The following is a 72,089-nucleotide window of genomic DNA, read 5'->3' as shown; positions in this document are numbered from 1 at the left end:
GAGGGCCTGTAGGGAGGCAACAGTCTGAGTGAGTTGGTTCAGCTGCTCCTGCTGGCGCTTCAAGAGATCCATCAGCCCACTGAGATCAGGCCCCTGAGAAGCGACTTCAGGGGTGGGCTGTACACGACCCTGCACCCCATACTGAAGGCCATAAGTTGACGGCAAAGAGAAACTGCGCCCCCTAGCCCCTCCCGGAAGACCCTCCCTTTCCCACCTAATAGCCTCAGCCCGTAGCTCCAACAGAGTGGCAGTGGGCTGGCGTCGAACAAACTGCTTAAGCTCCCTCCGCAGAGAACTGTCAAGGACATGCTCGGTAAATTGATCCCAAAGGAGAACGTCAGCATTGTGCATGCCATCAGGCGCACACTGCTCAACCTGTGCCATTAGGGCCATTAGGGCCAATGAAAACTCCTGCAGGGTCTCTCCTTCCATTTGGCGCCTAGAAAAGAAAGCTTGCTGTAAGGTGACATAGGACTGCGCACAGCCATATAGCTCTTTTAAGATGGCGAGAACCCGGGCTGGGTCTCCACGCTCGGCGCTAGGGCGAAACTTGATCTCTTCCCTCGCTTCTCCCTCCAAATGATCAAAGATAAAGAAGGCTTGGTCAGCAACAGAAAGATGGCGGGCACGCACACACGCCTGGATCTCCTCTACCCATTCAGCTATCCCTATACCGGTCTTCCCATTGAATATAGGACACTTACGATCTCTTGGTATAACAACCAACCGCTCTGTAACCACGGGGGCACCACCTGCAGACGGGACATGACCATCCGGGACAGAGGGAGAGGAAGCGGCCACACTAGAGCCCCCTGAGGAAGCAGCCCGCTCCTGACGAAGCCGCTCGTTATCTGCCTGAAGCTGCAACACAAGCTGCTTAAGCTGCTGCACCTCCTCCTCCATGCTGACTGAAGGAATGCTGTACCAAAGCCAAACAAAATGGTATGAACAACTGGATCCTAGAAGGTGTGCTGCTGCTTTGGCTCTCACTAGCAAGGAGAAAAAAAAATTGCAAACAAAAAAAATAGAAAACCTAATACTCAAGTAACCAAAATAACAAGAAAAAAATGGAAACACGTCTCTGCCCCTTCAAATGTGGTATCCTGCCGACAACGCCAGAATGTGGCGAGAGGAGGGGGTTGGTTGGTGTATCACCAGAGTGTCCGACAACGCCACCTGGGGAATTGCACCCCAGGAGATGCTAAGCTAAGATTTTAACCAGACAGGTCACGCAGGTTCAGAGATACCACGGGGCGAGACGGTTTGTCATTTAAAAGGAAACAAACTTTATTAACCAAATTAAAGAAAAGAACAAAAATGCACGCACCACACAATAAAACAGGCACCTGGGCAAGAAGGGGGGGAGATAAGGTCAGGGCTGGCGCTTACCATGCGGCAGGAAACCAAAAAGGGAGAAGGGATCCAAAATAAACCACCCGTGACACTGCACACACACACATACACGACGGCAAAGCGGGAGGGGACTGTGAGGAACGCACCACCACCAGGGGTTAAACTGCCGCTGTCAGCAGCCAGCACCTGAAACAAAATAAGACACAATTAATAAAACATGCCCAGGGGCTTCACCACAGTGGTGTAGGTGCAACGAAATATAAGAAATGACAAAGAATAAATTTACGAAGTAATTAAACAATCTGAACAGGAACAGAAATAACTAGATCGATCTAACGCAATAAAAAACACAAGAAAAAGGGATTACTTAAACTAATCAAATAATACCAACTACGGAGAACAAAAGAAACAACCGAATACAGGATTTAAAATATATCCATCACATGGCGTGGGTCATCAATTAGGCCCTGGGTCTCGGAGCAGGACAAGGCGACGGTCAGCGTCAAGCCCCAACACGTAGTCTGCTCCGCCGGACGATGCAAAATAAACAAAAGGAAAAAGAACCGAAATAAAGAAAACCAAAACGAAGCAACGGAAACCAACACAAAAGAACGAAAACTAACACAAAAGGAACGGAAACCAAAACAGATAACGCAAAACCAAAACGAAGAAAAGAAACCTAAAACAAAGAAAAGAAGCTCAAAACAAAGAAAAGAAACTCAAAAACAGCAGCACCGCTTCCAGGTATGACGACTGTGACCGGCGATTACAGGGCCGCAAAATAGTTCAGCCCATGCAGCAACCCGGAGGACAGGATGCAAGCCTCACAGGCGCGGCTCTAATGCACCGCCAGAGCGGACAGGTAAGCTGGACACCGCAGGGCTCCAGCAGGCCACTCTCGCTTCCCCTGGACCAAGCAGTCAGGCACGCTGCAAGGAGCGGAGACCGTTACTAATAGTGCTTTTACGCACACAGCCGATCAAATAGGGAAGACCGCATAGCGCTTACCAGGGTAAGGGAGATCTGGGTGCCTTAACGGCTGTTGCAGACACCAGACGGGCACACCGATGACGGTTGCAGTGAGGGATCAAGCTGCCACGCTTAATACACCACGCTGACTCAACAGGCCACAGCCACCACGGGAGCAGCGAGGAGCGGAACAGAGACCGGGCGTGGCCACACACACCTATATATAAGGGTGCGCATGGTGCCGCCCACCAATCAGTGGCTGGTTGGTTGGCACAGTGCCAAACAGTGGCCAGGAGGGAGACAGCCTCCGGCTACATAAACAAACAAACAAACAAACAAATTCATCTCGACTAAATCCTTCTAATTAACTCAGTGTCATTTAAAAACTTGAGAAGACCTCCTACACCAACTGTTAATACATTCTTAAGTGTCAGCTCCTCCTGTGCAGTCCTGACTTCTCTCTTTAATACTTCACATTCATGTGAATATTTTGGGCATCACAAAATAACATGCTCCACTGATTCTACTTCTTGACAATGCTCGCATAGCCCTGAGGAATGTTTCCCTATCAGGTGCAGTGTCTTGTTTATTCCAGCATGTCCTACCCTCAGTCTGGTTAAGATCCTCTCCTCTTTGGTGGTTCTATTGGCTGGTCTTACTTTGCCAACTACTGACTGGACTGCATACAGGTGTCTTCCTGTAATAGCTGTATCCCATTCGTGCTGCCATTCCCTCATGATCTTCTCCTTAATTAAACATTTTGCTTCTGCCTTGCTCAATACGATTTCTATGATCTCGTTCATTTTTAGTGACTCTTTAGTTAATGTACTGTATCTACTAATGCATTACCCACAACTCCTCTGTGAGACAGAACCCACATAAATGTCACCCCAATGTTCATATTTTTAATCCTGTGCAAAGTTTCAAAAAATTTCATAAAGAATATCCTGCCTACTGTCTGATACAGATGACTGCAATGACATTAGTACTGAACATGAATCAGAGCAAAGAACAACCTCTCTGATTTGTGACTCTTCTACCCACTGTAATGCTGATGCTATTGTCAACATCTCAACTGTGTAGACAGACAAATGATCTGAGGTTCTTCTTTTAACATAGACTTTCATTGTTGGGACACTGAAAGCACACCCAGTTTTCCCTGTATCAGGATCCTTAGATCCATCTGTAAACACAGGCACAGCTGACTGGTACACTGTATTCAGCCTATCCTCAACTAACTGAGCAATATTACCAGATTCTTTCTGCTCCTGAAGCATAGATAAATCAACTGAAACAACATTCACACTTGGCCCTTTCACTCTCCCAACAGGGAAGAAGCACCTTTGTTGTTGGATGTTGCCCTTCGGAATGCCCTTGAAGATTAGCCCAGTAGTTCATCATTAGCTGCTTTCGTCTAAGATGCAATGGAATTATCTCAACCTGAAGAGCAGACAAAGGAGTTGATCTGAAAGCCCCGCAACACAACTTCAAGGCTTGAGACTGCACCACCTCTAACTTTTTCAGTGAGGACTTAGATGCTGAACCATATGTAGCACTCCCATAATCTAATACTGACCTGATCAGTGCAACATAACTCATTTTCAAAGCTGACCTACTTGCTCCCCATTCTGATCCTGTTAAAAATCTCATTACATTCAGTATTTTTTTACACTTAGTATGCACCTTATTAATATGCTCGTTCCATGTCAACTTCAACTTCATCGAACCACACTCCCAAAAATCTAAATTCTTTCACTCGTTTTACTATTTGCCCATACATCTTTAGCTGAGGATCACCACCCCTCCTTCTTGTAAATATTACTGCTTTGGTTTTCCCTACAGAAAACTTGAATCCCCAAGAATAGGACCATTTTTCCACTACATTGACTGCTTCTTGTATTTCTTTCTAATATATTCAATATTCTTCCCCCTTTTCTGTAAGGCCCCATCATTCGCAAACAATGACCGCCCAATATCACCCTGAACTTGGGAAAAAACATCATTTATCATAATGGAGAACAGTAAAGGACTGATAACACTCCCTTGAGGAGTACCATTATCGACCTTATATTTCTGTCATATAGCTGCTCCAATTCTAATCTGAATAAATCAATCAAATAAAAACTCCTTCACCCAATTATATACCCCACCTGTTATTCCCATCATATTTAATTTGATCATTACTCCCTATCATACTCCTTTTGTACATCGAAAAACACTGCCATTACATATTCTTTATTCACTTGTGCTTTCTTGATCTCTGTTTCAAGATACAACACAGGGTCCATGGTCCCTCTACCCCTCCTAAACCCAGGAGAGACAGGAGTCCTCTGCTTTCCATATGAAACGACAGTCTATCTGTGAGCATTCTCTCCATTAACTTCCCCATGTGTGACGTTAGAGCTATAGGTCTATAGTTTATAGGACTTGACGGATCCTTTCCTGGCTTCCTGACGGGAATAATCACTGCCTCTTTCCAACTACTTGGTCATTTCCCCATTTCCCACACTTTATTATATATATCTAGCAGCTTCATGGATGCTAAGACCCCTAAGTGCTTTAGCATTATATAGCAAAACTCATCCCCACCAGGAGATGTTATCCCAGATCTAGCTAGTGCTCCCCTCATTTCAGCCAAAGTAAATGCAGCATCCATTACACTGTCTGTATCCTCCCTTCTTTCCAAAATCCCAGGATGTGCTGCACTTGTCCTTGCTCTTCCTCTCCTGCCCTCCTCAGACAAATTATCAGAGCTATGGATCTTAATGAGGGCCCTAGCTATCATTTCAGCCTTCTCTTCCTCAGACTCTGCCATTCCTTCCTCCAGCTTCAAAACTGGATACTGCCATTCTCTCCTGACACCTCTCATGCTTCCAATCATGCCCCAAACATCCCCAACAGGGGTTGATCTACCAATTTTATTACAAAAAATCTGCCAACTTTGCCTTTTCGCTTTACGCACAGTTCTCCTAACAACTGCTTAAGCTTGCTTATATTTAATTAAGTTCTGGAAATTATGTGTTCTCTTTAAAACTTTTAAAGTGTAGAGGGCTGGAAACAGTTGAAGAATGGGGAAAAAGTAGAGCTAGTTGGAGAAAATAGATGAGAAGAACAGACATCCCTACTATCATTTTTTTTATTATCCTTTTTCATTTATTTTCATTAGTTTCATCATTCACTTGTATTCACACTAATACGGTGCTTTGACACATTCAGGCCGCTAGGTGGCGTATCGCGCTTGTGGTGTGATAGGATTTCCACGCAAATGGGAAGAATAAATCCTGCTGCCGTGAAGTTAACACCAGCACAACGTGTATCTCCTTTTATTCTCACCACAGGTCGGTAAATATACATGTAATCAGGTGTACATGACGTGTGAAGAGTTAAACATGTGACTCGGGGATTAGTTGTGTACATACCAGCCAAAGCAACGAGTTTTAGAGAGAGTTTGATGTGAATTGACAGACGGCCGTGTATGCTAACTGGCTAATGCTAAGCGGACCTGTATAGTAGTGTGTGAAGGAAGACGACTTGCACGTTATTACTGAATCTGTTCTCATGCAATATGTGTTTTTCTGGTTTTATCTGTAGCCAAATGGATATTTGTGTGTTATTGCCAAAACCAGGAAATGCTATTCTGAAGTCAAACTGCAGCGTCATTACTCAAGTGAATGTAAAGTTACTATGAGGAAATATGTTTATGGAAATAATGTTATTCATGATTGGTTCCAGACAACATGGATAAAAGACGATGAGAAAGCCTATAGGTTAAAAGGGTAATTACATGATTTTGAAGAATGTGTTGGTTAAAAAGTAATTGTTAAAAACAAATTCATTTATGAGTTCATGATGATAAAAAGATAGGTATTAGAGAACATGGTAAAAGGTCTCTGATTATTGGTTAAAAATGTATTAATGTGTATGTGTTGAACAACTGAGTGTTGGAAAGCAGATGAATATGTGAATATTTGTTGTGCTGACAATGCTATTAAAAAAATGGCCATCTGATACAACAGTGAGACTGAAGCTCAGGTCAATGGATTTCATGATTCTGTTGATATGTTGATACCTGAAGTTTAGGATTTCCATGAAAACAGGAAGAATAAATCCTGCTGCCGTGAAGTTAACACCAGCACAACGTGTATCTCCTTTTATTCTCACCACAGGCAAGACCACGGACTTGCCGCCTCCCTGGCTAGCCAGTTAGGGAGGCAACAAAAGCTTTATTCCTTTCACTACCGTACTACACTCATCTGTTCACCAGGGCACAGCCTTTCTCTTCATTGTTCCTTTACTTCTAGAAATTGTCTGGTTAGCTACTTTTGTCAATATTGCTCTAAACTTTCTATCAATCACCTCCACCTCCTCATTTAAATCTTTTTTAGTCATTTCTCTCTCACACATATATTCAAACTGCCCCCATTTTGCACTATTAAATATCAATTTCCCCCAAAATTTCCCTTGCCTTTCCTTCCTTTGGAGTAATACACTACACAACACTGGAAAATGATCACTCCCTACTGTTGTGTCATCTGCCACTTCCCACTCACATATTCCTGCTATATTCCTAGACACCAGAGTTAAATCTAGTGCCGAAGTGTTCCCTGTACGCACATCTATCCTGGTCCCTCTACCATCATTGACACAAACCGTGCCCTTTTCTTTCAGCAGTTCTTCAGTTACCACCCCATTAGCATCTGTTCTTGCTCCTCCCCATAAAGTACTGTGAGCGTTGAAGTCTCCACACAACATCATCCTATTTCCATCCATCCCCTCAATTTGCATTAACTTATCCACCTCTAGTTTCCTACAAGGATTATAATAGTTAATGACTACCAGCTCTCCTTCACTAGTCCATATCTCAACAGTGACATATTCTAGCTCATTTCCTATACCTACCTCTCCAAAAGAAACATCTTCTCTGATGAATGTTGCACAGCCTTCCCCCCCCCCCCCCCCCCCCCCCCCATCACACCTGATGGAAACATAGCCAACTATCCAAATTTGGATTTAGCCATGTTTCCTGTACACAAATAACATCTGGTTTACTGGGCAACTCAACTACATACTTTTTAAATTCCTGTCCATTAGCCAACAAACTTTTCCCGTTCCACTGCAGTACAAAAACCATTAACAGCACCAGCCCATGCCTGCTCCTGACTTTCTTGACTACTGAGACTCTTATTCACCTCCTCCCAAGTCAGCCCACCGGCATCTAGATAGTAGTTTGCTGCCTTTACAATCCTTTGGATTCTCTCTGTTTTTGACTTGACCTCCATTGAGACATTGACTACACCTGCAATGAAAGTGACTAGTTTCTTTACATCAACCATCATCTTCCCCTTGCTTGTCTGATCTGGCTCTCTAACTTGTGCTGGTTGCACTCTTGCTCTATTTTCCTCCATCCTTCCATCTTGTCCCTCTCTCTGCATCACCATCTTCACAGCTTCTGCATAGGTGGTCTTATTCTGGGTTCTTACCTGTTGAATCATCACTTCCCTTTTCATTACTTCACACCCCCATACGCCACACTGTGATTGCCACCACATCTACAGCATTTTGGCTGCTCATGTCTACATTGCCCATACTCATGATCCTCTCCACACCTGGCACATCTTCTCTTTCCCTTGCAATTCCTGGCTGTATGTCCAAATCTCTGACAGTTGTAGCACCTCATTGGTTTTGGCACATACTCCCTTACACTATAATTCAAAAACCCCACAGTGACTTTCTTTGGGAGTGCCTCCTCGTCAAATTCGAGCAACACAGACTCACTGTCATCTCTCACTCCTCCACGAGTTACCTGCAGCCACAGGGCACTTTTCAAAACTCCCCCTTTTAGATAGGCTTTAATTTCCTCCATTGACACTCCAACTGGCACTCCCCAAGTCACTCTTTGTCCGCTTTCCTTCACTTTCAATCTGGCTTGAGCTAACCACTTTACTTCGTCCTATTTCGGTGATCTTACCAGCCCGCTCTTGCTGCTTTTCAACTTTGCAAACAATCAACAAGTTACCATCTTTCAGGACTTTAGCCATACGAATATCACCTACCTTACCATTCAAAAGCCCAGAAAATTTCACCGGATTCATAAAAGAAATTCCCTTCTCCTCACCAAATCTCAATATGATTTTATACCCCAACTCCTCTCGCTCCCTCTCCTCAGACACTTTAGTTCTCTTCGCCCTATCGGTGCCGCTACCGCTACCTCCAAGATAATCCCACTTCCTTCTCTGCCTCTGCCCAGCACCTACCTCCATAGAGCTACTACTATCACTGAAAGAATCATCTCCTACTTCATCAGACTCATCCCTACCAGCTCCCATCTCTGGTCCATTCACAACACAGCCGTGCTGACCCACCGAGTCCATGCAAAGTTGCTTCTTCTTTCCGTTTTTCCCCATTTTCTCACTTCGACCTGAAGGTGCCCTTCTCAAAGGATCACCTGCCAGATTTCTCCGACTATTACTCTGAGAGTTTTTAACCATATATTACTGTTTTGATTGTTTTGCGCTCCTCCGCACATCCTCTCTGTTTCTCAATTTCCACAGAGAGAGGGACTAATTAGCTACACCTGTATTTATAAAAGCAGGAAGCTCTCAGCCCTACCTACAAGGGGCAGTGCTCTCAATCTGGCCTGATCCTTAGGTAGTGGCCCTCACATTATGTTTCAGTTTTTCTTTTTAATGCTTTCCAAAAAGCATCAAATGCAGGATTTAAGATGAAAACATCAGAACATTTTGGCTGCTTAATCCCAAGGGCAGCACACAAACACCATCATGAGCCTCCATACTGGCTCTGCTCCAACAGTACACCCATGTCCAAATATTGCTCCCTCTCCATCCTTGTCACAGAGTGGAGTGACCGTGACAGTGAGTAACACCACCATGTTGCCATGTTACCTGTTGAGGAGCAGACACACTAAACAACAAATATCAGGAGAGGATTTAAAAGATAATAATAATAATAATAATAATAATAATAAATTTCCTTATTATTAAAGTCTGAAACCAATAGATAAAAAGACACTCCGGAGGATTGGTCTTAAAGAGAGAGCAACAGTCTGTCCACTGGTTTCCAAAATGGTGGATCAAGTGGATACGTTCCAGTTTGTTCCAGTACAGTAAGATTTGTCTTTTTATTTGCATTTCCACAAATGTATAACTTAACTCTTAGGTTTAACAACAAAATCTTTTTTTCAGATTTGTTTTACAACACAAAAGTTTGCAAACTGAATAAAAATAAATAAAACTGCCCCATATTGGAGGTCTTCTCAACAAGTTATTGTAGCTGTAGAAAACTGAGCAACAGTCTTTTTCTGACAGTCTTTTTCTGTTTGGTATCAAAGATTTGTCTTTTTATTTGCATTTCCACAAAATTATAACTTTACTTCTTAGGTTAAACAACAAAATCTTTTTTTCAGATTTGTTTTACAACACAAAAATTTGCAAACTGAATAAAAATAAATAAGACTGCCTCATACTGGAGATCTTCTCAGCAAGTTACTGTAGCTGTAGAAAACTGAGAAAGAGACTTATATAGTAAACTAGATAAAACATAAAAAGTGTAGAAACAAAAACGTTTGTATCCTCAGCACCATGTTTGAACCATTGTTATCAGCATGTGTGGCAGTTTAGCCTAGGCCAAATGGAAACATTTGAAAGAATTTCTTTCCTCAGTGAAGCAAAGACGCACATCGCATTTCTCACAGAAGGTGGTGGTTGCATTAATTTTGCAGAATTTCCAACGGCCACGGTTGTCACATTTCACAGGCCAGTGTGCAACCTGGTCCACGCGAACATCATCTGGAACTCCAACACAAACTCTCTTGGGAGGTAGTGGTGGAGATGTTGCGTTAAGTGATGGGCGGACCCTTTGTGAATGCAGGAGAATAACTCTAGTTGCAACCTCTGCCTGGAAGCTCCTTTGTTTCAGTGGCTTGTGGACACCAAGTAGCTTACAGTCATGGCAGTAGATCAGCCATGCGTTAACAAGGCCTAGCATTATGGTTTGCCAGAACAGGTAGAGGTACCACCTCTGTGACCTCATGTGGTACTTGTACCTTGCGATGCATGCATCTAGGAGGTCTACCCCCCATGAATGTGTTGTACTCCTTCACAATGTGTGGCCTGTTGACTTCCACAAATGCTTTGTCTGATGTGCTCCAGCGTCGAGCTTTGTCTTGAGGTTCAACTGCACAGTAGGATGAGATCAGGGGAACAGATCTGTTGTCATACCACTTGACAATGGCCATGTGTCCCTCTTTCTCCACCCTGGCATCAACATCCTCTGCCTCTCTTGGCAAGACTTTTTTCATCTTCAAGCTGACAACCAGCCAAGCGATTGCTGCGGAGTGTTCCTCCAAAGTAGATCTGTCTCTGAAGAAGCTCGAGCACCAGTGGTGCTGAAGAAAACAAGTTGTCCGCAAATACTTTGTAGTTTGGGTTTGATGGGAGAGTTTCACACAGCTTGACCGCAATGTCACCTCCCATGCCAAGTGAGGTTTTTTTTCCCAGTGCCACCTTCATAGACTGCAAAATCTTATTGGGCTGTGAGTCCCTCTGAAAGACACCATTTGCACATCAATGGAGTTGTGCTCCTCTAGGGTGATCTCCAGGCATTGTTTGGTACATATCAAGCCATGGACGGATCTTCCAGCACTCATCCTCTTCTTGCCTGTTTGACAAATCAGTGTTATCAGTGAAGTGTAGAGATGCCAGCAGGGTCTGAAAATGGTTGTGTGACATGATGTCAGCCACCATGGCGCACCTTGTCTCATTTTCCCAGTAAGCACGATTTCCTGGCAGTTGGCAAAGGCCCGTGCGCAGGTAGAGGCCAATCAATATTTCCTGCTCCTTAACAGTGGTGTTAACATTACTGTGATGTGCAGATTTTTGTACACTGCACAAATTTGTTTGCTCCTTAAGTAACTCAAGCATTTCTGCTGTGATGAACTTCCTGAAATACTCCAGGGGAGTATGAAGATGGTCTGGGGGTGTGACACTCTGTCCTTTGAATGGGCACTGAGGGGCTTCAAAAGGTTTCTTTCTCCAAGAAAACTGTTTTTTTCTTGGGCAGTTGTATTTTGCTGCCCAGGGTTCATCTTTGGTTGAGGTACTTCATCTAAATCACCTGATTCACGACAGTCTGAATCACCAGACTCACTTGACTCATCATTCTCCATGTCTTTGTTGCTGGGAGTGTAATCAGGGTCTTCAGGGTCGTCAGGGTCTTCATCTGAGCTACCTTCACATCCCTCAAACTCGCTGTCATCTCCCTGGATGATTGCCAGTGCGTCCTGAACACTGTATTGCTTCTTGTTATCCATACTACAGAAAAAAATAAAATGACATTGAAATATGACTGATATAGGGTAGAAAAAACTTGTTTGTCTGTTTATTTTATTTACTGACAGGCGAAAATTGTTTCCTTATACATTTTTATTAATAATTTAATTAATATAACATGATTTTTTGTTTACATTTGTTTTAATATGCTTTGAATTGAACAATATAAAATATATTAACTAAATATAATTGATCAGCTAAATTAACTGAACAGATCATAATAATTTTTCTTATTGTGACATATATGTCACAACGATATTTATCTGATTTGTTTTATATCAATTTGTTCAAGAAACATGTTCACAACAGGTTAAATGTAATAAAGGACATGTTATGTAAGCGTTAGAATTCTTAAATGGCTTGAATCTTACCTTTAGCAACAAAAAACAAGCTTTTCAAATTTAGCTAGTTCGGTCACATTTGTTAACCTGGCACACAGACATCTTGGAAATGTTGTTATGGGAACATAAAATCACATGACCTGTCACATGGCCAATCAGGATGTTCAGTATGTGATCATGAGTTCATGAGTTAAAGCCAAAGATAAAGCTGTATGAGGAACTTTCCAGGACATTTAAAGGACTTGTGACACCTGTGTCACCGTGGGTTTATACTTCTGTGTTGCTGTTTTTTGTTTTTTTTTTTTCAGCACTGATAGCTATCAAGGCCTTAAGCTGCCACATTTGAAGTATTTTGTATCTATCTATGTTAAAAAAAAAATAAGTCTCAAAGCTTTACAGATGAATCAGTTGCATTAGTATTACTGTAGACTGCAAGAGTTCTCAGAAAAACAAAGCGAACTGACCATAACACCCCAGTACTGAAGATCTTCCACTGGCTTCCAGTAAGATAAAGAATTGACTTTAGAGCACTGCTGCTTTACATTACATTATACATTAAGACATGTACATCCATGTAATATGTACATGGCACACGGAAATTACCATTTTTACAACGTATGGATTTATCAAAAACTCGACAAATTCTCATATCAACCAAGTCCTGACCCATTCAAGCCATCCTCCCCTGGTAGCTAACTTACCTCATATTGGCCATATACTAGCAAACTACAAAATAACTAATGTTAGTTAACAGTTCAACAGCTAACAAAAACATTTAGTTATTTGACTTATGAGTGTTAAGGCCATTACAGTAGCATACCTTTAAATTTTAAATTAAATTCAAAATTGTTGGTTGGCCTTTTGCCACTATTTATTTCTGCTCTCATTTTTCTGTTCTGACACCACTGCTCAGTACATCTAACAGTACCACACGTGGGAGAACAACCAAGTTTTCTGCAGGGGAGGGGGGGGTCAGATTAAAATGTATTTTTTGTTTTTGTTTATTTGCTTATTGAATTGTATAACATAATCAACAACATCAACAATTTATTGATGTTTAATTAAAATAAATAATTTCCAGATTATTAGGGCGTCCTCATCCCCCTGAAAATTATGCTTTATGGACATTAACACAATGTTAACAAGGCCTTCTCTCTTTATTATGTTAAACCTCTACTAAATTAAAGTGCTATTATTACAGCTTGGCAATATCTCACATAACAACGAAAACAATTAGAAAATTAGAAAACAAGCACAATTTGTGTGTTTGTTTCTATTTATTCATCTCATAAATGCATGATCACTCTGGTGTGTGTTTCTAGAGACTGTGTTATGGGCTTATTCAAAGGCAGTGACACAGTTAAGTTAGGATGTTACTACACCAGACTATTAGGAGGATTGTGGTTCGTATAACATTCCTGAGATGCTATCATTGGTCCATCATGGTACACTAACTTATTATGGCCACAGTCAACTTTCCATATTTGTTTTGGTCTGATGCACCCAGTTCTGAAAAGCTCCTCTTTGCTTTATTTCCAACCCAATCGACAGAATAAATGTTGGCATTGTATGTGTCCGGAAACCATGTGTGAGGGCCAGCATCTAGGTTGCAAGGAGTTGTAGGTGGGATTAGAGACAGTTTCCTGTCTTTGTAAAGACAGGTGTGGGTAATTAGTACCTCTCTTTGTCTGAGGCCTGTTGAACTTGTGGCAGAACTGCCTTTGTTGTACAGGTAAGAGAGAGTTGTTAAGGAAGATTTATTGTGTTAAACTATCTACTGTCCAATTTATTTTCTGGCATATATTGTGGGATGGCTGTGTTGCTGCTTGGCAGCTCTATGTTGAAAAGGTACGCTGCAAACAAATCTGGTCTTGGTTTAATTCTGTGATCATGCCATGCTGGTGATACATTCAATCTAATCCGTTAGGAAAGGACTTCTGTTCCCTGTTCAAGCTGCAGTAGAGAGCCAGTCATGTTTATAGTTGCTGACTGTAAGAAGGGCTTCTATTGAGCAAGGTAACCCAAACTGGTATGGTGGTGTAGGACAGTTACACCCTCCAAGGTATTCCTTGCCAGTTAACATAGTTGACTTTTGTTTCCTTTTTCAGATTAGACTGCTGCTTTGCCTGAGCTGATTCACCAGTGCTGTTTAGCCTCTGTGTTTGGTCAGCCATTTTGGGCTCATTGCTAGGTTACCCTACTGGTTTTGGACCTTTGTGTCTAATGGGATTGTCACTGGAATTTATTAGATTGTTTCAAGTTGCCTTTTATTAGTTGATATTGCCTTGACTTTTAAATTGTTTAGGATTGTATGCTGGGATATATGTGAAACTGCTAAGAACCTACCAACTGAAGCCTAAGTATCATACTTTTCTGCTTTGCCCCTTTCCTTTAAGCAATGTGAAGTTGCATGTGGTGTGGTAGGCCTAGAGGGTAGAGGTTGCTTTACTAGAGTTACCTTGTGATGCATTTTGCAGTATTTTGTGGTGATAGTGTGCACATGTGCTGCTTTTAGCTGGGGTAAGTAAGTACCCTGCCTATCTCCCTTTTTACCTTGATATATTTCCTTTTCTTGGTACAAGTCTTACTCCATTGTGTAGCCAGTGCTGTGGAGCAAAATGACACTGATGACAAGATGTAGCAGAGACATCCAGAGCAGGATTTTAACAGGAGTTTATTCAGTCAGTCAGTCAGATGATCAGGCTGTATCTCAACACTAAGTACAGTCATGATAAAATGAGAATCAAATGTCTCCTACTTTATATTGGCGCCAAGCACAATTGTTACTTGATGCGGGAGACACAGCACAGTCACCTCAACCCTTTTTCAATCCTACCGACAACGCCAGTTTTGCTGTGGAGAGAAATGACACATACAGATGCTCAACAGCAAAGTCCTATCCAATCTCAAATCTACATTCGTTTATATACTTTTGCAGGCACCCACACAAGGCTTTTGTGTTGAGGTGACCTACATCCTCTCACTGGGAGGATGCCAAGATGGAGGCATTTCATCATTCTGTTTGTTGTCCAAACATCTCATTAAAAATACCCAGTTTTGTTGCCACAAATCACTGCTTGAACAGTAGTTTGCTGCTTGGGAGTTGTCTCAGTAGCTGTCACGCCACCACCATTGCCTTTACGTTCTTATGACAACAATTCAGCTCATATACATGCACTGGTAATCTGAACTACATCCCCTACCAATTGTAGAATCATTGACGTCATACATACAAAACATACAAACTTAAGGTATCCATGGTTTGCAGAAGTATACAATGCCAAAATGTTATTCTGGGCTGATTATGTCTTATCAGCATGGCTGGATTAACTACTTAGGGGACCCATGGGACCACCACTTGAACCCCTACCTCCAACTAACATCCTTTGAGCATTACAAATGTATGCCTCTAGTGCCCATTGTTTATGGTGTACAAAAAAACTTATGGCACTTTCATTGCTGTAAGTCATCCTATGCTCTATGTTAATACAATACTATTTTTTTCTGTGTGTTGGTTAGTACCTGAAACCTTTAAGCCAAATTTTATTTAATAATAAGCACAGTGTGAGCACAGTATAAACTAAAATAGTAAAGGACTTCAAACTTGATTCCTTTTACTGTTACTATTACCACACCAAACCTCTACAAGACAGCTACAAAAATTACCCTACGGCCGTTGCCTACCTTGCCTAGTTGGTAATCCATGAAAACATGAAAAGGTCCACAAACTGTGGCACCCTACGGTGCAATTTAATAGGACATTTTAAGGACATTTTAAGCTCCTGTTCTTCTTCAGACGGAACAATACATAGATAAACATCATTTTTAAATGCAAATGCTCTGGTCATATGGCATTCACATGATGGTGAAACAAAAGCCCACAAGGAAGAAGCAATATTATATATTGATACATGTTTAAAGACCATATACATCATACACAAGAATATAGATAATATCCTCACAATATAAAAGAATAACATCAGTCCTGGAGCTGTCATACCTTCAATATAGTTAATAGGCACGTCTTTATATTCAAAGTAGAATGTCTATAAAACATACAGGAACAGGAATCTACAATATCAAGCCCCTGGATTTTCACCAAGGAACAACCTGATTATTTGACAATTACCTGTCATCCACTGTCTAAGGCAAGAGCCTGGAAGATGTTCAAATCAGGCAGTCACAGTTAAGTGGTGTGAACATGAAGGCATCGTCAAATTAATGTGATATGTCGCAAAAAGCTATCCTATTACTATTTATACCATGTTGAGCCCTTGCAGCCTCTTTCTCTCAGGTACTTGCCAGGTGATGTCAATTCAGTCCACAAGGGTTCAGGGCTTAGGTCTCAGGGGGGACATTGGGATTGGGCCTGTCTCTCTGTCCCTCCTCTTCAGCCACATTCCCTATTCCAAGGTCCCTTCATTGCCATTTTCCATCAATCCACCAGATGCCTTCAGACTTACCCTTCTATTGCCATGACCTGATTGCCCCACTCATCTACACACCTGCTCCGAGCTCAGCATATGCTTTACAGTTGCCTGGCATCCCAAGCCCACCTCCTCAGGCCTGCAAATATGGCCTTTTACTCTCTTTCTCTGCCAGATTGTTAACATTTCTAACTTACGTTGTTGCTCATGGTTTTCTTCTAAACTGCTGTGACCTGTTGTCCTGTATCCTGGAATCTGAAATATGTACCTGCCTGCCTATACATTTTCCCTGCCTCACTCTGGGTTGTCTGTTGATTCTCACTCACCTGTTTTTGGATTAATCACCTTTACCACCTCACCAGAAAGCCTATGCACCTTCACTTTTGTCATTAAATCATTAAAGTGCACTACTTTGCTTCCTTTGTCTGCATTTGGGTTCAATCCTTGTTGCCATACACACACCAGCTGTGACACCTTGTCATGTTTCAAATGTCTGAGTTGTTAGTTCCACCAAAGACAGTTCCCCTCTAACCTAGAGCTGAGTTGTACTTCCACCTCTGATTAGACTGATTGTTCCTGTATATCTGATATTGTGAATGTGTGTCAGAGACAGAGTGTAAAACTAACCTCACATTGTACTGCAGTGCGTTCACAACTGGCTGATGACTGGCTTTCCTGTGATTGGAAAAGCAGCTGCAGGCATCCAGCAGAGGAAGGAGGCCTGTTGACTCAGGGCCCTGCAGGGGCTGCCATGTTTTCCTATGCTGTTTTGGGGGCTTGGCTGCTAAAGTACTTAAGGTGACAGAAACCCACTCCATTTCTTGAACCATGTGGCCCTTTATTTGAGCTGGTTTGGCTCATCGTTGCCAGAGAAAACCTGTCTGAAGTACAGAGTGGAGCCCAAAGGCAAAATAAACACTTATTCTCCAATCATAATATGTTCTCCTCAGCCCTGCTTATTTTGACGAGGGATCACATTCAAATTTTGTCCTATTCAAATTTCAAAGGATGATCAAATCATGAAGAGCCACAAGCACTTTCATGTAGCTTATTGTTCCCAATCTCCCCTCTCGTCTATTACAGTGATTCATTTGGACTTTTTACAGGGCCTTTGACATCAGAGAGAGACAGTGGAAGTCCTCTGAAGTTTTTGCAAGTGCCCTGAGTAGGCTCTATCTTAAAGAGTGGGTCCTCATCCAACATATATATTATTCTAACTTTCGTACTGCCATGAGACAGTGACTCCTCTGTGTTTTGAGAGTTCATAAATGGCCCTCCCAACTTACACTCTGCATTACTTTACTGTTGAGCTAGATCAGGTTCCCAACTTTTTACCTTAAAAGACCCGTTTTCTATCACTGAGTGCACAGACAATTCCTGACTAAGTGACAGATTTGATGGATATTTCATATTACATGAATGCATAACAATAACTCAAACTGTACAATTAAATGAAAAAAAAAAATAACACAATAAATGTAGGGAAAAAACAAATAATTTTGACAGACTTTGAGCAGATTGTTTTCTGTGAATATTGCATCAGAGATGAGTTTTCCTGATATTTTAATAACTTTTTCTATAATTATTTTAGAAGTGTGTATTTTTTAATAATTGTATCAATGACATATGCTCAATGAGCTTCATTTTGGGGGGGGGGGGGGGATTCAGTGTTTTTCAGTTTTATTTTCTTGATATGTTTTCTACATTCCCCTCTTTTACAGCAGGTGGCAGTATGTTGAACATTAGTTGTGGAGATCTGCAGTCTCCCCCTTTTGCCCTTTGTGCTCCTGTGTTTTGCATCTCATTTTTGTCTCTTCTCTGTCTCTTCTCTGTGTGTCTTGTCTGAGTGTGTCACTTGTGGCGAAACTGGTCAGCATGTTGTGGGCGCACTCTACCCATAGGATTTGCTGTGACCAGGAGGAGCGATTCATTCACCAAACAGTGAAGAGCTGTTTCCATGTCCTTATTCATCTGCTCGGTTTTGGTCATTAGACTAGGGATGAAATCCAGAGGATAAACTGGCTGTGGCTCCCAGGAGGCTATGGAACTCCCTCCAGAATATGGATGAAAACTGAGGCCCTCTGTCAGAAACTACATCAACCGGGAGGCCATGGAGGTGGAAGATGTGGTGTAGCATAAATTCGGTGGTCTCCTTGGCTGATGGAAGCTTGGGAAAGGCACGAAATGAGCCATCTTACTAAACCAATCCACCATTGTCAGAATGGTGGTGTTCCCTTGGGAAAAGGTTGGAGGAGGCCTGCTGGAGCATAGTGAGAGGGTTTGTGTTGGCTGCAAATAGGACAGGCATTGACAAACTCTGTGATGTCATCATTCAAGGAGGGCCACCAGAATTATTGTCGGAGGAAGTCTCGAGTCTGCTGGAATCCTGGGTGACATGAGCTTGGAGGGGTAGCCCCATTGGAGGACGTCCAAACGTAAAGTTTGAGGCACAAACAAATGGTTCTGGGGAAAGGTGCTGGGCCCAGGCTTACCCTCCATGGCCAATCTCACCCTCTCCTCAATGTCACAGGTGACGGAGGTTATCAAACAGGAAGTGGGTAGAATGGGTGTGGACCCTGCCATTTTCTCTTCCCTCTCCTGGAACTGACGGGACAAGGCTTGATGTTAGGGGAACCCGGACATTAGGATAGGGAAGAGTTGAAGCAGCCTCGAATTTAGTCTTTGTGCCGTGCGGATGTATTCCAAGATCTTGTGGTCGGTCCAGAACTGGAAGGGGGTCTTCATCCCCTCCAATGCCATCGTGACCGCCAGCAGTTCTCGATTGCCAATGTCATATTTTCTCTCCATGGGAGACAGGCGTCGCGAGAAGAAGGCACAGGGATGGAGTTTCTGGTTGGTGGCTCACTGCTGGGACAGCATTGCCCCCACTCCCACGTCCGAAGCATCCACCGCGACAACAAACTGGGTCAGGCAGTTAGAGAATGGGTGCTGACATGAACCAGGCTTTGAGAGTCTGGAAGGCCTTCTCAGCCATCACAGTCCACAGGAAGGTCATCTTCGAGGACGTGAGGGTTGTGAGGGGAGCAGCGATGGAGCTGTAGTTCCATATGAACATCTATAGAAATTTGTGAACCCCAGGAATCTCTGTAGCTGCTTGCGGGTATCGGGAACTGGCCAGGAGGCGATGGCAGAGACCTTGGCTGGGTCCATCCGAATACTGTCTCTTGCCATGATGCACCCCAGGAAGGAGATGGAGGGGGCATGGAAGTCACATTTTTCTGCCTTCAAGAAAAGCGAGTTCTCTAGGAGGCACTGTGGGACAGTTTGAATGGTTTAACTTATCTCAAAGACCTCATGGTACCTTATTACCCCACTCGAACACTGCGTTCCCAGAATGCAGGCCTACTTACGGTTCCTAAAGTCTCCAAAAGCAGAACAGGAGCCAGAGCATTTAGCTATCAAGCTCCTCTCTTCCAGTCTTTGTCCGGGAGGCAGACACTGTCTCTACATTTACGAGTAGGCTTAAAACTTTCCTTTTTGATAAAGCTTATAGTTAGTGTTGGCTCAGGCTTGTCCTGGACCAGCCGGTAGTTATGCTGCTATAGCATTAGACTGTCAGGGGACCTCCAAAGATACACCGAGCTCCTCTGTCCTTCTCTCCCTCTCCATCTCCATGTTTTTATGTCCTACCACGGTGTGTTGCTAACTTAGCTTCTTCCCCGGAGTCTCTGTGCTTTGTCGTCTCACAGGTTCTCATGGATAATGGCTGAATCTAGATTGTGGATTACAGCTGCGTCTCCTGCCATGGCCCTGCCTGACATCCACTGCAACTGCTACTACCGTTAATACATCCACTGTCATTGTTACTGTGATTACATTTCTGTCTGTCTTCCTCTGTGTGTCTGTCTCTCTCTCTGACTGTATTTCTGTCTGTCTCTCTCTCTCTCTCTGTCTCACTCTCTCTCTCTTGCTCTCCCTCTCTCACCCAACCAGTCGAGGCAGATGGCTGCCCACCCAGAGCTTGGTTCTGCCTGAGGTTTCTGCCTGTTAAAAGGAAGTTTTTCCTCACCACTGTCGCCAAGTGCTTGCTCATGAGGGAATTGTTGGGTCTCTGTAGATAAAAGAGCTCAGCCTGTACCAGCTCTATATGGAAAGTGTCCTGAGGCAACTTTTGTTGTGATTTGGCGCTATACAAATAAAATTGAAAATTGAAATTGAATTGAAATTTATACAGTCTTCCATTGCCTCTCTCTCTGGAGCCGATAGCGAGTACAGGCATCTCTTGGGTGGAGCCATTCCTGTTTGTAGGTCAATGGTGCAGTTATATGGACGGTGGGGAGGCAGAGAGGTGGCTTTGGCCTTACTGAAAACCTCTCAGTACTCATAATACTCAGGCGGCAGGACAGATCTTGAACGGAGCTTGGAGTAAGAGAGCGTGGTGGAACTCTGGCCTGTTTGAAGCAAACCTGGTGACAGGAAGTACTCCATCCTAGGATGGTACCTGTAGACCAGTCAATGTGTGGGTTATGCCATCGTAACCAAGGGTAGCCCAGAATGAGGGGGATGTGTGGTGACCTCAAGATGTGAAACTGAATGGTTTCACGATGGTTACCAGATAGCAGAATTTGGACAGGAGTGGTTTGGTGGGTGACTGTCCCCAGGAGATGACCGTCGAGAGTGTTGGAGGACATGGGTCGGGAAAGGGGACCCCGATGAATGTCCAGCTGACTGACCAGTTCCTTATCCATTATTGTGTTTGAGAGTCTTCAGGGAGGAGGAGCTTGGAATGGAAGAGTGGACGTTGAGGAAGAGGGGAGGATGAAGCAGGGGTGTGGCTCACCAGTATCTCCCCAAGTACTGCCCTGTCTTTTGCTGGGCAACGGGAGACATAGTGGCCACGCTGGCCACAGTAAATACAGAGATTAGACTTTTAACGTTGATCCCTTTCCTCCAGTGTCAGCTTGGTGCGTCCCAGTTGCATGGGCTCTGGGCCCTTCTATCAAGTCAAAGTCAAAGTGAACTTTATTGTCAACCAAACAACGCAACAGGTGGTTACACAGAGGATTGAAATTGCATTTTCTCCATACTCCAATGTGCAAGTAATATGTAACACACAACATATAACATAATAGTGCAAACAGACAACAGCACTGCACACAACGTATACAGACAGACAATGGACATATGATTTATATACAATATTCACAGTGTGCCAGAGTATAGTCAAATTTTGAGGTATGTTATTGAGCTGCAATAACAAAGGATGCAATATAGAAAGTGCAAGTGCAGAAGCAGCATGGGGATACAATTGTAAACATGTATGATATTGTGCATATAGAGAGCGTAGTGCAAACACTGAGTTATTTAAAGTTATTTTGACAGTCAGTTGATCTTTGTTTGTATAATGATCATGGAATTTTTTTAGTGAGTTGAGTAGTCTGATGGCCTGAAGGAAATAGCTGTTTTTGAGTATGGTAGTTTTGTTCCGCATGCTGCAGTAACGCTATCCAGATGGGAGGAGGGTGAACAGTTGTGTGCTGGGTGGGTGAGGTCTTGATAATATTGGTTGCTCTTTTGTAACAGCGGGATGAGTATAAGTCCTGGATTGCTGGTTGGAGTGATCTGGTGATCTTCTCCACTGTCCTCACCACTCTCTGTAGTGCCTTCTTGTCTGCAGCAGAGCAGCTGCCATACCAGACTGAGAGACTGCTGGTTAGAATGCTCTCAATGGCACCCCTGTAAAAAGTGGTAAGGGCGGGGGGGAGGTCAGCTCTCCTCATCCAGCGAAGGAAGTGGAGGTGTTGCTGTGCGTTCTTGACTATGGATGTGGTGTTGGTGGTCCATGTCAGGTCATCTGTGATGTGCACTCCCAGGAACTTAGTGCTTTTCACAGACTCCACTGCACTGCCATTGATGGTGAGTGGGATGTGTGGTGTCTGTTTCTTCCTAAAGTCCACAGTTATTTCTTTTGTTTTGTTGACATTAAGTTGAAGATTATTGATGTCACACCAGTTGATGAGTTCTTGTACCTCCTCTCTGTATGCTGAGTCGTCATCGTGGCTGATGAGGCCCACCACTATTGTGTCATCTGCAAACTTGATGATGTGGTTCGAATTGTGTTTGGCTCAACAGTCATGAGTCATCAGCGTGAACAACAGAGGGCTCAGCACACATCCCTGGGGGACCCCGGTGTTCATAATGGTGGTCTCTGAGGAGCTGTTGTCAACTCTAACTGTCTGTGGTCTGTCAGTGAGAAAGTCCAGTAACCAGTTGTATAGTGGGGTGCTGATGCTTATTTCGCCGAGTTTTTTCACTGGGTTTTGGGGGATGACCGTGTTGGAGGCAGAGCTGAAGTTGATGAACAGCATCCACACGTAACTGTTATTGTTTTCCGGGTGAGCCAGGCTTAGGTGGAGTGCTGTTGCTATGGCATCATCTGTGGAACGTTTGGGACAGTATGCAAACTGGAATGAGTGGAACAGTGACTTGAGACAATTTTGCGTGTGTATACCAGTTGTTATTGATGAAAATGCATACTCCACCTCCCCAAGATTTTCCGCTGACAGCATGACTCCTGTCCGCCCAGAAGGCTGTTAGTCTGTCCATTAGTGATGTGTCGTTCGCGAACGTAACGGCTCTTAGAGCCGGCTCTTTGAAGTGAACGACGGGAGCCGGCTCCTGATTGGTGGGGAGCCGGCTCCGAGATGCTTTTTTTTCTCTCGCTTTTTTTCTCTTGAAGCCGCACGTGATTGGTCAATATGCGTGGTGTCGTCTCTGTGTCTGCGCCGCTTAGTGCTAACAAAAAGTAAGTCCAGAAATGAGTGAAAGCAGGAAAAGGACCCAAATCTGGACTCACTTTAATTTTATTGATGGCTCCAAAGCAGAGTGCATTGTCTGCAAGACAAAAATTTCATATCGAGCCGGCTCAACCAACAACCTCCACAGGCACCTAAGAACTGTCCATCCAACAGTACCCCTGGAGAAGCAACCAGTTGAACCTGGTATTAATGAAGGTGCCAGTGTGTCATCTGCAACTGTTGCTGCTGCTCCTGCTGCTGCTGCTGCAGTGTCAACAGCATCATTCAGCAGACTGTGCATTGTTGCAACTTGCTCTTCTCTTGTGTGTTTTTCAGGGATCCTGTGTTTGACTTTTAATTTGTTAAGTATAAAAAAGCTAAAAGTTTGTTCTTGTATTTCATAGTTTATTTACTGTTGCACTGAGAAGTAAATATTTTTAATTTACATTTTGTTGTGTCGTGTGTTTTTCAGGGATTCTGTGTTGCTTGACTTTAAAGTTGCTTAGTATAAAAAAGTTAAAAGTTTAAATTTGTTAAAAGTTCACTGTAGAGTGAAAAAATAAAGGCATATTTATAATATAGTAGTATAATACATTTTTTTTACATTATTCATTCATTTTGTGCATAATGTTACATTATTATTGGTAATATATCGATTAAAGCAACAAAAAAATCTGAAGAGCCGTTTGGGAGCCAAAAGAACCGGCTCTTTTTAGTGAGTCGAGCCGAAAGAGCCGGTTCTCTAAAAAGAGCCGGAATTCCCATCACTACTGTCCATCTGAATGGCGTTGTCCTAAACACAGTTATTGAGCCACATCTTTGTGAGGATGATCTGACCTTTCTTTGTGTAGTTCAATCCAGGCAAAGGTAGTCCATTTTGTTTTCCAGCGAATGAACATTGGATAGCAGAATAGAAGGAAATGCAGGTCTGTAGAGGTTAGCTTTTAGCCTGGCGCTGATACCCACTTGGCTGCCTCACTTGTTAGTTCTAGCACAATGCTTACGACGCATGCTATGTTGCTCCTGACGCCTGCGCCGCCTCCAGTGCCGGCCAGTGATGGTAAGGGTGTCCCCTGCCTTGCAGGCCCCTGGGTCTTGCCGGTGTAGGATGCCTAGCTTGCAGAGTGCCTCAGGCTCCAAAGCCAGTGTAACTCCAGTAAGGTTCGCAGAAAAGTCGGAGTTTCTTAGTCCAATTAGTGTAGTTCTGTCATAGACTATTCTTGCACAAAACTGCAACGGTACAGACGACATATTGAACATAAAAAGCACATCGCTATCGAGAGCTGTGCCCCGAGGCAGAAGACCTTGTGGAGCTCTGCTGCAAATGACTGAAACGACTGATAGACAAGAGTGCCCCTCTCCCACTCTGCCGTTCCCCACAGGCGAGTCTTTCCTATCAGGTGGTTTATTAGGAAGGCTACTCTTGCTTGTTCTGAGGGGAAGGTGTGGGGTTGCAGGACGAAGAGGATGGAGCAGTTACTAAGAAGGTGTTACATGTTTCTGGGTCTCCAGCATAGCGTTTGGGGGCGCCAACTCTGGGTTCGCTGATGGAAGGAGGCAGAATGACGGGTAGTGACTGGACTGGAGCCGGAGGTGCAGGCTGGGAATGATTTACAACCATCTGCTGTATCTGTACTGCTAATGCCATTAGCACTTGCTCTTGGGAAGCCATGGCTTGCATAAGCACCGCTGTGGTGGTTGCCAATCTCAGACTCATGCTGCTGGAGAGTTTCTTCAATTCACTTGAAGCGGTTGGCAGGCGAAGTTGAACGTGCTGGATCCATAACTGGCTAGATTGTACTGTAACAAGGAAACCAGTATCCAAGTGCAGCGCTGACTGGACAGAGAAGCATGTGAGTTCACTGATACTCTGGTCCAGAGAGGGCAAGGCGAAAGTCATAGTCAGGCTCACAAAGCAGGAGTCTATATCAGGGGATTTGAGAGCAGGTGAGGTCAAAGGCAGGCAGGGTTGGTAACGGGATATCTGTCGGAGAGTGATCACTGGAGAGTCTTGCATCAGGACTAAGAATAATTTGGCGAAGAGTGAGTATGAGGGAGCAGCTTAAGTATCGCACTGATCGTGATTAGTCTCTATCAATGTATGACTGTATTTCATGACTCATAGGCCTGTTTCATTTAAATGCAACCTCACATAAATCCTTATTTTCTTTTTATTACTTTATGTCTTTTTTAATTTGTCTCAGTGGACCGAAAGTGAGAGCTAAATGAGGCTCTTGTGAATATGGTGGTGAAAGACTCGCAGTCTTTTTCCATCGTAGATGCAGAGTTTGTGGCATTGCTTTATTCCACATACACTCTTCCATCCAGACGGGCTCTAAAGAACAAAGCAGTCCAGAGATACGAGGAGGAAGAGACCAAGGCCAAGGATGTCATGCAGAGGGTAGAGGCTGTGAGCCCGACTGCTGATGTGGACCTTCATTAATATGGACACATTTCTCGCAGTGACCTGCCATTACATGGATGACTCTGTGAAGCTGGCCACAGTGCTTTTGGGAGTGCTTCCTTTCCCTGAAGCTCATACAGGTGGTAACATCATTGCTGCAACAAGGTCTCTCATGGAGGAATGGGGCATTGAAGGCAAAGTGACCTCAATTGTGACAGATGCAGGAGCTAATATGGTTGCCTCTGTCAGAAGTTTAAATTTAAGACATGCACTTTGCTTTGCTCATTCACTAAATTTTGTGGTGAAGAAGTCTCTTGATGCAACCCCTGGCCTAGAAGACCTGTGAGATCAATGTCCTCTGTCACTATGATACAGCTGTTGCTGCATAGCTACAATTACTTGCCCCCTGTTACCAGGCAACAGTAGAACTATCCGAGGAGAAGAGAATCTAAGGGTCAAAGGTTATCCCAATGACAAAAATGTTAATGTTATATTTGTATGACACGATGGAAAAATAAGTCATAACACAGCTAAATTACTGGGACAGAACTTGGTGTCAGTGATGCAAAACAAGTTTGACACTATGGAGAAACAAACAGTACTGACACTTTCAACCCTGCTGGATCCTAGATCCAAAACCATTTGATTCTACAAACAAGTACATGCACAGGCATCAGTAAAATGACTGACAGCAGAATGCTCACAATTGATAAGACACACACCTCCTGACACACCTACAGAAGAACAGCCCTCCACATCAGCTCAACCAGCACCAGCAAATGTTGAAAATCCATCATCCACAGATAATGTTATAAATAGTTAATAAAATGCAGGACAAAATAAGTACAAGTAAAAAAGGATACAAATTAAAGCCTTTCAGTACTGCTGATTACCATCCTATTTGTCTTTCAGATATTAACCTTTGGGAGATGTTTCTGAAGCGAAGAGGGCAAGGAATGTCACAGCAGATACAGTGGAAAGAACAGAAGACCCACTGGCTTACTGGCTGAACCATCAAAATGTTTACCCTCACCTGTTTACACTAGCAAGACAATTTTTATGCACGCCAGCATCATCTGTTCTCTGTGAGAGAGAATTTTTCAAATATGGAGAAGATGTGAGCAAAAAAAGAAACCGGCTCAATCCAAAAACTGTTGAAAAAATCATGTACTTCAATGACAAATCTTTGAGTGATCCCCATCCCCCATAATCACCCCCTGCCATAGTTACACAAGCACACCCAACCTATGCCATATTTTCCCAGCACTCTCTCCTCAATAACACAATACACACATTCATCAATCTTTATTTGTAAATAGGACATGATATTCAGTCTTAGTGTGTGTGTGTGTGTGTGTGTGTGTGTGTGTGTGCATAAAAGAATATTTAAAGTAAAGATACTTTAAATCCACTGTAACTGGTCACTGTAACTGAAACTTCAAGTAATGAATCCATTTTCAAAACAATTGGCTCAAGTAGTTCAGTGCTTCACAAAGGTCTCATATTATGAAAAACTCACTTTTTCTGGGATTTGGGATGTTATTTTGTGTCTCTGGTGCTACCACACGCATACAAAGTGGTAGAAATAAGACCGTCCATGCTTTTTTGAGTGAGACATGGATTTCTGAAAGCACCCTGCCTGCAGCTTACAAACAAGCAAATTGAATTTGGCAAGGACTGTTTCATAACAAGCCCGCACATTTGCATGCTCCCACCCACAAGCCACCACCCTCTCCTCCTCTCCCCGGTGTCTCTCCACCCACCAGAACACCTGCAGATGAGGGGCATGTAAATACACAAATATTTAGCTTTTGTAGATTAACGCGTACTCTTGCATGTTGTGGCGTGAGTTTTGCCATTGAGAACGATGTAAGGCTAAGCTTCGAGACTACGACTTCAGCCATCAAAGGTTAGCACGCTGCTACCATAGCTTTTGGTACATCCCACCACGTTTCTGATCTTGCAAATGATTTAATGCATGTTCGAGGGAGATGCCAGCATTCACAAAAATTTAGCTGTGCAGTTATTTTGCAGTTTTACACAAACTAACCAAGTAGTGTTTTGCCACATAGCACAAGCTAATGCTAACTGTTAGCTTCTAGTTAGTAATCAGCATGGTCTCCATATGCAAACTGAGATTCTGAAGATAAACATCCCGCCAGACCTGTCTTCACAATATGGGCATCCAGACAAGGAGGAGGTCATCGCCAGCTACATGTCCAGATTCAGTTGGGGGGGGGGTCATCTTCCCTGGGCATCAGGAAACTCCCAACATATCTGAAGTACTAGGCATGATGGGATGACTACACGGATTTTCTGCCCAAGGAAGCTCCAGCACCAGCTCACACAACTTATATAGGCTAGATACCTGTACCGCCTGAGGAAATTGAACATTATGTTAGTCAACAGGTTCTATAATGTCAACATCTGTATTCACATTTTTCTAATTTGGATTCAGTGAATCCTTCACTTGTACTGTATTTCCATGTACAAAAATTCATGACTGCGGTCAACATGTCTGTAAAATGTTTCATTTGAATAAATGTGTAATACACAGTATTTGCTTAGGAAAAACTTAATATATATGTTCAAGAAAAATTACGATCTGAATTTGTGGCATTGGCTGACTATATTTAGTTTATGGTGTATGAACAGTGAAGTTAAGAAGGTTATTATGGATGAAACTCACTGTTCTGTCCCCCATAGCTGTAAAGGACCGTAGTCAGCCCTGTAAGTGTTGTATGCACTCTGCAGCGAGAACACATTTAGGCAAACAGGTTCTAAACGTGGATGGTCGATCAGGCGTGGAGGCCTTTCGTCCAGCTGCTGCAGCTGCCTTGTAACCTCTTATGCATAACAAAAGGTCAGTATCTGCAGCGGCATGTTATCTGCAATCATACACTGCAATCATACGTGCGGGTAAAGATAGTGTGACCTGTGGCACCTCCTGGCAGCATATGTTCTCAAGTTCTGACTGCATTGTTGCAAACTTTCCACATGTGCACTGATACAAACAAATAAAAAAAATCATGCATGTATAAAGCTAAAGAAAAAAGAAACCTTGCATACCAGCATTTTCAACCAATAACAGCACCCACGTTTTACATTTGAATGTGTGTGCTCTAGCTAGCTACTTTTTCTCAGCCTGAGGCGAATGGCCAGTAGTGCTGGTCAGCAGTGTCGTCTGTGTGTGCTCTGCCCATTCAAGTGTAAATGAGATGGAGCGCTGAAACTAACAGCACAGTTAGACCAGTCAATGTCTGAGCAACCTAGTGTTGCTAGAAACTCCTTCCTCTTTATGTAAACAACCAGGACCTTCAGACTCTCTGCTTTTATATGATACCAGGCTTGTGTGGTTTGTGTGGTGAAATCAGCAGACGCACTAAAGTGCATATACGCTATTTCCGTGTTTTATTACATGTGCATATAATTTCTGGAGTTATGAACTGTGTTTCGTTTGGGTGGAAGGGCTTGGTAGAGGCTTTTAGCTGAGTTTCTCCCTGTCATTCTGGTATGCTACAAGTTTGGATTGGTGCTTCCTAGCGTAAGCATTGACCGTCTGAACTGCCCATCTCACGCTGCCCCCTGTACAGGGGGTGCTCGTACTGAAGAGAAAAAAAATAGAAAGACGTTTTTTGACTAACCATTCAGACGCATCCTGCTGAATTCTCTAGGTCTGAAGTTCTGTAGGAGCCTCCCCTCCTTCAGGATCCAATCCAAATTCGTACATGTACAGTTGAACTACTGTAGCACTCAGTCTGTTCACTGCCGCCATGTCCGCTACTTTCACACAGGTAGTGCTACCTGAGTCTAAGCTCTCCCCATTACCATGGTAACATGTGTGGGACAGCAAGAGCTCATTTGCATTTAAAGCTCAGACACCAGAAACAGCACATTCAGAAAGGGACTGAAACAGAGGGAAATAGAGGGAGGCAAGAATCTTTTCCTAAAAGCTATTTCCAGCATACAGCTTCAGAAACATGTTTTATGGAAATCATAGATCTATGTAACTTATTGAAAAAGCTACATAATATGTCAAAAAACTGTTCTTGTGGCGTGAGGTTTTGGTCCTGATGGACCACAGCCTCCTGCCAGAGGGAAGTGACTCAAAGAGTTTGTGTCCGGGGTGAGAGGGATCAGCCACAATCTTTTCTGCACGCCTCAGGGTCCTGGAGGCGTACAGGTCCTGGAGAGATGGGAGATTGCAGCCAATCACCTTCTCTGCAGACCGAATGACACGCTGCAGTCTGCCCTTGTCCTTGGCGGTGGCAGCAGTGTACCAGACAGTGATGGAGGAGGTGAGGATGGACTCAATGATGGCTGTGTAGAAGTGCACCATCATTGTCTTTGGCAGGCTGAATTTCTTCAGCTGCCGTAGGAGGTACATCCTCTGCTGTGCTTTCCTGATGAGGGAGCTGATGTTCGGCTCCCACTTGAGGTCCTGGGAGATGATAGTTCCCAGGAAGCAGAAAGACTCCACAGTGTCAGTAGTGGAGTCACAGAGGGTGATGGGGCAGGTGAGGCTAAGTTCTTCCTGTTGTCCACAACCATCTCCACTGTCTTTAGAGCATTGAGCTCCAGGTTGTTCTGGTTGCACCAGGTCACCAGATGGTCAACCTCCCACCTGTGGGCGGACTCGTCGCCATCAGAGATGAGTCCGATTAGGGTGGTGTCGTCCACAAACTTCAGGAGCTTGACAGACTGGTGACTGGAGGTGCAGCTGTTTGTGTACAGGGAGAAGAGCAGAGGAGAAAGAACACAGCCCTGGGGGGATCCGGTGCTGATGGTCTTAGCGTCGGAGACGTGTTTCCCCAGCTTCACGCACTGTTTCCTGTCAGACAGGAAGTCTGTAATCCACCTGCAGGTGGAGTCAGGCACGCTCAGCTGGGAGAGCTTCTCCTGAAGCAGAGTTGGGATGATGGTGTTGAAGGCAGAGCTGAAATCCACAAACAGGATCCTAGCGTAGGTTCCTGCGGAGTCCAGGTGCTGGAGGATGAAGTGGAGGGCCAAGTTGACTGCATCGTCTACAGACCTGTTGGCTCTGTAGGCAAACTGCAGGGGGTCCAGGAGAGGGTCAGTAATGTCTCTGAGGTGTGAGAGCACAAGGCGCTCGAAGGACTTCATAACCACAGAGGTCAGGGCGACGGGTCTGAAGTCATTAAGTCCTGTGGTCCTTGGCTTCTTGGGAACAGTGATGATGGTTGAAGACTTGAAGCAGGCTGGCACGTGACATGTCTCCAATGAGGTGTTAAAAATCGCTACCACATCCTCACCTGTCCTTGTCTGCATCCTGCCAGTCTGCTCTCACAAAAGAAACTGGACCTGTCACTTCCTGGACTCAGTCTCTCTGAATTCACAGATTACACAATCACTGAATATCTATTAAATTGCTAAACTTTCATTAATCTCATGTCTTCTCTGTCTGAGTGTGGTATTTTTGGTCCTATATACTCTGAAACCTAACAGGCACTTGCCAATAAAACAAGAAGGAGAAGAAGAAAGGTTAAAAAATTCTACAAGCATCTCACCAAAAAAGTGTACTTAATGAAGAATCTTGTTTCCTAGCGGTGATTTCATGATTTATTGTGTGTCTAACTGTAGGGAGCATTTGGGAGGTGGTAAGGGTGGTGGAAAAGCCCAGGGCAGGGTGCCCGAAAATATTCCTTATTTTCAAATCCCTTCGTTGACAGGTATGTGAAACCCATATACAATGGTGGAATGCAACATTTACTCAAGCACTGCATTATACTCCATAATATGATGCATTGCTGTAGATTAACTACCCAACAGTATATAAAGTAGTTAAAATTAGCCCAATTGTAAACTACAATTTAGAACAATAATTTACAAAGAATGGTATGAACAGCAAATCAGAACCAATTACCTTGAGTTCCATCACTACGTTTGCTGCCAATCAATGCTTTAAAAGTAAGATGGCCTCACAGTAATGTCTGAAGGTTGTGGTTGTAGTGTTAGGAACGTAATTGCAAGTGGCTATCATTTTCTAGATATAATCGATTTCTTCTTTTGCAACAGCAAACATATCCTTCTTTTCAGACCTAACGCAAAAGTCATTGCGATAACACACATGCCTGCACACACACACAGTCACACAGGGGAGAAATGGTCTAAGCATCATCTCTGCAATGTATCTCATGCCAGTCCAAAACATAGTGCAGTCATAATAATATGATCTTACCTCTGTAAGATGTGATTTTAGGGGTGTTAGTCACAATAAATCCTCACCTCTGAAAGCGATGACACAGGGTGACACAGGATACAATATATTTGCAAAATTCTTCCAGCTCTAAGAAATTCCAAACTCTGGCCCCTCTGGCAAACAATCTGTGGGAAGTCTTGGCTCTGAATGCTTCTTACTGTTGCTCCTCTGGGGTGTTGTTCATCATACACACCCTCTTCAGGTGAGGGAGAAGACGCCTCCCTGGAAGCCATCATTCCGACTGGTAAAATAACAGTACCTAGTGAGGAGGCTCAAGGTTTAAAATCTGAGCAGAACACAATGGTGACATGATAAACAAGAAATTCTGACACATTTACAGAAAATAGGGCTAGCCTATATTAGAATGTGGAGACAGTGTTGAGGGGGGAAATGGTCATTTAGTGTTTGTGAGGATGACTGGACTGGGGAGAAAGCTTTGAAATGAATTGACACTTTGGGAGAATAAAACCTGAAGGTGCCAGTAATATAACATCATGAATGCCAACTGCTGTCAAACCTCACAAAAGAGGAAGAGGAGGACAATGACATGATACACCCAGTCTGGCTGAAGAAGTTATTTTTCTTTCAAATGATAACATTATGTATACCCAATGTGTTGATTATTACTACGTCTGCCAAGGAGGAAATTTTGTCTGGTTATCTGTTTTTTTGTCAACTACAAGCCAGTATTCCTGAAAGTTGGTGGAGGGGTGTAGCGCAGGCCAAGGGAGAACCCATTAAAGTAAACACAGTGTTTTGTTTTGTGTTTTAGATATTGTAATAATAGACTGAAATTACAGTATTCTTTGAAATAAAAGATGGTAGTTAAATGTTGAACTGCCATATACAGGTTGGAGATAAAAACAAGGGTGGATAAACTCCTGATGCTTATCATATAATGTGCATGCCAGTTAAGTGTAATTAAGATAAGATAAACTTTATTGATACTACTCCAGAGAAACACAGACAAAAAGAATAATATAGAATAGTAATAATAATAAAAATACACAGTAAAAAAAAAAAAAATGTTACTACTATATTGGAAATGCATGCTTTTTTTTTTTTTTGGTCACTGGTATAATAACAGTGAAGCTTAAACTTGTTTTGTTGGCCATATTTTTACATTAGTCCATAGTAGTTCATTACCGCTACATTACCATTACAAGTGTTAGGAATGTGCCCAGCACAGCAAAAGTTATTATCCATATTGGAAACAGTACTTTTATAAACCGTATATATTGTGCATATACATAGATCTAGCATTTCTCAAGTGTAAGAGCATTTCTCAAGTGCAATACAACATACCCTCCTGACTGCCAGTAGTTCAAATTTGTCCTCTGTGGAGGACATTTGTAAACCTGAATATCTCCCACCTACTGCATACTACTGAATTAACTCCTTTTGCTATCTACAGAGAACATTTAGGGCTTTTCAATGATACCAAATGTGAAGGGGTGGGGCTTTGGTACCTTACTCTTTCTCATTAAGGAAAATGGTATCCATCAGTGCAAGCGCATTTTATGGGAAGAGGAAGAGTAAGTGCATAATACTTTTTACTGAGCAAATTTTGACTTGAAATGTTGTTGGCATGTTTTAGATAAGTCTCTTAACAACACATTAAAACATTGTCTGAATTACTTTAACTGCATTTTAGCATAGTATGTAAGTATTTTTTTTGCCCCCCCCCCCCAAAAAAAAAAAAAAAAAAAAAAATTTCAGTATTCTAATTACCTTACAAAGATTGGGGAATTTGAAAAAAAAAAAACTGTGATTGGACAATACATTTTTTCCTGGTAGTCAGGAGGATATGACAGCAGTTTTTCTCATAAGAATAGTGGCAATAGTACTTTCTATGGCAGCAGGATTTTTATGGCATTTAGTATTTCTATAATCTGTACATAATGTACATATACATAGTTGTTTTTCTATTCTGTATCCTGTACTTTTTTTTATCTTGACCCTTTTGTGCCACTAATTTTGCTTTTTGTAAGACTTAATTTCCCCGGTGGTGGATCAATGAAGTCTTATCTTATCTTAAGTGAGAAAAATGCCACAAAAAACAGGTGGTAACCTCAGTCAAGCATTTACATTTGTCTTTGTCTTGTCATTTTAAGGCTCCATGTTAAGGACAGGAAGTTGGCTGATTTGGTTTCACAAGTTTATGAGTGGGGCCTGCACTTTGTCATATTGCAATGTTTTTCTATTATGGCACAAGGCTTAAAGGCATGTTTCCCTCCCATACCAGTACATATGATATCATTGCAATGTATGATATGTCTTTACTCAGTTGGCTGTATCCTTTGATTTCATGTACAAACTAATTTGTCTTTGTTTTCATTACAGGAGGAGGAGCTGAGGAGCTGACTTATTTATATACTTTTGTAAATAGTTGTAATGTATTTTTTGTATTCAGTTGTTGGCTGTGTTTACACTTTTTGCAAATTTCTATTTCATAATTTATATAGTTGAGTTTTATATAGTTGTGGCTTTTAATATCATTTCATAATCACTACCTGTGAGTAGGTTTAATATTTTGTAACATTTAATTGTTTGGAAGCTTTGCTTATTTGGTAACTGGACTTTGCTTTTTCGCAGTTTAAACGATTGTTTTTTTGTTTTTTTCAATGTGATTTTCATAGTGTTATGAATAAATATATCTGCACATGCAATTAATGTCATTAGCTGACAGGTTATGTCCTCTTAAGGCTACAAGGTTTGCGAAATCATGCTACAATAACATAATTCGGTGTCATGTGATAATCATGTTCCAATAGTATTTATCTATCTGTCTGTCACTCTATCTGTCTGCCCTTATGTAGTGTTTTCAACATCATGATATCATGTCCCCATCTAGTGGTCACATATCAGTACTAGGAGACCAAAATCATATGTAGAGAATAGACCACACTGGAGTAAAAGAATTTATTGCCAAGTAACCCTACACATACAAGCAATTTGTCATGGCATTGTGGTGAATAATAATCAAAAAATAGAGGGTAAGACAGAGAAAAAAGAGTATGTATACAGAGTGAGAAAAGTACAGTTACCACAAAAGACAGGTGGTATGAATAGCTAACTAAAAATTTAGACTAAAAAATAAATAAATTCTATGGGAAGTCAGCTGTTTAGATTCAAATAATAATTTAGATTCAATATGAAATTGTATAGTAGTTGTTTTTAGTTGCCATAATTCTGGTTGGGGGTTAGGCTGTAACCTGGAGGTCAGGAAGGTCTGTTCTGAGTCAGTGGCAGGTTTGGTCTGTCAGAACCCTTTTGGCCCCTGACTGTAATCAGATGGCTTGATTGATACTTGATACTGAAAAATCCAGTATGTGAAATGCCAAAATACTGTCAGAACTTGCTATAATCACGGTGTGTAGCTGATTTGACAGCTGCTATGACAAAATCAGCCATCAGCCGGTGGTGCCAAAGGGTCCATGAAAAGCAGCTTTGCAAAAGCAAACTATCTATCTATCTATCTATCTATCTATCTATCTATCTATCTATCTATCAGCAGGCAATGTGAGTCAAGGATCAAGACCACACAACAATCAGAGAACAAGACCACGCAGAAAAAGAGGAGATCTTCATGGGTGGATGAGGAACTAAGGAGCTCATTTAACAAGTTGCAATGACCACAAGGTTCATTTTTAAGTATGCAAATACTTTTAATGGTTTGTTACATTTGATTAGTGTTTACAGAACTATCAGCCACTCAACAAAAATAGACATGTGAAGTCCAAATCAACCATTCATCCAGACATTGACTGTCCAGTGGCTCCAGCTTTGATGTTGCAGAGTAAATTGAGGTAAGGCAAACGTTGCTCATAGAATACATCAGAGGATCTTAAGAGCTTCAAATCTGCCCTCAGTACCTTCAGGCAGGAACTCCAGCAGGGACTGGTTCTACTAAGGGCTGAGCTGGATAAGCACATCAGCTGTTGTTGGGTTTTGGGTATGAGTTTTGTTTGTCATCTTTTGCTTTACCTCCTGTGTTTTTACTGCCTCTGTAATTGTAAGTGTTTTCCATCAGTCTGCACCAGTTTCCCCTTCCAGCGTTTTTTTTTGTTTGTTTGTTTGTTTGTTTTTTTTTGTTTTTTTTTTGGATCTTTGTTTCTAGCCTGCATCCTACTGAATTTGTGGGCTTGTTTGGACCCCTTTCTTTGTGTTTGACCTTTGCCTGCCACACAATCCCTTAATCCTTTTGTTTATTGCATTTTGGAATAAATCACTGGACCAACTACACTTTTGGGTCAAACAGCTTGCTTCCTTGTATCAATCATCCATTTGGTTGACATTGGACTTAAAAGAAATCCCGGTGAGGCATAGATTATTGAAGCAGTTGTCAGGGCCATAAGCCCAGGCATAAACCTTTGGATATGTTTGAATTCAAAACAGACCTTTCACAGCTGCACAATATTTTAAAGGGGCATTACAAAGAGGATAGTTCCACTGATCTGTACCATCAGCTAAAAAATATTATACAAGACATCTCCATTAAATTTCCTACTCAGGGAAATAGATCTGAAAGAGAGACTCTTAACTTCATCCAGGGAGCCAGACACAGATGAACAATACAGCCCTGAATTGGTCCAGAAGAAATATCTAAGAGCTGCTGGGACAGGACATATTAGTGACAATGTAATATATCAGCTTAAGAATTAGCTGAATGATCCATCAGGAGAGGTAGAACAGAACAGAACAGAAATTCAAAAGGAACAGTACAGGACTTAAAGTGAGGGAAGTAAGAGCAGCAGAACAGCCAGTTGCAGAAACAACAGTGGGAGTAGCAGGGGGGCAAATATGGTCATCTTCCACACACACAAAAGTTACAACCAAAAAAGCCCAAACAGTGTCTCGTACAGAAGCTGGATGGATGCAATCAGAGATCAAGAAGTTCACTTGCAAGTTTCCTAGGCCTTTTGCTCAGCAATGGGCAAGCCAAAAATGTGGCAGTAAAATTTGCCAGGACAGCAATAGAGGAGAACCGTGTGACCATTGCTTCAAATGTGGACAAACGATGATTTATACCATGGATGTAGGACCAAAAAGAGCCCCTTAGATAAGTTAGGACAGGTAGATATGTAAACTAGCACTGTAACACCTATACCAGCATCACTTGTACAAAAAACAATCAGAGTGAACAACCAAGAGATGTTTACAAGCTAATTACTGACAGACTCCAAAGCCTAGAGGCAAAAATTGCAGTAGGGCACCACATACAGCAGTACAGAGAAATCAAGCAGTCTGTGTCAGCCACCTTTCCGCAACAGAAAGAGAAGGGTTGCTTAACTTAATTGGATAGGAATATATGATTACCTGCCTGCTGGATGAATTGGAGACAACAGAACTCACAGATATCAGTGGGATCAGGTATACTAGAAGGTAGGACAGTGAAAGTGACCCAGTGAGGGGGTTAGGGTTATGTTAAGTTCAAGTTACCCTCAGTTAGCCCCTCACAGTTGGGGTATCAAATGAAGATGATGTGGGACCAGGTATTGGTTTCAATTTGATTGAACATTTCCTTGAGATGGGCATAGACCCACCACGTGTTGTTACTGAGGCTGTGAGTGCAGAATTATTCATAAAATCTGAATAATAAAATACAGTGTCTTCGTTCTATTGCACAGTAAAAATATATAATATTGCATGAGATTAGTTGCACAGATGTAATGATATTATCGTATGGGGACATAGATCATGGAGTGGTGCAGAAAGCTGGTTTGTAATGTGAAACAACTTTAGCACAGTGCTACATTAAAGGATGCTGGAACTAAACAGTCTGACAGCCGTTGGAATGAAGGACCTGTGGTAGCCTTCCTTCTTGCATAATGGACATAGCAGTCTATTACTGAAGGAGCTGCTTAGCAGACCACTGCATAGAAGATTGTAGATGCCGCCACAGTCTCATAAAATATTCTGAACACTGTCCTGCACACTCTTGAAGTGCTTCATTCTTCTCAGCAGATGGAAACAACATTTGCCCTTCTTGTTTTTGGGTCTTTAATCAGGAGTACAACAAAAGCTTGCATAAACCGTAAGATCAAGTACTCCTACTTGTCTTTTCCTAAAGGGAGGAGAACCCCTCCCAGTCAACAAGATCTATAACTCTTTATTTCTCCTTGTGGCTGCATACAGATCCAGCAGCACAATTATAAAGACTCTACACTGGATATGATCTTAGTGTACATGTATGCTTCAGTCAGTTAAAGCAGTCAGAATGCCTGATATGAACCCCAGTGTTGGAAAGTTTTTTATTTTTATTTCTTATTTTTGTCTGTATCCTGGTCATCATGTACAGCTCCTTCAGACAGCATATGGTAGATCTGCCAATCTTTTTATTATCATTATTATTTTTATTATTTCATAGATGATCCTTTAATTTCTGGTTACAGTGTTTGAGTAAAGAGACAAGAACTGTTGTGACAGCCATTTAACACAAAAATAACATCTTTAAGATGTATTCGTCTCAGGAGGAAGTACCTGACTTGTAGCCTGGATATCTTTTAGATTCTTTATCACATTTCATTTCATTTCTGCCTTAGGAATTGCCTTTTATGATCACTCTCATATGCTGAACAGTCATCTAACTGTAAGTTTACATACTTTGTTTCGAATGCTGCAGATCAGGTCTGTGTTGCCTTGGTGGTATCTCTGACACTGAGACTGCTGTACATCTGTGGCTCTGAGAGGAAAACTATCCCAGTACATTGAGTTCAGGGGAGGAGTGAGAAGTCCACACAAGAAACCTCAGTGTGACAGCATCATGCAAAGTATCTGTATCTTCTTTGTCTTGAATCTAAAAAATATGCAAAAACATTATTTTCTTGCTCTTGTAATGACTCCTGATGTCCCTTCAGGCAGGTAAGATTGTGTTGGTGGAAGTCTTCATTCAGTTTCCTATACATCTCCTATCAACAGCCCCAGTGCAGCAGGTGCCGGAGACCTGTTCAACGACAACGGGGTCCAATAGAGAAGTTGGCTGGCTGTCGTTGAGCTATGAACACTATCCATTTCCTCAGCCAGAGAGACTTCAGATGACGCGTCTTTCTAGATTTCTCCCTATCCTTTTTTTTAATCACTAAATCAAGTTGATGATTTGTTCATTGTTAACAGTAGGGATGGCACAGTGCAGTCATTCCAAGTTAATTTCCTCAGTCACATCACCTGTTTCACTCCCAGGTTACACAAAACATCTATAGTAAAAACTGTATCTGTAGTTATGTCTCCCCTACATACATAGTCACAAATCTCAAAAAAATGAATTTTTATGGAATCGTTGTCAATTTTTTTTAGGTTCTGTGTGTATGTAAACAATTCCAGATATAGCTCAATCTATCATTGTTGTACATTTAGAACTCTCAAATATCAATACTTTTATCTGTCTCAAAACTCCAATATCATTCTGGCTGGCAGTCAATTGATTCTGCAACGCAAAGTGTAGCCACCATTCCAAAGTCACCATACAGTCCAGAGCTCCTCCTTAAGGACTTTGGTCATGTCTTGTTCAGTGACTACTCAGCAGCAGCATGCTCAGTGCTGCCACTGGTGGCCAGAAGATATACAAAGGAGACCTTTCTTGGTCATTACAGTCAAGCCTAAATTTAGGTTTATACGGAAATATGCACTATGTAATCTAGCTTTCAACTAGATTTTGACACATGGCCCAACTCAGACCTGGTGTTAGTTGTAACAGTGGAAAAAGACAGCTTCTCTCCTTGTCATGTTTTCTAAGCATGACAAGTTATTTCCTCAGAGTGACAGAAGGAAATCTTCCTCTGGCAGGCCTGGTTGGAAGCAGAAGGCCCTTGAAATGTTCAGTGTTCAAAGGGGAAAGACAGACACATTCATATTCTGCTCTCATTACGTCTGACACAATGACTTCTTCATTGGGACTGATTGGGTGGGGGTGTATTTGTTCACTATCTGAATATTCAATTTCAATTAAATTTTATTTATTTATAGCACAACAAAAGTTGTCTCAGGATACTGTCCATATAGAGCAGGTTTGGACCATACTATTTAATGTACAGCTACCCAACAATTTCCCTGTGAGCAAGCACTTGGTGACGGCGGTGAGGAAAAACTTCCTTTTAACATTACTTCACAATTTGGTGACAGTGGAATCGATCTGCATGTACAGAGCATATGGAGGAGCTGACCTTTTGTGATGCCAAGTCTGTCTCTGGGTCTGTATCTTGAGTATCCTCACACACATAAAATGAGTTTTAACCTAACCAGGATTTTGAAAGACTAACCTAATCTATAGAGTCCAGTGTTTGAGCTAAATGCTATCCAGTAGCTCAGAAGTAGTAGATAGAGAGAGATAGATAGATAGATACTTTATTCATCCCCAAGGGAAATTCACAAGTTCCAGCATATTCCACAAATTTTAAGTAAAAGGCATGCAATAAATAATCTAAAAGCACAGCAAGCAAGGAGTTAAAAGTTAAGGTAAAAAAGTGTAAAAAAAAAAAAAAAAAAAAAAAAAGTCCAGTGCAATAGGACTAAAAGTACAGATGTCCATTGCAAACAGAATTAAAATTAAAGATGTCCAGTGCAAACATAATCGAAGGTAAAAATGTCCAAACAGAAGTAAAAGTAAAAATGTCCAATGTAACAGAATGCAAGTTTAACTGTCAAGTGTTTAAATGAGTTTACATGAGATGTCCAGAGTTTAAATGTCCAGTGCAAACAGAAAGCAAGTTAAGGTGCGCGTTGAACGGAGTGTTGTACACATTCCATTGAGAACATATAGTTCACAGGATGTGGTGTGCTGCCACTGAATCCCTCAGGGTCGGTTTGATACATTTTTAAAGGGTATAGACTAGAGTATTACCACAAGTGTATGAGACAATTGCTGGGAGACTGTTGTCTGCACTGCTAAAAGAAATGCCAGGCATTGGTTGTAAGGAGTTCAATGCAAGAGAGTAGAGAGAAGCTACAGAGGAATTGGCCTAATTGGAAATAGAATAATAATAACAATCTTGATACATTTTCATGGAATACAGATGTTTTCTCAGATAGCTTAAATACCCTATGTTTTAAAGCTATCTGAGAAAACACCCTGAGAAAGGTGCGAGCCAGTACTGAAAATTACAAGGTGTCCACATAGTATGAGAAACTACTCATATTATCACCATGTCTTCATCATACTATGAAGTATGGAAAGAGGATGAAGTAAAATAAAACAGACAGTGTGGCAGGAAAATATTCCTGTCCATCATTGTCATCTTGATCGTGGTGCTGTGGATCTGTAGTTTTTCTGCATCACTTTGAGACAGGATGTGCCTGATTCTTACAATGTTAAGTGGTCACTATCAGATAGGCATCTAGTGTAGACATTATAGAGACTTAGAGTAGACACATGTGGTAATAGTAATTAAAAAGTTATTCAATTATGGTCTGATAAAAGAGGATTCTGTGAAGAGATTGTTAAGTGTTCAATTTTCAATGCCATATTTCAGGAAAAGGTTGAGAGTTAAAACAGTGAGTAGTTTCATATACATAAACAGAGTCTAATAATGAGATAAATGCAGTACTAAGGCTATCATTATCAACGTCCATGTGAACATTAAAATCACCTACAATAATTAATTTATCTGTGGGTTAAGGACTAAACTTGATAGAAACTAAGAGAATTCAGATATAAATTCAGAATAAGGACCATGAGCACAGTACATTATAACAAATAAAAATGGCTGCACTCTTTTCCAGGTTTAGTTTGAAAGACTAAGATCAAGGCTTTTGAATGAGTTATAATTGACTTTAGGTTTAGGGTTGATTAGGCTTGAGTCAAAAATGGCTGCAACTCCATCTCCTTGGCTGGTGCCTTGAGGAATGTGAGTATTGGTTTAGCTGGGACATTCATTTAGGCTAACATACTCTTAAAGACAGAGCCAGGCTTCAGTCAGACAAAATAAATCAATTTTATGATCTGATATTAAGTCAGAGATCTGATGGTAAGGAGTCCACATTTAATTATCCTATCTTGTGTACTATTGCAGTGGTGGTGTTTATTTTTATCTGGCTTTGATGTAGAACTCCTCCTCTGTTTACTTTTGATTTAATTAGTTTGTGTTCGGAGGGGCAGACTCTCTGTGGGGTTTTGGGTGGGTAACTGCTGCAATGGAAGTGCAGAGAAGCATGATCAGATTTCTAGAGATGAGAACTGCTCTATCCAAAGTGGGATGAACGCTGTCTCTCATCATCAGATCAGGTCCTTCCCAAATAGTCTGCCAACTATCTATGAGGCCCACACCATTTGCTGTACACCATCTCGACAGCCAGTCTTTGCATATGTATACACAGACTAAGCTTTAATTTAGATTGCTAATTGGTGTAATCAGGTGTCATTAACGCTAATGTGAATAACAGTCTTACTATATTAACGCTTATCCAGAGCCAGCAATTTCAAATTTGATTCAACAGGCCACAGGAATACATTTGACTATGGCAGCTGACTTCCTTCCCAGCTACTCGGGAGCTGCTGAGGGAAGGCTGGCCAGAAAAACACTTGAGGGTATAGCAGATGGTGGATTTTGAACTGTGTGATGATAACAAACTGGATGGTCCCAGTCCCCTTTAGCCCAGAGGATGCAGCATCCATGATGTCCAAAAAGAATTCCAAATTTTCACTTGTCCACAGGACAGTTTTCCACTTTACCTCAGGCCATCTTCAATGGCCTCAGGACCAGGGAAGGCAGCAGCATTTCTGGATCTGTTTTTATATATGGTTTCTTCTTTGCATGCTGGCATTTCAACTTGCATTTGCAGATGCAATAACTAACTGTGTTCACAGACAATGGTTTCTGGAAGTGTTCCTGGACCCATGCAGTGATGTGCACTACAGAACTGTGTCTCTTTTCAATGCAGTGCCATCTGAGAGCCCAAATATTATGGCCATCCAATATTGGTTTTTGGCCGTGTCCCTCGCACAGAGATTTCTTTAACTTCTAATGCTAGCTTTTAATGACATTATGTTCTGTAAACAATGGACTCCCAAAATTTTTGCAATTTTATGTTTACGTTTATGTAAACATAAAATTGTTGCACAATTTGCCAGCGTAGTCTGTCAAAGAGTGGTGAACCCTTCCACATCTTTACTTCAGACAGACTCAGCCTCTGTGATGCTGTTTTTATATCCAATCATGTTACTAACCAGTTGCTACTTAGCCTAATTCATTGTGAGATGTTCCACCAGGTGTTTTCTTGCAGCATTTTGCTTTTCCAGTCCTTTGTTGCCACTGTCCGAACTTTTTTTTATATGTATTGCTGACATCTAACTCTAAATGAGGATGTAATTTTCAAAAAACAATGAAATTTCTCAGTTTCAAGATTTGATATGTTGTCTTTTGCTATTTTCAGTTGAATATGGGGTTTCATTGTTTTGCAAATCACCACATTCTGTTTCTATTTATGTATTACGCGGCATCTTAACTTTCTTGGAAACAGGGTTGTGTATGTACACACACACACACACACACACACACACACACACACACACAGTAAGTTTACAGACCATAGACTGTCAGGATCATGAAGTATAAAATAGCCAAAAGTGTGTTTTTAGTTACCTATTTATTCATTTTTATTTATTTTATCACTTCACCAAATTTGTTACAATATTATGGGCATCATTTAAAAAGAAATGTCACTTTTTTGAATATCTGCTGGGCATCTTATTTGCAGTCAGAATGTTAAAAATAAAATTCAATATCATGTCTTCAATATGAGACACAGACTCCATGTTTCTTATATGCTTATGTAATTTCAATCATATTTCCCATGTCTGTTTTCTTGTAATAATTTCACATGATTTTCCATTTGTGGAAGATGACGTAACTTTGTGTTGAAATATGTAACACTGGACAACCCTGTAATGTCAAAACATGTAGCTGTATATTTGAGTTTAAAAAATGTCACTGTACTGAGACTAATGGAAGTTTTAACATGCTTAACATTTTATCTTCACTTGCAGCCATTTATCAGAGGATGGTAAATTGTCTGGTCTCTGCTGCCCACAAAGGGATGAAATAGAAAAACACATTAAAAAAAAGAGAATATTTAAAGTGTTGATGTATAAACCCAAAACAAAATTTGACACACTATGTGCCGTATATATATATATATATTTTACATTGTTCCTTAAATATGTCAATAAAAGGATCCCATCCTTTAAACATTCATCAACCTGAGCCCCTCAGCATGAATCCAAAAAAGATTGAGAATAATTGATAGAGATCAAAGCAAAATCTCAGCGTGACCTGGTTTGATTCCTCTGGGTTTACAGGTCTGAGAGGAACAACCCTGAGTATGAATAGAGGGGGGACAATGTCATGGTGCCATAAAAACTGTTTAGCATCAGCGCTGGAAGAGCCTTGCTATGGTGCAACAGTGGGAAAAGGATTGGATGTTAGACTGAGGATTGCTAATGTTGACTGTGGCAAAGTAAGTCAGGTGGAGATGTGTCCAATCTCCATCAATCCTAGCCCGTGACAAGACTTGTATGATTTAAATAAAGCCAGGAAAGAGGTACTGTAGGAGGAGGAGGACTCCTATCCCCATGAGGCCACAGAAGAACAGCACTAGCCAGACAGGAAAGGATCCTAAAGCAAATGCAAAAGAATAGGACAAAAGAGAAGGTGAGAAGGTCTGAAGTTTTGATACATGGCTGGAATACTGCTAATTATTTGTCTCAATTTTCCTGCTGCTCAATGTTTCATTCTCATTCCACCTTTAAATGACACATCTTTTCTATAAACACCAGTTGGAGATATATACCCTAGAAAAAGTTGTGACGCTGTGTAAAACATTCATAAAACAGAATGTGATAATTTGACATATATTTCGTTAAGAATAGTACAAAATCAATGCATTTGATGTTTTACCCCATCAACTTCATTGATTTTTGTAAATATACAGTAAATTTATTCTGAATTTTGTTTTCCACAGTTAAAAAGGTTAATCAAATAACTTGTGATAGTATCATCGCTGGATATCAAAGGGGCATCTTTGAAAAGTTATTCATAAGTGAGCACGGGGCAAGATTCACCACTTTGTAAAACACAATTGTATAAAGGGGTTTTACTACATGGGCTCGGGAAGACATGGAAAAACGGTTGTTGGTAAACACAGTTCATTTGGAAATGATGCATTCTGCTTTATTAACGTTTTACACAGCTTCCCAACTTTTTTGGAATCACGGTTGTAAAACGACATCAAATGACTCAGCAGCTTTAGTCAGTTCATTGGACGGCGATGCAGAACTTACGTCGGTTGGGGAAAGCATGTACTTGGCAGCGGCTGTCCACAGCTACACTCAACATGGCTGTTTCATTATTCCCTTTGATATTTTTGCCTCTCAGTGAGTCAGGCAGGAAGGCCAGGTCTGTCACAACAATGCCATGGGACTCCTGTACATAATACAGCTTCTACACATACAAAAAGTAAGACCAAGTTATCATACACATTGAGGCTTGGCTGATTTATGTATCTGTTGGTTTGAGATGTGTGTTGACACGGTCTTTACCTGTAAGGAGAAAGTGATGTAGATAGCCACTGATCCTGTAACGGTTCCAAGGCCAAGAAATGTTCCAGAGTCACTGTCAAAGAGGAGGTTAAAGTCATCATCTTAATGCTGCAGGAAATTTGATGGTTTTATTCTAAAAAGTCCTTTCAAACCTGTCACCTGTCATATTGATGTTTTTCTTGTTTCCTTCAATTACGGCTATTTTAACACAGACAGAAACAGTACAATTCAGACACCAAATGTATTATTTACATTGGAAATGGTTTTTGCACAAAAAGAAAAAAAATGAAATGATTAGAACTTAAAATTACTTGATGTTCCCACAGTGCTGTACTGGGCAGAATACTGTTCCAATCCTTTCCCCCAAAATACCCTTTGATTTTTAATTTATTTTCCACTCCAGAAATGCATCACTGACCCTAGATCCTTACTGAACCACAATGGTGCTTGCAATTGGGCTCTAAATATTTTGGGAACAATCTTTCTTTGGGCCCTCTTCAGTCTACTCAGTGGTTAGATGAGATAGGGTAGACCAGGTGTAAACTTCAATAGTAGTACCCCTTGACTAACCTTTTATTTCTATTTTTAAGTTTTAAAATTAGCTAAAATTAGCTTTCCTAAAGCAACAAAGCAACTCTTTCAGCCCTATCAACTGTCAGTCTAGTTGAACCATTGTACAGTCTTTTGTTTTCCAAAATATACAACAAAAATTCTGCTTTTTCGAGACTTAATACACAACGACAGCTATTTGTAAAGAGGACTTTCACCCACTGTTGGGCAGTACAAGAAGCAGCTTTACTAGTTTAACTATATTGATGTCACTGTATTCTGAATCAGACAGCTTTTCAGTAGCTTAGCTCTTTTATTGATCAAGCAGTGCAGTAGCGTCCACATAAGTGAATTTTCCCAATCATTTCTAAAACTCAAACGCAGTGGAGCATCTGGTGCAGTCTGAAATAAAACTGTTATACATACATGGACGTGTCATTACATTTTGAGTCCTGTAGTTGAGTCTAAATTGCGCACACCCATGTCAGCACAGCACATGCACATAAGTGTCAGCGATCCTGCAACAGGATGAGTTCTAACTGACTGGTGGGGACTCCTCACCAGATGGTCAACCTCCCACCAGTAGGCGGACTCGTCACCATCACAGGTAAGTCCGATGAGGGTGGTGTCGTCCACAAACTTCAGGCACGCTCAGCTGGGAGAGCTTCTCCTGAAGCAGAGTTGGGATGATGGTGTTAAAGCAGAGCTGAAATCCACAAACGGGTTCCTGTGGAATCCAGGTGCTGGAGGATGAAGTGGGCGAAGTTGACAGCATCTGCAGGGGGTCCAGGAGAGGGTCAGTGATGTCCTTGAGGTGTAAGAGCACAAGACGCTCAAAGGACTTCATGACCACAGAGGTCAGGGCAACGGGTCTGAAGTTGTTAAGTCCTGTGGTCCTTGGCTTCTTGGGAACAGGGATGATGGTTGAAGACTTGAAGCAAGCTGGCACGTGACATGTCTCCGGTGAGGTGTTAAAAATATCTGTGAACACTGGAGACAGCTGATCAGCACAGTGCTTCAAGGAGGATGGGGAGACAGAATCCGGTCCAGCTGCTTTCCGGGGGTTCTGTCTCCTGAAGAGTTTGTTGATGTCCCTCTCATGGATGGAAAGAGTTGTCACTGGGGTGGGTGGGGGGGGACCTTTAAGGTGGGCATTGGTGGAGGTGACTGGAGCTGGACCTGTTGGGAGGTGTCGTGGGGGATGGCTGCTGAACGGTCCCTTTGTCTTTCAAAGTGGCAGTAGAATTCGTTCAGGTCGTTGGCTAGGCGTCAGTCGTTGATGGAGTGGGGGTTTTAGGCTTGTAGTTGGTGATCTGCCTGACCCCTTTCCAGACAGACGCAGAGTCGTTAGCTGAGAACTGGTGTTGGAGCTTCTCAGAGTACAGTCGTTTAGCCTCTTTCACCGCCTTGCTAAACTTCACCTCTTTGAATCTGTCTTTGTCCCCACTCCTGAAGGCCTCTTCCTTTGCCAACCTTAGCTGTCTGAGGTGGGCTGTGAACCAGGGTTTGTCATCGTTGTAACTCAACCTGGTGCGTAATGGAACACAGCAGTCCTCACAGAAGCTGATGTAGGACGTCACAGCCTCCCTGTACTCATCCAGACTGTTGGTAGCAGTCTTGAACACATCTCAGTCAGTAGAGTCCAAACATGCCTGGAGATCCTTCACAGCCTCACTGGTCCACTTCCTTGATGTCCTCACTACAGGTTTGCAGAGCTTTAGTTTCTGCCTGTACGCATGAATCAGGTGGACCATGACGTGGTCAGAGTGGCCCAGTGCAGCACGGGGGATGGCTTGATAAGCATCCCTGACTGTGGTGTAACAGTGATCCAGAATATTCTCCTCTCTGGTCGGGAATTTAATAAACTGTCTGTATTTAGGGAGTTCGTGAGTGAGGTTACCTTTGTTAAAGTTACCAAGGACAATAACTAAAGAGTTCGGGTTGGTCTGCTCCACACACAGTATCTGGTCGGCAAGCATGCACTGTGTGTACTGCACGTTGGCCTGCGGTGGGATGTAAATGCCGACCAGAATGGATGAAGCAAACTCACAGGGTGATTAAAAAGGCTTACAGTTAATGGTGAAAGATTCCAGGTCAGGAGAACAGTGCTGCTGGATCACTGTCACGTCGTTGCACCAATCACTGTTCATGTAGAAACAGATTCCTCCACCTTTAGTTTTGCCGGAAAGTTCCATGTCTTTGTCCGCGCAATAGAGTTGGAAACCTGCCAGCTGCAGCGCAGAGTCCGGCATTAATCCACCCAGCCACGTCTCCGAGAAGCATAAAACCGCAGATGAAGAAAAGTCCCTGTTTTTACCCAACAGCAGTTGCAATTCCTCCAGTTTGTTGGGCAGTGGATGCACGTTAGAGAGAAATATTCCCGGTAACGCTGTGCGTAGTCCACTCTGGCAAAGACATGAGCACACGGGCCCGTTTTCCTCTCCTCTGGCATTTCGCTGCGTGAGCAAAGGTGAGCGCACCTTTGAACAGGATGTCCAAAATGTCCAATGTTGGAAGCAGAAAATTAGGAAATAAATCCTCGGTGTTGTTACCCTGATGTTCATGAGCTCTTCTCTGGTGAAAGAGCTCCGGGTACCATCGCAAAAAAACAGAGTTAAAACACAAAACAAAGAAAAACAAACCAACGCGTACCAACACACCGAGGCAGCCGTCGGCAGCGCCATCTTGGTTTATAGGGTTGGTCACACTTTAATGCTATTCAGCCAAAACTTGTTCTGACACCAGTATCAGAAAAGTTTTAAATGATACACAGCACTCTCTTTTTAGTTGCCCAATTGTAAATGCAGATACCTGCTGCCATGTTCACTCAATACAGAGCGAGGTGGCATCCAAGTAAAAACTGTGCAGTACAAAAAAAGGAGCACAGTGGACCAGCTGTTAGGCAAAGAGGCAAGGCTAACAGGCTAGATGAGATGCAGTCAGACTGCAGTCAAGTATCCTGACTGAGCCTGGGCCCTGAGACAGTCCTGACTAAACCCAACATTCATCAAGGGTGTGTCTCAGAAAGTCGAGTGGACGTCCACCTATCAGGAGGTCTGTTCGATCCCTGGCCTTGGCAGTCCACATGGTGAAGTATCCTTGGGCAAGATACTGAACCCCAAAACTGTTCCTGATGCTGTGCCATCAGTGTGTGAATTCATATGTATATTGCTTTGGATAAAAGCGTCTGCCAGATGACTAATTGTAATTATAATTGCAAGGTTAGTCTCTTAGCACCCGTAGGTAATGTGTTATAACGTGAACTTATTAGTTACCTAACAGCAAGACTGGAGATGACCTCAGTACCGCAGGGAGCTGTCAGCATGGGCAGGAAGCTCTTGCCGTCCCATTTTGTGAGGTGGCAAGGAGGAGGTTTTCTGTCTCGTTTATGGGGGATCTGGACTGTATAAAGCCTAAGGGCGTCTTTTTGATCTTCTACCTTTCCAAACCTGAAATACATGAATATACAACCATGTATAGTCACTGTCACATCATCCAAATGGATATGGCAACAGCTGGAACGATCTTTGATAGAATACACTTGTATTTTTGGATTTTTTTTTAACCTGCAAGCCATATATCGATAAGTCTTCTCAGGTATTTGAGGCATGGTTTCAAGCCATTGAAGACCCATAGCCAATTGGCTGCCACTCCATACACTGCAGGCAAAGTCCCGGCCAACAGTCACTAGGTGCTGCATGAGAACACAACACAACATACCGATCATTACAAATGAATAATACTGTAATTATTTACATTTAATAGACACACCAAGAGGTATCAATGTTTGACCTTGTTCCCTTGACTCATATCCAAGTCTTCAATCTCCCCTTCATGTGCTTTGAAGTCAAACTTCTTCTTCAGGGATGGAAACTGCAGAAGAGACAGGAACAGACAGAACATGAAGTCAAGACATCAGTGCATTGGTCCAGTCCAGTGAAAAGTTTATTATATGCACCTGCTGTTAAGCTAAACAACAACTTAAAAAAATAGAATGAACAAAATAGGTAATCTGTATATTTTTGCAGTTTCCTCATAATTCATCATAATTAATTGGTTATGATAACATTGGTTAATAATGTTTTATTGAACAATTACATGTCTGATACCTGGAATTAAGCAACAGCAATACAGTAGCAACTTGTTGACAGTATAATCCAACCCCCCCCCCCAAAAAAAAACCCAAAAAAAAAACCCACTTTCACTCAGTTATTAACTAAATTACTTTGAAAGTGAACACACCCAAAATCTCCATGAAATTAGTCTAGTCAAGCAATCAAGTTTCATTGTGTCAGCTGAACCAAGAGGTCAGTCAGTCTGCAAAAGGTAATGCAGAGTTACAAATGTTTATCTAATACATTTAGTCTACACCATCATTTTCATTTCAAAGTGGACTTGTTTAAAACTGTCAAGGGGCTTACAGGGTCACCCTGTGCATTTATTGTAAAACTGTGTCTAACATAGTAATTGTGCCCCCTGAACACTATTTAATAAATAGGACGGACAGCCAAAACTATGAAAATAAGACCAAAGAACAAAACAAAACAATACAAAACAAAACAAAACAAAACAATAATATCCTTTCCTTGAAACACTGCATCATTGTTGGTGACAGACATTTTCTAAAATAATAAAAGGCCAAAAATTTACATTTAATAGCTGATTAGTGTGCAAAAGAGCTTCTCTGGACAGCCAACCGCGAGCTGATCCACTTTACCTCTAACCTTGAAGTGGATGAGCTACAGCAATAGAAGCTGGGGACTCTAAAATGGTAACTGTTAAATTAAAATGGTAGTGTAAAGTTGAAAATGAAAATGTAATTCCACAATAGCGCTATTGAATACTTATTGCATTTTTCATTTTAGAAAAATTAAAATGCAATAATCCCATTTGCATCCTTATTTTCATATACTCGCATGGACATTCATATTAAAATGAAAATGGAAAAACTGTTTAACATTTAAATTTAAAAGTCATACCCTGCTGTACAGTGGACAATATTCAAATGTTTGTTCAAATTACAAAACTGAAATGCAATATAAACAATGTAACCTGAATTTTATTATTTTATTTGTGCAAGCAATATTTAAGTCACAATGAAAATTAAATTGATTTCTTTTTAACAATTTGGAAATGAAAACAGAATTTGACATTTCATTTTCAAAGTCTTCAAATTTTCAATCAAAGACTAGAAGACCAGGAAAAGTTTAAGAGATAACTGCTCCAAGGATTGCTAGAAAGGCAAATTAAAACCCATGTTTGACTACAAAGATTTTCAGGAAGATTAAGCAGATTCTAGAGTGGTGGTACACTGATCTATACCTGCACAATTATGACCTTCATGAAAGAGTCGTCAGAAGAAAACCCTTCCTGTGTCATCACTACTAAATTCAGCATTAGAAGTTATAAGCCTGATAAATTTTGGAAACAAGTCCTGTGGACTGACCAGGTTAAAATAGAGCTTTCTGGCTGCAATGAACAAAGGTTAGGAGAAAAAAAGGAGCACAATTTCATGAGAAGAACACCCCTTTGCTTTGGGCTTGTATTGCAGTCAGTGGTACGAGGAACATTTCACTAGTAGAGAAAGAGAAATTTTGATCAAGAGGGCCCAAACTTTGTATGTCACTGCATATTGGGATCCAGAACACAGTGCTTTCATGGGTTCTTTCACATTTATCAAATAGAACTCCACATTTAAGTTACAATAATACAATCTCTGAGTTTTCATATGTAACGTTTGGTGTACCCCAAGAATCAGTCCTTGGCTCTCTCTATATATATGCTTGGTGACATCAGTTGTAAACAGTGTTAATATTCATTCCTGTGCTGATGATACACAGCTACGTGTACTAAAACAGTTCCTACAAGCCAAATATGGTCATTTGTTTGAGGATTGGAATGTTAGGATTGATGGCTCTAATATTTTCTTATTACAAAGACATTTTTTTCATCTTAGTGATATTGCTAAAATAGGACCTATTCTATCATTGCGTGATGCTGAAACCATAATCCATGCATTCGTATCTTCTAGACTCTATTATTGTTATACCCTTTTCTGTGGTCTTCCGAGTGGTGCTATTAGAAGTCTTTAGCTTGCTCGGAATGCTGCAGCTAGAATCTTAGCAAAAACTAAAAGAATTTGATCATATAACAGCCATTTTGGCCTCTCTTCACTGGTTATCAGTGTAAGCTAAATCTGATTGTAAGGTTCTTGCATCTTAAAAGGCCGTCATCTGTCATTTAATCTAGTTTACCTCTATGAAGAAAAACAATACATTTACAGACATCAAGCTAGGGTACAGGTGAAAGTTCGTTGAGAAATCTGTGTACATCATTTGTATTTATCCTTGGTAAATCTTGCAGGCATCATGAAAAATATGCAATAGACTGAAGGCACTGTTTTTTCTTTCTGTGCATTTGAATGTTGTCCACCAGTCTTTGTGAATGAAATGTCAAATGCCGTTTTCATTGCATTTTCATATTAACTGTGATACTGTGATGTAAATATTGGTCGCATAAATGGAAAATTAGGTTACACTGTCCATGCTGCATTTTCATTTTGGAAAATTGAATTAGCATATCAATACAGCAGGGTATAACTTTGAAAATTAAATGTCAAACACCTTTTCCATTTTCATTTGTAAATGGTCATAGAATGCTCATGCAACGATGTATGAAAATGAAAATGCAATAATCCAATTTGCATTTGCATTTTCAGTCAAATAACACATACATATGTGGAAAATTATGATACTATTGTGAAATTTCAAGTTTATCATTTCAATACCGTCCCCTAAAGGCTTCCATCCTACAGAAGCAAACAGACATTTCCACAAAAGTAGAGATTTCAGAAATATTATACATTTGAAAAACTACAACAACCTAATATTACTTTTATTACTTTAAAGGTCCAGTGTGTATGATTTAGGGGAACCTATTGGCATAAATGTGACATTCACTTATGTTTTCATTTATGTATAATCACATGAAAATAAGAATAGTTGTTTTCTGGACCTTTAATTCATTATAAAAGTGTCACTAATTTCATGTGGATTGACTAATGGATTTATCACCTTATCATCCTTATCGGGGTTAGTGCCAGTGTAAGGCAGGGGTGTTGCACAGAAAAAACAAACAAAAAAATTGTTCCAAGTCAAGGGCCTGACTGGTTCATTGTTGTTTATTGAAAACTGATTGAAATGACCTTATTGCGCATATTGAACCTGGAACTAACACAGCCTATAAGTTATTGCCTATAAAACAACATTACAGTTTTTGCCCATTGCTTAAACATTACTGACACATGCTTAGACCAAAGTAACAAAACTTGAAGTTTTTGTTACTTTACCTTAAACACAGTGTAACCATACCCGAAAGAAAAGTGCTGCTTTGCACTTTAGCTGCAATTCTGCAACACACTTGCTCCTGCACACTACACACTATTTCATACAAAAGACACTTTGTTCATAAATAAAATCTCAGGGAACCATTGGGAAAACACATCCATTCAAAATACAAAACACGTTGGGTAATTGGAAATACTTAGACACACACCTGAAAATATTTACTTACAAAATTAAACACCAATCAGCCACAAATAGGCCTCAGCTAAGCAATAGTTGGCTAATGGTCCTTTTGCAACAAAAAGTGGCAGTTCTGTGAAACTTACAGTACAGTATAGCACATAATACTGCACCACTGAGATGTTACAGTACTGTGTACAGTATACGGTACAGTGCTGTAAATACAATAAAGTTTTATGAAACATGCAGCGATTATATTGAGATGTTTCAGTACTGTGTATGGTATATACAGTAAAGTACAGTATATACATTACTGTCAAAAATAACCAAACCAATAACAAGTTGTGGTTGCATTTTCCTACAGAATGGCTGGAAGACCCTCTGGGGGTGGACAGCAACACCTGTTCACCCAACAGCAGGAACTTGCAAACAAACAAACAATGCAATCCGTCTCCACCAGCTACGGCAACAAATACTTACAGATAGGCAAGTATTCATCAACATAGATCGAGTAAGCATTATTAGGGTAAGGGTTATTTTTGTTTTATTTTCTCTTTACTGCATGTACTGTACTGTACTGTATAGTACTGTAATGCACAGTATTGAGTTGATGTAATTGGTAACCTTACAGTAATTCTGTTACAGTACTTTTCATTTTTGGTTGTTGTGAAAACCTTTGCTGGGTGTTCAAGCAACAAGCAAAAACTGCAATCATTAAATAAATGAAAAATCAGTTGCATTCATTTCTTATGGCTTTATCTGCAGCTTTCCATAGTAATTTCAAATGAAAACATTTTTCCACTGGCCAACAACAGCCAAAAAATAATTTCCTTCAGAGAAAAACCAAACATGCCCAAAGAGTGCATAAAGTCATCATATATTAAAATGCTGAGTTTGTTGCTCTCTGACGCACACTATTCTAAGCCAGATACTTGAACCTGGAACTAACACAGCTTATAAAACCATTTTTATCTGTTAACAACATTAAACATTAAATACAAGAAAAATCAGTTGCATTCATTTGTTATGGCTCTTTATGCAGCTTTTCCAGAGTAATTTATCTGTCATCAGGTACATCTTGTCTCAAAACAATGAAGAAAAACTAGTCCACGCATTAGCCTGTTGGGGGACTGCTGAAACACCAAGCTCCTTTGTTTTTCTCTCCAGCTAAGGCATGTTACTGGCTTAGCGTCTTCCCCAAAGTCTTTGTGCTTTCTCATCTTGCAGGGTTCCATGGATAGTGGTTGAGCCTAGATTGTAGATTATAGCTATGTCTCCGGCCACGGACCTGCCTGACATTCACTGCAACAGCTATTACTCTTAGTAATATTTCCATTATTATTAGATCCATAGTGTTGTATTATGTACATTTACACTCTGTTACTAATATGTATATACAGTTCTGGAAAAATTAAGAGACCACTGAAAATTTTTTGGAAATCAGCATCTCTACATGTATGACAGCCATTCCATTCCAGTATCTGCTGAATTCCAATACAAGCACACTCATTCTACTTAATGAGGTACTCATTAAATAGAATGAGTGTAACAAAAACAATTTCCCCTTGGGGATCAATAAAGTATTTCTGACTAGGTGATCACCTGAACCAAATCTTATCTAACAAGGAAAAGTATAAAAACCACTACTGTGGTCATCACTATCCTCTTGCAATAGGACTAGCTGGATGGCAAAAACAGTGCTGTGGGGGGGGGGGATGACAGCCAAGCTGTCCTCCATGACAGACAATGACTACCACCCCCTCCAAAACACACTCACTGCACTGAGGAGCTCCATCAGTGACAGGATGCTACATCCGAAGTGTATGAAAGAGCGGTATCGCAGGTCATTCCTTCCTGCAGCTGTCAGACTGTACAATAAAAGCTACTCCAAGTAATCAATGCAATAGTCTGGACAATAAGCTGTGCAATAAAAAACATGTACATAACAGTCTGTAAACACTATTTACAATTTCTTACAATTTTTTTTTACAATTTCTTTCTTTTTATTTTTATTTAAAATCCTCACTCTTTTGTATATACTGTTTTTGTTTCTAGTTTGCATGCACTTCTTATATTAATCTTTACTGATGCTGCTGTATTCTGGAATTTCCCCTTGCGGGACAAATAAAGGAATATTGATCTTGATCTTGATCTTCATAACACTCCTTTTTTGCACTTTTTGACAGTGAAATTTGTTTATAAAACCTCAAAGAATGGTCAACCCTATGGTCAATCTCCTTCAGAGATCGAAGACAATTCGCCGACCGAGCCTGCTAACACTCGCTCACCTGGCTCGGCCAGCCCCGAACATGCCCAGGGAAATGCACCGGAGGAGGATGACTCCTCATCGCCCATCCTGGGGATCATTAGATGGATGGAAAACTTTACGAACGCGAGGTTTGACAACTTGGAGACAACTCTCGCTGGGGTTAAAAATGCAGTCGCCTCCAACACATTTTGCATTATGAACCTGGAAGAATGGCACAGAGAGTTTGACGGACGCCTGGCTGAGCTGGAAAAAAGTTATGATGACCTGTATGCACAAAATAAACTTCTGAAAGCCAAAGTAAATGATTTAGAGGGCCGCTCAAGGAGTGCCAGCCTAAGGCACACCTATGCAATATTCATGCTGTCTAATCAACATCTTCATATGCCACACCTGTGAGGTGGGACGGATTATCTCGGCAAAAGAGAAGTGCTCACTAACACAGATTTAGACAGATTTGTGAACAATATTTGAGAGAAATGGCTCTTTTTGTGTATATAGAAAATGTTTTAGATCTTTGAGTTCAGCTCATGGGAGCAAAAACAAAAGTGTTGCATTTATATTTTTGTTCAGTGTATTTGGCAAATCAACTGAAATGACTAGTCCTTTTTCACACATAATAACCAAAAAACATAACATTTTGTATGGCCTCCTTTGGCCTTGATAACAGCTTGCATTCTTGCCAGCATTGTTTTTATGTACTTTTCGACAGTCTCTTGTGTTATCGAGTTCCAAATAGTTTCTAGCTGCTCCCACAGACTGGCTTTAGATGAAACTTTTGTGCGATCAATCTTTGAATCTACTAAATCCTCAAATTTAATAGGATTCAAATCCGGACTTTGACTTGGCCAGTTCATCAGTTCCAGTACTTCACATTCTTTTTTCTTGGTCAAATAGTCACTGCACAGCTTTGAAGTATGCTTGGGGTCATTGTCTTGTTGGTGTATGAACCCACACCCAATCAGATTCAGTCCAGAAAGGATTCCATGATGCAAAAAGATGTTGTGGTAGACAGTCTTGTTCATGATACCGTCAATTTTCACTAATTTGCCCACTCCGTTTCCACAAATGGAACCCCATACCATAATGGAATCTCCACCGTGTTTCACTGTGGGTGCAATGCATCTGGCATCACAATGTTCTCCAGCTTTTCTGCGAACATAAACACGAGTTCAAAAATACTCGTCCGTCCGAAGTACCTTCTTCCAGTCATCAACAGTCCAGTGTTTGTGCTCCCTGGCAAATCTGAGGCGTTTCTGGATGTTTGCAGGCCTCAATAATGGCTTTTTAGCAGCTATTCTTCCCTTTAAGCCTTATTCCGTCAGTCATCTGCTTATGGTCATTCTGAAGACTATCTCAGACTCTGATCTAGAAGCATTCATCTCTGCCTGAAGATCAGCAGTGGTCTTCTTTCTGTCTCTAGTACTTAAAATCTTGAGGTGTCTGACATCTGCTTCAGTTAACTTTCGTTTCCTGCCTCTTCCTTGGTGCATTTTGTAAGCACCAGTCTCGGCAATTGACTCCAAAGCATACTTGACCACTCTGAGAGAACGTTTTATGTCTTTCCCTATTTGTCTCATCATGTCTCATCATGACCATCCAGCATCATGAAGTGCTTTAATGCGGACTCATTCATTTTCAGTGAGCTCTCAACATTTTACCATTTTGAACAGGAATGAGGAATTTCAAAATGAATTTACCGTTTTATACCCAAATTTGAGCCGGCTCACTGGGCTTCTCTGAGAAGTCAGAAATTAATCAAGCATAACATTTGACATATTAATCAAGAAATAATAATGTGCTTTACTATTTTTTCATTTTTTTTTGTAAATCAGTAAATTTGAAAATTCATGGATAACAATAATAATTATATTTTAGCATTAAAAATATCATTTCAGTTCAAGAGCTTCTACATATTGGTGTATTAACCATTACAGAAACATAAAAAATGATTTTGGTAATTACCAAACACTTTTGCCCGCATTTGTCACAATCATGCATTTCATCACTCTCAGTCAGACCCTGTTTTCTCTTTTGCAAAGGGAAAGGCCTGTTGACTGTGAAAGACTTGTATCTTGACAATGTTTCCACATCATTTGACCAACTTAAAGGCAAATTTGATTTACAACCATCTCACTTTTTCAGGTACTTGCAAGTCAGGAACTATACTAGAGCAAACATTTCAAAATTTGAAACTTATAACTCCCCAGACGAAGTCTACTCTCTTCTAGCAAAGGAACCTGAGACCAAAAAGCTGGTGTCCATGTTTGTAAATATGTTTGCAGCTCAAACCGCTCCAAGTACACAACATCTGAGAGAGTACTGGGAGAAGGAAATAGGTACCACCATCTCAGAAGATGCATGGTGTAAATGTCTTTCTAACATACACACGTGTTCAATTAACTCTAGACACCAGCTAATTCAATATAAGGTTATACATAGACTCCATTATTGATGTGTTAAACTGCATTCGTTCTTTTCATCCACTTCACCACTATGTGTAAAATGTAAGCAGTTTGATGGTACACTGGCACATATGTTCTGGTTTTGCAACAAACTTCATTGATTTTGGCGTGAAGTTTTCCACTTCTACTCTGAGGTTTATGGATATGATCTCCCTCCAGACAAAGAGACAGACATCCTTGGCTGGTCTCACCAGCTCGAGACTCTTAGACGCTGGAAGGCTCTGTCAATACAGTATGGGATGGTTATTGCTAAGAAAATCATTCTTCAAGTCTGGAACAAAGATGTATCTCCAAGTTTGGAAGCGTAGCTCACAGAGCTCTCAAATACCTTATTTATTGAAAAAATTTGATTTGAGTTGTCAGGGTCGTCAGACAGATTCCATCAGATATGGCAACCATTTCTTGATCATATCACATAGCGGAGAGGGCCCTCATGACACCTCAATGTCCTGATTATGTTTGAATATTTATTTGTCTGAATTTTTAAAAGTATAGTTTTATTACAGTTGTGGATGGCCATACAAACTGTCTGTCTGTTGTCTGTTTCTAACTGTTTTTTTTTTTTTCCTTTTTCCAACCTGCTTTGGGGGAGTGGGGTGAGAAGGAGAGGGTAATTGTTTGGGTTGTTATGTACCTTGATGTTCTGTTCTGAAAATGAATAAAGTATTTCAAAATCAATGAGAAGCAAAGAAGAGCCAGGCTGAGGTTTGTACAAAACCATAAGGATTGGACCACAGAGGACTGGAGTAAGGTCATCTTCTCTGATGAGTCCAATTTTCAGCTTTGCCACACACACCATCGTCTAATGGTTAGAGGGAGACCTGGAGAGGCTTAAAAGCCACAGTGTCTTGCACCCTCTGTGAAATTTGGTGGAGGATCGGTGATGATCTGGGGGTGATTCAGCAAGGATGGAACCCGGCAGATTCATCTTTGCGAACGACGCATGAATCAAGCCACATACAAGGTTATCCTGGAAGAAAACTTGCTTCCTTCTGCTCTGACAATGTTCCCCAACTCTGAAGACTGTTTTTTTCAGCAGGACAATGCTCCATGTCACACAGCTAGATCAATCAAGGTGTGGATGAAGGACCACCAGATCTTGGCCAGCCCAATCTCCAGACCTGAATCCCATTGAGTATTCACACCCCTTCACTTTTGCCACATTTTTTTATGTTACAGCCTTTTCCAAAATGGATTCAATTCATTTTTTGCCTCATCGATCTACACACAATACCCCATAATGAAAGTGAAAATGGTCTTTTAGAAATTTTTGCAAGTTTATTAAAAATAAAAAACTGAAATATCGCATGTACATAAGTACTCACACTCTATACTATGACACTCAAAATTGAGCTCAGGTGCATCCTGTTTCCACTGATCATTCTTGAGATATTTTTTACAACTTGATTGGGGTCCACCTGTAGTAAATTCAATTGATTGGACATGATTTGGAAAGGCACACACCTGTCTATATAAGGTCCCACTGTTGACAGTGCATGTTGGAGCAGAAACTAAGCCATGAAGCCAAGGAACTGTCTGTAGACCTCCTTGACAGGATGGTATCGAGGCACAGATCTGGGGAAGGATACAAAAAAAATTTCTGCAGCATTGAAGGTCCCGAAGAGCAGAGTGGTCTCCATCATTCATAAATGGAAGAAGTTTGGAACCACCAGGACTCTTCCTAGAGCTGGCCTCCTGGCCAAACTGAGCAAATGGGGGAGAAGGGCCTTGGTCAGGAAGGTGACCAAGAACGCGATGGTCACTCTGACAGAGCTCCAGCATGAAAACCTGCCCTGGAGTGCTCAGGACCTCAGACTGGGCTGAAGGTTTACCTTCCAACAGGACAACAATCCTAAGCACACAACCAAGACAATGAAAGAGTGGCCCCAAGACAAGTCTGTGACTGTCCTTGAACATCTCTGGAAAGACCTGAAAATAGCTGTGCAGCGACGCTCCCCATCTAACTTTACAGAGCTTGAGAGGATCTTCAGAGAAGAATGGGAGAAATACCCCGAATACAGGTGTGCCAAGCTTGTAGCATCATACCCAAGAAGACTTGAGGCTGTAAACACTGCCGAGGGTGCCTCAACAAAGTACTGAGTGAAGGGTGGGAATACTTGGGGTATTGTGTGCAGACTGATGAGACAAAAAAGGAATTTAATCCATTTTGGAAAAAGGCAAAGTCAAGGGGTGTGAATACTTTCCAAATGCACTGTATAACACAACCAGTCAAGTCAGATGACTATCCACTCAGAGCATGGTTCTGCTTGAGATTTCTGCCTGTTAAAAAGAAGTTAAAATCCTTCTCCTTAATTACAAAGCCCTAAATTGTCAGGCACCATCTTATCTTTAAGAGCTCATAGTACCCTATTACCCCACTGGAAAACTGCATTCCCAAAATGCAGGATTACGTATTGTTCCTAAGTCTCCAAAAGCAGAATGGGAGCCAGAGCCTTTAGCTATCACCACCCACAGCCTGGTTCTGCCTGAGGTTTCTGCCTGTTAAAAGGAAGTTTTTCCCCACCACTGTGGCCAAGTGCTTGCTTATGAGGGAATTGTTGGGTCACTGTAGATAAAGGGTATGGTCTGTACCAGATCTACATGGAAAGTGTCCTGAGACAACTTCTGTTTGATTTGGTGCTACATAAATGGAATGGAATTGAATTTAACAATGATAAGAAAGCAGGACTCCACAATAAGAGGCATTTCCACCAGCTAGCTATCACATATTGATTTTCACTTTACATCCATACTTAAGTTCAAAAGCAGTTACCTCACCTCCCAAATGGATCAAATTAAAGTCTTACATGCATGGCTGGTCTAATCCTCATCAAGTGAAAATAACTACTAGACAGTGTTTACCTCCCAAACTCGGATGTGTCCATCTGTGCCTCCTGTCAGCAGAAGGCTCAGGTCAGGACTGAACCTGACCACCTTCTGGAGAGGGTCCTGAGGGTTCAGATCTGACTGCACTTCAGCCAGACCAATCACAGAAATGTGGGCTGTCTCATCTTTCATGACAGATATATCTCCAGATGCTGCGACTCCATCCTGTCCACCTTTGTCTCCTTTCCCAGCTCTTCGCCTGGCATCACCCTGCTGCACACTGTTCCGTACTGCACACATGACACAAATTTTTACTGGATGACAAAGACATCTGAATGGGAAACACAGGGGTGGGGGGTTATGAACTAAGATATAGGTTTAGATGTGCACTTTTAAATAATTTAGATTTACTGAACATAGAACTGAAATATTTCAAGCCTTTTTTGTTTTAATTTTGATTATTATGGCTTACAATTCATGAAAATCAAAAATCCAGTATCTCAAAATATTAGAATATTTCATAGCACAGTAATACCATGGGCAGTTCTAAGTAGTTCTGGTACCGTGGGCAGGTGCCAAGTCCTGCTGGGAAAGAAAATCAGCATCTCCATATCTCCTGGAAGAAGGCTGAGTTGACTTTGGACACAGTGGACCAACACCAGCAGATGACAAAGCACCACAAATCATCACTGACTATGGACATTTCACACTGGACTTCAGGCAACTTGGATTCTGTGCCTCGCCACTCTTCCTCCAGACTCTGGGACATTGATTTCCAAATGAAATGTAAAATTTCCTTTTTTTTCGGTCTCTCGTTCAGGTGTGGCTTGACACTAACAATGCAACCCTTGTAGCCCATTTCAAGGACATGTCTGTGGGTGGTGGCTCTCAATGCACTGACTCCAGCTTCAGTCCTCTCTTTGTGAAGCTCCCCCACATTCTTGAATCGGCTTTGCTTGACAATCTTCCAAAGGCAGCGATCATCCCTGTTGCTTGTGCACCTTTTCTGACCACACTTCACCCTTCCACTGAACTTTCCATGTATATTCTTTGATACAGCACTCTGTGAACAGTCAGCCCTTTCACCAATGGAATGTCAATGAGTATCTTCTGGACAACTGTCAAGTCAGTAGTCTTCCCCATGATTGCGGTAGTGTGTACTGACCTTGTTTCAGGGCATTCATAGCAAAGAAATAGTGATTTACTCAAACTTGAAATGAAATATTCTAATAGTTTGAGATATGTTTTATTCTATTTTTCTGAGCTGTAGGCTATATCAAAATTAAAATAAACAAATGCTCAAAACATTTTAGTTTACATGTATTGTAAAAAATATTGATCTTTTCAATTTTTGAGATACACTTGTATAGTATATATAAGGCTGATGTCTAGTGTTTGCTTACAGTCCATGCTAAAATCATTATATATCTGTTGTAAAATGGACTATTACACATTTAGAGGCTAGGGAAGCCCTTATCCTAAAATAGTACTAATGGAACATTTTCATCAGATTTCTACAAATCTGAAATTTAGTGCACTGTGGTTTAAATTGAGTTTCGGAAGGAGATGCGCAATACTGACATATTATGCATGTCTGATAATAGGGTTGGTGTGGGAGGGGGGATCTGTCATTTTGTTTTGTCAATTTGTCTGCCTCTGGAGAACAAACGAGGGCTGCAGTGTGACAACAGACTCTAAACAGTGACCTCAACTCGGTAAAAAATTAAGGGCTTATTTTGACCTAACCAGAGTTGGTGATGGAACAGTGGAAAGACTTAGCAAAGCAGTTTAGGTGAGTTTAATTTGTTTCTGTCAAGCTTGAATGAAGTGTGTTTTGAGTAACAACAACAAGGCAGTTAAGTTAGTCTTAGTTCAGTGAAGAACAGAAAACTGAGAAGGCATACAGGTGTATTTTTCTGTGTAATGGGTTTACAGTGTAGCCATACTGAGGAAAATAATAACTGGAGGCTGTGTAGTGAGAACCAAGACAGCATAAATCTTTACTGCTTCCGACACTGCCAAGCACATTACAGATTCACTCTTTCCATTTTTCTACCTTTCACAATAAAAGCCCTAGACATACATAATGCATGATTACTTGCCAATGTGAGGTTAAACTCACTCAGAACATTTCACTAACAGGCATCTCAATAAAATAGCTAACAACAGCTTTAAGAATATTCCCTGATCTGATAACCAAAAACTTCTGTAGTCATTTTGATTTTTTTACATTCCCTCTTCATTTCACCTGCTTGCTTTCCACTGAGCTGTGATAAAATATTTCAGTAGTACAATGACAGATGTCGAAAGAAATATAAAAGAAAATACACCTTCATCATGCAGTACTTGATACAGCACTACTAGTGTCTGAAGTCACTTAAAAAATTATTTAACTTAAATGTACATAAATGTGTAATTTTAATCAAGTCTTACTTTTAGTATTTGGACATTATTATTACAGCTTTGACGGTTTCTTATTCTGTTCAGGTTGCATGAGTATATTGCATATGCTTTACCTCACTGAATTTTACGTTTTGCGAGTGTAATAATCTTGTTTTCCCACAATCGTTTAATTTGATGTCATTTTAGATAATAATGACTCTCATGTTGTTGCACATGATTCAGCTGAAACTGAGCATGTCCTACTCATAACTTGTAAAACCTAAACCAATTGCTAACCAGCTTTGTATAACCAGTTATCCAGGATCACTGATTTAAGGCTCAGTGGTATTTGGAAACCCCAAGAGAATCGGAATGAGCGGGACAAGCTTTGTGATACAGGCCCATGGTGTATTTTCAAGCATCTTTTTTTTTCTCAAAGAATTTTTTCCTTCAGCTGGTTGATCTCTGAAAGCCCTGTGAGATGCTGACTGTCCTTACTGCTGCCTCAAAGTGAAAACACATTTTTATAAATATCAAGAGAGATAACTTCTCCCTTCAACCATCACTATGGGTAAATATTAACTTAACTCATTCAAAACTGGTAATAAAAAGATTCTATTATGGGCAAGTAAAGATGCACTCACAGTACTTGCAATCAACAAATGAATTAGCCACAAATTAAATAAGTGCAACAAACATTGCATATTTTTGATATCCTTTTTACAACCCTGATTTAAAAAAAAGTAGGGATGCCATATAAAATGTAAATAAAAACAGAATACAATAATTTGCAAATGAAATGTGTTTACTGACAACAGTTTTCCAACGTGTTCCCGAGCACATGTCGTAAAATCCATTACGCAGTCGTGTTTCACGAAGTGGTGAAGCATGCCCCATTTTTTGCCTATGAAGAATGGGGGGATGCTCATTTCATATCCAATCATGATAGTATCGCCTGTTACCAATGAACTTGTGGAATGATCCAAACAGGTGTTTTTTGAGGATTCTGCAACTTTTCAAGTTTTTTGTTGTCTCTGTCCAAACTTTTTTGAAAGACAAGCATATGTTTACAAAAATCAATGATGCTGATGAGGTAACACATGAAATATATCGTCTTTTTACTGTTTTCAATCAAGCATATGTTAAAAAAAAAAAGCATTAGCTTATTTGGTTTTATTTATGTTTTACAGCATCGACACATTTTTGGAATCAGGGTTGCAAGATAGTGGGTATGTTTCAGATTGTAGCAATAACACTCACCATCTTTAGGAGCAGCTTTGCCTCCTTCTTTCTGTGTGCAGTGTTTAAACTTCATCACACAGCAGGTCCCATCCTGTCCTGCAGCAAGCACATCATTAGCTACAGCCATGTTCATGGTGGCACGTGTGCCAGTATCGTGAGAGTGAAGTAGACTGGCACTGTAGTGGTGTTCTCCAACCAGCTGTAGATCCAGGAAGTGCTGAAACACACAAGCAAAAGTCTGCTACTGCTGCTGGTTAACACACTACCATAATGTGTGTAATACAGATTTCCATTCATACACTCAGACTAAACATGATCGAGTTGAGTATTACTTTTGCAGTATACAAATATACAGTAATTGTATTACTGGCTCTGATGGCTCTGAAAACTCAATGCGCTACAACTGACTTTGAGTTTGACTGACAATCTGACAATATAGGCATAGGATGTCGAAATAAATGCTGCAAACATAAGCAACCCAACTAAAAACACAACACGATTAAATATACATAACCACATACACAAAACACAACTGAATACACACATGTGAATGTACACAACACAACCAAATACAACAGTAGGCCTGAATGCACACAACTACATACACACAACCAGAATGCAACTGAATACACATAAAACAACCAATCAGGCCTGCACAATACATCAGAAGGCTCCATCTGATGGGTCAAATGTTCACATGCTGAGTGTGAATGCACATGTCCAAAATTCACTTTTTACCTCATCAGCGATGGGGATTGTTAGATGAAAAAAATCCACAGGCCAAGCATATTTTTGCCAGACAAAATATATGCATATTCAGTGTGATTTAAATTTTTCAACAATGCTGCATTTTCAAGTTGTTTTACAACTTGAAAATGGTCACAGGGGTACTGGGAACAGGGACCTGTTGCACAAGAAGATTGTGGAATGTGCTGATAACACCTTTTTTTTCTCCTAATATTTAAAATATGTCTTTGTACAACTGAATGGTACATTGTTCTGATTTTAGTTTGTCAATATTAAAAAATACTGGAGTAAAACAAGCTGAAAATTAGCACTTACTTATTATTAGCAGGCACTTGGTACTTACCCATTGTAAACAATATAAATGAATCTCCTGATAACAATTGGATATTCATTCTGATTCAGAAAACTTTACTGATCTCAGGGAAATTGCTTTGTTGCAGTACTAATCGCACAATGTAAAATTAGAAATAAGGATGAAATACATAAAAAGAAAAAAAAGAAGTTACAAACTACTGTGAAGTTGACATAAACCTAATAGTAAAAAGTAAAGCAACAATAATTTAAAGATTTTAAAAAAGCACAGTATAGTAAAAATAATGCTGATAATAGTAATCTAAGGTTAGAGTTCTATTTCAGCAGGAAGGGGGTATGCTGTACAACTGAATGGCCACCACAGAATTTGTTAGAGAATTTTCAAAAAAAGAAAAATTTAAAAAGAAATAGCAATTTTCTCATTTTAAACAACCTTCACGGCCATTTGAAGATTTCACAGTTTATGAGGTGCCCTGCAATGCACTACCAAGTCCCTGTCCTTGTCCTTGTCCCTGTCCCTCTGTGTGTGTGTGTGTGTGTGTGTGTGTGTGTGTGTGTGTGTGAAGCTCTGACAAAGCAGAGGGCAGAAGCAGCATGCTCCTTGAACATGATTATTTTGGTACAAACATTTACCTGGTAGTGAGGTGGATAGGCGAGATTAACTCGCTAAACGGCACATTTTGTGCTTGGGCAGTGTTAATTTCTGACCCACTGTAAATAATAAATATTTTTTCTTATTCATGCCGTTTCACGCAGTCTTTTGGGCTGTATTTACTGCACATGTTCATTTTGTGATAATGATGAAAATATGACTTATTGGTCAGCACCAAATACACATAGTACAACTTATACAACTTAATACACACAACACAACCACATGCACACAGCACAACCAAATACCGAATGTGTTGTTTTGATCCTAAGTACTTACCACAGCATTCTTTATGCCTGTTTTTGAAGCCCCTCCACCTCCTGCTGTGATCACAAGCCCTGTTTTAGGGTCAACTTTAACGGAGTATAAAGGAAAAGGGGCTCTGTACAGATCTGGCATCCTCCTCTTCCCCATTGTTGTGCAAGTCACTTACACTTCTTCATAAAACCACTGCATTCAACAAAACCTGTGGAAAACACAGAGTGTTAGTTTATGTGTGACATCCTCTGTCCTCCAACTGCTTGGGGTGCAATAAGGATGCAACACACCTGGAACAGGTATGTTTAGAGATGTTGCATTGCAGCTTCCTCAATGTGAGAATTTGCTGCTGTTGTCTGTTTTCTATCATTGTAAATTGAGTATGTTTGTGTTTTGGGCTGTTGGTCAGAAAAAATAAGACATCTGAAGAAGTCACATTGGGCTCTGGGAAAGAGTGATGGGCATTTAACCACTTAATTGATTTAAAAAAAAAAAACATCATCAGATTATTATTATCAACAATGACTGTCACACAATCGTGTTAAATAAAAGACACCTGAGCTGGACCCAAGTAGTGTTTGTTTTTAAGATGGAATGTAATTTTTCCTGGCCGCTGCAAAACCTTAAGCCTGAGTTTCTTGAGGTAGTCCTTTGTGGATTCTGAGGTGTGTTTAGGATCATTACCATGTTGTAGAAGTCATTCTCTTTACATTTTCAACTATTTATAGAATTTTCTGGTATTTAATTGAATCTATTCTTCCCTCTACCAGTGAAATGATTCTCATGCCACTGGCTGCAACACAAGCCCAAACCATGAGTGATCCATCCCTGTGCTTGACAGTTGGAGAGGTGTTTATTTCATGAAACTGGGCACCCTTTTTTCTCCAAAGATAATTTTGTTCATTGCATCCAAAAAGTTCTATCCTCCTTTCAAAATGCATTGGGCTTGTTTAGATGTTCCTTTTGCAAACTTCTGTTGCTGAATTTTGAAGTGAGGACGCAGGAAGGGTTTTCTTATGAAAACTCTTCCATGAAGGTCATAATTATGCAGGTGTCACTACACAGTAGATCAGTGCACCACCATTTTAGAGTCTGCTAAATCTTCCTGAATGTCTACACTGAATGGGAGGGTTTCATATCCCTTTCTAGTAATCCTACGAGCAATTTTCACAGAAAGCCTTGTTGACCTTCTAGACCTCAGCTTGACCTCCACCATTCCTGTTAACTGATACTTCTTAATTAGATTCCAGACTGAGGAAACAACTACCTGAAAACAATCTGATTTCTTGTTTAGCTCTGCCCTGATTCGTGGGCATCAATCATTCTAATTTTCAGAGTGCTAACAGCTACTTAGGGCACATGCCTGCCAATTGTTAGGACAAAGTCTTAAATTTGCATCACCTAGCCTTTCCTAATGATGACTGTGAACAAGCTGTAGAACTATCAAGCTAATTAAGATCAGAGACTTTGGTAAAAGAGAGAGAGACTTCATGAAGGTAGGACTGTTTTCAGCACAACCCCGATGATAATTGATTACCTTCAAAGTAAAGTAAATCAAGTGTTTGTGCAGTGAATCACTGTACCTAGTTTTGTGAGAGACAAGCGCATTAGAAATATCTAAGCATGAGGCTATCTCATGGAGAGACAGCAAATTCAAATAGCAGCAACAGCAGCTTGAAGTGGCAATTTTATATGCAACTGGAAAGAAAGACTGCAGTCACTGATGACAACCAATTTCTTTACTTGCGCTTGTCTTTATTGTCTTGTAACACAAAGTTTGTGCTTCATCCCAACTGCAAATACTCCTCATAACAGCTGCAAGGCACAAAGCTTTTCATGCTCTGTCATTCTGCACTCTGCAGCCAATGTACCTGTAGATGGTGTTGCAGGCTGTGGCGCTGGACCTGCTAGAATTGTGCTGATCAGGGTCAGGGAAAAAAATTAATATGAAGCTTGAGAAACTGAAGGGATAGTATTTATACAGACACACTAATGTGACAAATTTCAGTGACAAGTAATCACAGTAGTGTTTCACTTTATTTGACTGACTTTTAGAATAACTGTAGTATAACTGTATTGTAATAAATGTGGATTTGTACAGGTGTGCCAGAGAAGCACTGCCACTAAGGTAGAACTGTCTAATAACCACAGACTGCAGATAGAGCCTTGAAATATAATGGTAATCTTTCTTATCCTAAAAATAGCAACCACTCAACAATTAATAAAAATTTAAAAAAAAAAAAAAAAAAAAAAAAAAGGAATAGGGTTAAATCAAGAGATAACTGCAGCAAGTGCTCCCAAACAGACTTTAAATATAGTATATTTTTTAAGAACACTCTTTTCTCTTAGCTTTACTCTCATCCTTATTCTTCTTTATTTCTTTATTGTATATGTTTTATGTTTATGTGTATGTTTAACCTTTGGCTGCAACAAAAAGAATTTCCCAAATTGGGATAAATAAACTAAAGTCTAAGACTGCTGCGTCTCTGCTGCCCTGTCTTTCCCGCCGTGCAATCAGACAAACCTGTCGTCCGTTCAGTCATTCACAGTAGGGACGCCTTGCTTAAAAAAATCGGTAATGAACACCAAACAGTTCCTTTAGAAAAACCTAACCTTTAGAAAAATTGAGAGATTACTGAAGGAAAAATAAATTAATATAAAAAAAAATCCCATCATGGACCTACTAATTCTAGCAAGTCCAACAATGGCGACTGACAAAGGACAGTAAAACTTGGTCAGGTCACGATACAGATGGCCACAAACAGCTACAGTGACTGCAGCATGTCCTCGACATCTCCTCTGCAGCGATGGCTGCCTCAAACAGCAGCTGGAAACTGAGCCTGTCACCGGATGTACCACTGCTAGCTACCACTCTTGGAGACAAAATTAGTCGGGAGACAGAGTTAAGAACCGAATTGGTTTAACAATGGCTTCAATTTAACCACAATAAACTGTCTTAAACTGATTACGGAGTCAGTCTTGGCTTATGTCATCGTAGTGGATGCAGCAGATTGTCAAGTTTTGTCCTCTTTCTTATCCAGTGCTTTATGAATGTAACATTAGCGTTAACTTAACGCTAGTCATCGAAGTCGCCTGCATTTCCGTTTATGGACGAACACTGACATGTAGCAGCTGACGGAATAAGCCATATTACCACCGTCATGGACTTAGTACAAATGGTGACAGGTATAACTAAAAACCCTTTCTGTTTTCAGCAGTAACGTAAGTAAATGCCAATGTTATATTGCGGTCGCTAAGTGAAGCTAACGTGAATGTATCAACAGCAATGTCAATATCGTTGAGCTGCAACTACTCTTGCCGTTGATTTAATTAGAAGTCCCCTACCTGTCCACTCGGCCCTGTTCCGCTCCCGTTGTTATTTTATCAGATATGTAAGAGGTACATTAGATGAATTCATAGTAGGTTAATAATGGCAAAGGCTTATGATGAAGATGAGAAGCAAAGAGGTAGCGGCTAAAGACAGCTCGACGGCCACTTCCCTACCTACACGTCAGCAGCGTGGAGAGCGTCAGTTACGCTCCTGTGCGTTATGGCGTCATCATAAGATTTTTTTTTTTTTTCTTCTTTCCTTATTTTCTTTTCTTTCTTTTTTTTTTCTTTCTTAAAACCTCGGACAGATGGGAGAGCAGCACAATGAATAGGTAGTTATTCAGACTATCGGGGGAAAGTGAGAAATACACACAAATGTCTTCTAATGTAATTTGCTCTCATGCATGCTGTATGCTCAGTCAACAGTTCTTCTGGCAGCAGTCTCTCCCTCCCCTCTCACTGGCAGGAGTGACAGTGAATTACTATTCTCACTGAGAACCTCTTTGTCTCTATCTGAAATCTAGTAACACAACACCATTTTACATTGCCATCACACCCGAACAAATTGCAGTAAGTAAGAGGAAGCTTCACGGCCACTCCTTTGTGAAAAAGTAATTATAGAATTATAATTTTGAATTTCCCCTCACGGGAGTAATAAAGGAAAATTGAAGTATAGTTATATATGTTAAAAAGGCTTTTTGAGCATATGGGAAAAAGTTTGAAAGTCAGGATTTTTCCAGAGCCCAAAGCATACCATTTATGTGAATTAAAAGTTTTACCTCGCCGCGCTATTCAATTTCACAGCCTTGACAAATTGACATGGTCATAAAAAGATACAACTTTTAAAGCGATTACGACAGGTTAGGTTAGGCTAGTTAGGTTTACCAATAATGTGATGCAAGAACTGCTCTGATGAGTAATATAAATTTGAAAAATCTAATAATCATCATGCATTGATATTTATCCTGGCTCTTATTTCTCACAGTATTGATTAATAGCTTCTATTAGCTGCCAAATTGTCAAAACATGAATTGTCTTATAGCCTTATCAGTAAATATGTCTAAAAGCACCTCTGAAATAATAATAACAACAACAACAACAACAACAACAACAATAATAATAATAATAATAATAAATACAAATCCAAACAACATAGTTCTGTTAAGAACTCTTTCCTTCCTTCATTGTTGTTTTCTGGACAAAATAGTGCAAATATAGATTTTGGATGTTTTAAATGAACAGTGCATTCATGGTAAAAGAACATAGTAATTAGCATACAGTCAAATAGGCCTTAGTATAAATGCACTACAGTAAATGCATATAAGAATGCTTTCTCCAGATTTAGAATGTGGAGTCAGATCAGTCTCAGTATTCAATATTCCTTTATTAGTCCCGCGAGGGGAAATTCCAATATTCATGAATACATAAAGACAGATTGACAAATGTATTTTGGGATTACTCTAAATATTTTTGCACACAAAATAGTTATTGTTATATATAAATGTAAACCAAATCCACATATAAAAAAGATAGGTTCACAAATATATTTCTAATGCACACAAACCAAAATATTTCTTTTAAAAAATGAAGAGGAACTCCACACATGTCTATATTTAACAGTATTTGCATATTTTCACCAAAAAAGAAAAAAAAAAACATTTGGAAGTTGTTACATTTTTATACAAACTGTTGCACCTGCATTTACAAACTGCTTGTCATGTGTGAACATCATTGCATTTGTGTGTGGCTTTTTTGAGACTCCCTGATATGGCTTTTGTGTGCATCAGGAGTACATTAGTGAACCTTAAGTTTTTTATATGTGAATTGGTTTTACATTTATATACAACGATGACTATTTTTCTGTGAATAGAAAAATGTTCATGTGAAGACAATCGTTTCCGAAATACTTATGTAAATCCTTCTGTATGCATTCATTGAGTCTGATATGACTCCATATTAAAGTGCTAATATCACATTTATGACAGTCTGAAGTTAACAGTAGTTATAATTACAAGTGATGTGTTGACATAATCTCTATGTCATTGACATAATAGTCTTGACTTAAATCGGATTGAAAATAAAGTCATCAAAAATAATTGTGCTATGTTTCTTATTTTGCCCAATGAATGCGTATCACATTCAAATAAACTTTGTCATATTGAAAATCAAACTGATCTGGTGTGTCTT

At 40.7% G+C, this 72,089-nt stretch overlaps 1 protein-coding gene across 1 annotated transcript; it reads right to left on the bottom strand.

Moving 5' to 3' along the window:
* Positions 1-43,389: 43,389 nt before the first annotated feature.
* On the bottom strand, positions 43,390-70,100 carry preb (prolactin regulatory element binding). Its single transcript, XM_076737444.1, has 10 exons — positions 69,918-70,100; positions 66,594-66,780; positions 64,622-64,820; positions 61,016-61,269; positions 49,692-49,772; positions 49,466-49,593; positions 49,175-49,348; positions 45,351-45,423; positions 45,093-45,252; positions 43,390-44,427 (listed from the first exon to the last, which is right to left on the bottom strand). The coding sequence occupies exons 2-10, from the start codon at positions 66,726-66,728 to the stop codon at positions 44,333-44,335; spliced, it is 1,299 nt and encodes a 432-aa protein (XP_076593559.1). The 5' UTR covers positions 66,729-66,780; positions 69,918-70,100; the 3' UTR covers positions 43,390-44,332.
* Positions 70,101-72,089: the final 1,989 nt, after the last annotated feature.

This window comes from Chaetodon auriga, chromosome 8 (assembly GCF_051107435.1).
Source record: "Chaetodon auriga isolate fChaAug3 chromosome 8, fChaAug3.hap1, whole genome shotgun sequence".
In the NCBI taxonomy this organism is placed as follows: Eukaryota; Metazoa; Chordata; class Actinopteri; order Chaetodontiformes; family Chaetodontidae; genus Chaetodon; species Chaetodon auriga.
This window is presented reverse-complemented; position numbering and strand designations above follow the sequence as displayed.

Excerpts from the sequence above, each read along its gene's own strand:
- preb (XM_076737444.1), bottom strand. The coding sequence starts at position 66,728 with ATGGGGAAGAGGAGGATGCCAGATCTGTACAGAGCCCCTTTTCCTTTA. Across the intron at positions 64,821-66,593 it reads CAGGCATAAAGAATGCTGTG|CACTTCCTGGATCTACAGCT; the intron begins GTAAGTACTTAG and ends TGTGTGTTTCAG. Across the intron at positions 49,594-49,691 it reads ATATGAGTCAAGGGAACAAG|CACCTAGTGACTGTTGGCCG; the intron begins GTCAAACATTGA and ends GTTCTCATGCAG.